This window comes from Pinus tabuliformis, chromosome 2_1 (genome assembly GCF_031772625.1).
Source record: "Pinus tabuliformis cultivar Carrire ecotype Pingquan chromosome 2_1, CPIR1, whole genome shotgun sequence".
In the NCBI taxonomy this organism is placed as follows: domain Eukaryota; kingdom Viridiplantae; phylum Streptophyta; class Pinopsida; order Pinales; family Pinaceae; genus Pinus; species Pinus tabuliformis.
In genome coordinates, this window is record NC_142299.1 from 264,391,764 (window position 1) to 264,463,852 (window position 72,089).

Below are 72,089 nucleotides of genomic sequence, written 5' to 3' on the forward strand. Positions count from 1 at the left end.
ATGCCCAAGGCTATCATGGATAACCTTGGTCTGGACATCACCCAGCAATATCATGATTTATATTCATTCGATTCCAGCAGAGTAAGATGTATAGGACTCATCAAAGACTTGGTTGTGAGTTTGGATCAACTTCCTATGAAAAATGTTCTGATGGATGTGGTGGTAGCAAATATTCCTCCAAGGTTTGGCATGCTTCTTTCTAGGTCTTGGTAGCGAAATTGAAAGGGACACTACAGCTGGATTTCTCCTATGCAACAATCCCAGTGCTTGGAAAAATGAGGAAGTTATACCGGGAACAAAAGATGAAATATATGATCACAAGCAAGGAGAAACAGATAAATCATCCTATTAACTACGTACATACAGATTTAGAGTCTTTTGTTTTGTTTTCAGATAGTTTAAATGAGATAGATAGTCAGATAGTAGAAGCAGACGACATTCCGGAAATAGCAGAAAATTTCAGAGAAATCTTGAAGAAAGAAGGACAAGAAAAGCAGCAAAAGATTGGGCAATCAGCTGAAAACGATGGACAGCAAACAGATTTCTAGCACTCGCAAGAAGACGAACAAGGCTTGTGGACCATGGATTTTGATGGAACAGTAGGGAATGATGGCACTAGTATTGGTATTTGGGTACGCAGTCCTTTCTCCACCCCAAACAAAGTGCCTAGCAGCGTGAGAGTTTGCTCTTACAAGCTGGCCTTTGAATGTTCAAATAATGAAGCTAAATATGAAGCTCTGATTGCTGGCCTGAAGATTCTAAGGAAGCTGAATACAAAGAGGATTTCGGTACATGGCGACTCCAAGTTGGTGATAAAACAGATCAAAGGTGATTATCAAGCAAAACATCCTAGGATGTGGGCCTATCGTAATGCAGTTTTGGACATCTTGAAGCTATTTTCCGAATACACCTTGACATGTGTGCCACGTATACAAAATAGTATTGCTGATGCTCTTGCCAAGGCAGCGAGCAGCTTGAAGATTCCCATGAACTCCAGCAATAAATTTGAAATCCATGTCAAGCATCGTCCAACCATTCCAGACAATCAGCGACATTGGCAAGTGTTCCAAGATGATGAGGAGATTAAGGATTTTCTGCTCAACAAAGGCAAGTTCAAAGAAACCTCAATCGATGTGGAAAATGATGAGGGCAAAGGGAATGGTACAGATGAAGTGCAGATCAATCAAATGGACGTATTACAGCTGAAGAATAACATCATTCCTAAAGGCTTGATACCCCTAGAGGAACTTTTTGATTAGGATGATGTAGCCCACAAGCCAACATTGCAGCCGACAGAGAAGGGTGTAGAAGAGGTCAACATTGGTACAGCTGCAAATCCAAAGTTGGTAAAATTGTCCAAAGCATTACCACCAAAGATCAAGGACAAATATATCAGTTTGATGGATTCATTTGCAGATGTATTTGCTTGGGATTATTCTGATTTAAAGACCTATGATACAAATATCATTCAGCACACAATACCTATCAAGCCCAATCAAAAACCATTTAGACAAAATTTGAGAAGGATAAATCCAAAGTTGCTACCATCTATCGAAAAGGAGGTAAATAGGTTGTACAAGTCAGGTATCATTGTGCCTATCAGATTTTCAGATTGAATATCAAACTTAGTACCTGTACACAAGAAGACTGGTGAGATCCGCCTATTCATCGATTTCAGAAATCTAAATAAGGTCTCATTGAAGGACAACTATCCGCTGCCCAAGATGGACCATATACTTCAGCGAGTAGTGGGCGCATGTCGTATGTCACTGCTTGATGGTTATTCCTGATATAACCAAATTTCTTTCCATGAAGATGATAGGGACAAGACAGCATTCACCACTCCATGGGGAACCTTTCACTATGCCAAAATGCCATTCGGTTTAAAGAATGCAGGTGCTACATTTCAGCGGGCAATGGACTTGGCATTTGCGAATGAGAAGGATGTGTTTTTGGTGGTGTACTTGGATGATTTGACGGTGTTCTCAAAGTCTGATGAAGAGCACATGCATCACCTAAAAATTGTCTTTCAAAAATGCAGGAAATATGGTCTATCCTTGAATCCAAAGAAGAGCTTGTTCGCCATGGAGGAGGGCAAATTACTTGGGCACATCATCTCAAAGGATGGCATCCGTATAGACCCAGCACGTGTGCAAGCAATTCAGCAAATCGATCTGTCCAGGAACAAAAAGGAAATACAATCATTCAATGGTAAGATGAATTTTCTGCGTCGTTTTGTGCCTAATCTTGCAGAACACTTGAAATAAATGACCAACATGCTTAAGAAGGACAACCAGATCAAATGAAGAGGAGGCTGTAAAATCTTTCAACTCGGTCAAATTGGCCCTCTCTTCAGCTCCAGTTCTAGTTAGCCCGGACTACACTCAAGATTTCATATTGTTTTCATTTACTTCTGAGCACACTATGGCAATGGTATTATTGTAGAAGAGGGATGATCATGAAAGACCCATTGCATTCTTCAGCAGGGCTATAAGGGATGCAGCTTTGAAGTACAACATCATTGAGAAGCAAGCCCTGGCATTGGTGAAGGCATTGAAGGATTTCCGGGTGTATATCCTACATTCTCACATTCTGGCCTATGTTCCTAATACTGCTGTAAAAGATGTTTTAGTGCAGACTGATCCGGAAGGGAGAAGAGGCAAATGGATCGTAGCCTTGCTAGAATACGATGTGGAGATAAAGCCTACAAAACTGGTCAAAGGACAGGGGTTGGCGAAGCTAATGGCTGAATCAAATTTGCATGCATTGGACATAAATCTGATCGCTGCCATGTCCGATGAGAATGAGGAAGGAACGTCAATTCAGGTATCCGAAATGTTTGCTTTGTCCCCATGGTATTCTGATATAACATGTGTGCTGAAAAATCTATCACCACCGCCCGACATGACTAGAAACAAAGCGAGGACACTCAAATTGAAAGCTGCCAAGTTTTGTATTTTGAATTCTGCATTGTATTGGAAAGATCCCGGTGGCATTTTGTTGAATTGTCTGGTGGAAGAGGAGGCAAAGAAAGTCATGGAGGATTTCCACGGAGGAGAATGTGGAGGTCATCTTTTTTGGAAGTCAACAGCGAACAAGATTTTGAGAGCAGGGTACCACTGGCATACTTTGTTTGCTGATGTGCATAAGATGGTCAAGTGGTGTCATAAATGTCAGATTTTCGAAGGGAAACAGAAATTACAGCCTTTGCCACTTAAGCCTATTGAAGTGAGCGCTCCCTTCCAGCAGTGGGGGTTGGATTTCATTGGGGAAATTAATCCCGCCTCTTCCGGACATCATATGTGGATCCTTACAGCGACGGACTATTTCACAAAATGGATTGAGGCAGCCCCTACCAGACAAGCGACGGACACGGTAATCATTTCATTTCTCGAAAATAACATCTTGTCTAGCTTTGGTTGTCCAAACAAATTAATCACTGATAACGCAACAGCTTTCAAATCGAAAAGGATGGTAGAATTTTGTCATAAATATCACATAATTTTGGGTCATTCAACTGCCTATCATCCGCAAGGGAATGGATTGGTGGAATCTTCGAATAAATATTTTGTCAACATCATCAAGAAGCTGCTGGAAATAAATAAGAAGAGTTGGAACAAGAGGTTGGTCCATTCGCTTTGGGCAGATCAGATCAGTCAGAAAAAGTCTATTGGTATGTCACCGTTTGAGCTTGTTTATGGAGTGGACACAGTATTTCCTGCTTCTCTTGCTGCCCCGATGGTCAAACTTCTTCAGGAGGCTGGCAGTGAGGAAGATCCCATGCAGAGGAGGTTGAATCAAATGATCCACTTGCAGCAAACTAGAGAGGAAGTTTTCAAAAACACATCCAAGTTGCAGGAGAAGATAAAGAAAATCTATGACAGAAAAGCAAAAGCGGATAAATTTCAGTTGGATGATGTGGTGCTGAAGTGGGATGCAAGGAATGAAGAGAAAGGCAAGCACGGAAAGTTCGAAAATCTGTGGAAAGGTCCTTTCAAGATCGCAGCATATAGGGGGCAAAATGCCTTTCTTCTGAAGGAAATGAACGGGGAAGACTGTCTTGGAGGGCCGATCAATGGTTAGCTGCTCAAGCGGTATCACTGTTGATCTACTAACGCTGCTTCCATTGTCATTGTAAATACCATTTTTATTTCAGTTTGGTTTCAGTCTGTAAAGTCAGTTTTTGAGTTATGTCAATGTCAAGTTTGAGTCAATTTCTTGGTTATTCAAGTTTTATAAATAGTCAGAGTCCTGTGATGTTTATCAAATGATGACTCCATATCCCAATGGACAAAAGGCACTGTCTAATTCCTCCAGAGATCTGCTGTTCTTGGCACCTCCAAGGAGCTACCATCCCCCATTGGAGCCAATGTTAGAGTTGGTCTTGTCAGCCCTCCATCAGAGATCAAAACTCTTTGTGCATTTCAATTTTAGGTGTCCCGCTCCATTCACTCAGCTACATTTCGCTAGGGACATGCCATGATCTAACGGAGAAAGTCATGCTAGTCATTTTCCCTCATGTCTGGCCCCTGCTGGTTCAGGTCTTAGTCCATAATCAATGAAATTCATGATAGTCAAGGTCTAGTCATATTACAGGACAAAGTCATCTTTTATATTTGGGTTTAGGAAATCATCAATGTGGTCTTTGAAAAACATGTCCAGAACAAGCCATGCAGGCCAGAGGGAGACCTTATACAGCTATGGTTCCGAAATCTTCATCATCCCCTGAAGAGACATCGACTCTTCTTCAAAACTTTGTTTTGAAGAAAAGTCAAAGAAAAGTCAAATAAGGTCAACTATGACAAAATTTTCCAAAAAATCGCCAGTTGAATTTTTCAGATGCAGTCATGGTTTCCATGGCCAAATGCCCAGTCACATAGTCCCCGCAAAGAAATGTCGAAAATCCCATCATGAGAGCCAAAATTTCAAAGAAAAATGAAAATCAGGGTATTTTAAAGTCAATGAAAAAGTGCAAAACACAAACATTAGAAAGTGGGTTTTCAAGGAAGGAAAAATCAAACCAATTTCTCTCACGCCTATATATATACTTGTTGTGGCCCAAAGCAAAGCCATTATGGCATTGAAGACTTGGAGAGACATTACAAAAGGTGGGAGAGAGAAATCGTGAAAGTGTGAGTGAGTGAGAGTTGGTTTGGGTAGCGCAGCGCATACACCAGGGAGCGCGGCACACACAGAGGGTGCGGCGCACAGGCAGCCTGCCCACCATTCAGCTTTTGCAAGGGCGCGATGCACACCCAGCGGAGGGCACACTGGGCTTGGCGCGCGATGCACGCAACCAGGGGCATAAAAACAGTGCTAATCATTCCAAATCTCAGTGAAGGATAGCAAATCAAGAGGTAGGCCCTATTGACACCTCTCCTCTCTCAAATTTGTCAATAATTTGGTGTGCATAAGACATTTAAATGGTACCCCAAAAGCACAATATCGACCATGAAAAAATCATCAAGAAAAATGAGAAATGGGGTTGCAAAATGTGATGATAAGCACCAAGGTTCTGCTCCCCTCCCCTGGTCCCCTCACTCCTCATCGTTCCCGCCTCCATTCCATCATGTTTCCTAAAGAAACCACCCTAAAACCGCCCTAAAACCCTCTCCCCTGTTTTTCAAGCAAGCTGGGCGACTTTTACAGTGCGCGGCGCACACACGAGGTGGCGCGGCGCACTCAGGGCGCGCGGCGCACACACGAGGTGGCGCAACGCACTCAGGGCGCGCGGCGCACTGGGAGCCCGGCCACAGTGCAAAATCGCCACTGGCGCGGCGCATACCCGGTGCACGGCGCACTGGGCAGAGCGCACGACGCACAGACCTATAAGCCCAAAAATTTACCAAATTGCCAAAATTTTTGTGAATAACCCTCAAGATTGGAGAGGTAGCCCAACTACCTTCACCATTGGCATTTAAACTTGAAGAGGAATATGATTTTGATGACCATGAATCAAATGTAATTTTAAAAAAAAAAATAAAACAAAGATGACACAAAGAAGGTCAAGAAGCTAGGGTTTTGCTACAGTGACATTATTGCTAAAGTATGCTCCTACCCTACCTCTATCAAATAATTCCCCTGTAGCAGTTTCCCCTAATAATCACCCTAGCTCCACTGTAATCATAGCCATTCGTTCCCTTTATTCGTATGTCTCAAAATACCCAAACCCTACCCCATCAAACACCATACCCAAAACGCTCCCAAATCCCTAATAAACTTCTCCTTTTAAACTCCTATTCCCCTTTTCATCATCCCCCTCCTAACACTCCCTGTTTTAGTGTCCCCTTGGTGACAGATTTTCAGAGCATCTATCAGTTACATTGGATTCAGAGGGCAGCATAAAACTCAGGGTACAAACATCAGTAATGGCATCAGAAAATTCATCAGATTATGAGGAGGGGACCCACAGTGACACATCTTCAGGAGAGAGAGCCCATAGAAGACGTCACTGGAGCGACAGACATCTTAGAGACGAGCCAAACACCCTCATTGAGCTGCAGGCATGCCCACTTGCCATGTCTTGTTTCCAGCACTTGGCATGTTATGAATTTTGTCAAAGGGTGGCAAATTTCAGAGTCCATCATGAGTTGGCCCGCCTTTTTTGCACTTCATCTACAGGGAGGTCAATCTGTCCTAGCTGGGGTCACTTTCACATTGACACCGGAAACCATATCAGTGGCAACAGGAATACCTAACATTGGGGAACAGTGGCATAAGAAAAAGAAGGTGGAGAGGCATCACTATGAGCCTTACATCAAGAACAATTGTTTGATCCAGCTCACCAGAGTTTTTCCATTCAGATTTTTGAGAGATGAGTATGCCCCACTCATGAGATTGATCATGAAGTATTTCAATTGCGAGGGGAGGTTTTCACGCCTTTATGCATATCACATCAAGTTGCTCATGCACTTCACCCGGGTGCGGATGATGAGCCTCCCATTTTTCATTTGCAACAACATTGAGAAGATGAAAAACTTCATGCAGCGCAAGAACCCTCGATAGCAGCTAAATAGTGTCTATCATTTTGCTCTCATCGGGATTTTGGTGGACCATCAGTTGGGATTGTAGGGTATTTCTTGGGAGGACTTCAACTCGCGTGATTTCTTCAGCGCTCCACCGGTGGTATCAGAGGCAGAGCATGAGGTGGAGGGTCCTTCACATCAATTTGAGTGCCATGAGACTGCCACCATGCCAGTATACATCACATACTAGAAGGGCAGTAGACCGTTGTTTGCAGCAGCAAAGCGAGTGTTATCTCCACCTGGGGTGGAAGGGGCCTCACTTCCGACATCAGCACCACGGGAGCAGGGTAAGGGCAAGGAGCCAGTGCAGGAGGAAGGGCCATCAGGTGAGCAAGAGACCGAGTTTGTTCTCCTCCAGGACGATGAGACAGATGCAGAACCTACGAATGCTGAGCTGGGGGAGATCTTTCAGGAGCAGCAATCAGTGATTGAGAACCTATCCCTAGACTTGGAGAGGGCCAACTGGAACGTGCAGTATCTGGAGCAAAGGAACAAGCAACTTGAGGATCGTCTAGCTGAGATAGAGTTGCAAATGATCAAGGAAAACCGATGACACATCCTGGCAGCACAAGGCAGACCTATGGAGCAAAGAGACGAGGACAGGAAGTGTGTGTTAGAAAAAGTGAACGTTCACTTGGAGCAGCAGTTGGATAAAGCTAACAGGGAGAAAGATATGCTGAGGCGCATGACTCACCACTACCAGGCTCGAAACATGAGCTCAAAAGCAAGAATCAGGAGCCTAAAGGCAAAATTGAGCAAAGCGACAAAGGAGGCAAAGGAGGCAAAGGAGCAAGATTGGCTTTGAATCTTGGCTGAGGCTTCCTTGACACAGCATAGCACTTCATAGGGAACCTCCAACCCAAATTTCAAAAAATTTGGGCAAATTTTGGTCACAGGCAAATTTTTTGGACACAAAACAAGAAATTCCTCCCTGTGCGCCACGCCACTTGCGCGACGCTAAAACTCTAGGGCTCCAATCAAGGAACGACTTGCATATTTGGATTCAGCATCGAAAAATACGACTACTGGGGTCCGGGCAAGAAATGTTGACAAGATCTGGGTCTCCTAAAGGTAAAAAAAACCCAAAAAATGGCCTCTCTGCCACTTTTTTGACACACAAAAAGCAGTCTTGGGAGAATGAATATTTGGAGGGGAAAATGAGCCCCAAATTTGGAAATTCCAGTGGGGTTAGAAAGTAGACAGGACAGGCTTTCCAACAAGCCCACTTGGGCACATTTTGGACACCTACAAGTGCACCAAAACAGGCTCCAAAGTGGCACGACACACAGAGAATTTGGCGCGGCGCACAGAGGAAAAAACTGCCAATTTGCTCCCGTTTCGCGAAATTTCGAGTCGCGACTTCTCCAAGTGGGCCTAGTCATCTACAATTCGATTTTTTGGCACCAAAGGTGGCATTTAAAGAGTTTTCTCTCCAGATGGGCATCTATCCAAGTGGCAAAAGAATGCAAAGGGTCACCCCAGCCAAATGTCATGCTTGAGAGCATTGCACCTGTAGCTGATGGTTGGCTCTTCATCTCCTTTTCATAATGATTTGAGTAACTTACCAACCCCTGGGCGTTCTATCTCTTCCACACACATTCTATATATTGTATGCAAGTTATTTGCAAAGGGTTGGCTGGCTTGTAACTTCTAGGAGACTGTGGGAAAGAAACTCTGTTTCTGCACTATGTATTTTTGACAGAGAATTAATGAAAGGCAGCGACTCTGTTTCATGAGATTCTTGTGGTTGTGAGTGTAGCAAATGTGTTCTTATGTTCCATATGTATCTTGTTATGTTTCATAATTCAATTCACGTTTCATTTCAGTGAAATTTTCTAAGTGAGATTAGGTAGAATTCAATTTATATTGCTCTGCCTGTGGGAAAATTTCATGTGCAGTGTTATTCTTCTGTTGAAAAGGATTCATGCGACTATGCCCTTTTCACTTTCTTTAGCAATCTTTCCATTCCGCGTTACCTTAAACAGAAATTGCTGCTCTTTCCGCCTACCTTGCCTCACGGAATAATCTGTGCCTTCATATTCAATTCTCTGTTCTTTGCTGAGCGCCAGTCCCATATACATCCCAGAAGCTCGGTCATTCATAAAATTGTTTTCAAAATCCCTTTTCACTTACTAGCCTAAGGTAAATATTGCATTGTAAGTCATCTCAGACCATTTTTCTTATCTATTCACTGAGTGTGACTCGGAGAGAGCCTTCTCCTGCTCTGGTAGGGCTAGCTACCAGACTGAGCGTGGTTTGTGGTTACCCTAATTTTTGCCTTCCTTCAGCCTAACGCAGATTTAGGTGCTAACACCAGGAGAAATGGAAGTGAACATATAGGTCAAATTGAAGAACAACCGCACATTCATAGTCACCACCGGAGGAAGCCCCATCAAAGAAACATATTGGATAAATTCTCTCCACATCAAAATAAGAGATAGATCAACGAGGGATTTTCGGTTGCCAAGAGACAATCTCTTGGAATAATTCCACTATACCTATAGTACCTCGTTTGATGTCAAGAGATTTTCCTTAAAAAATAAGGGCATTACAAGCCCTCCAGATGCCCCATAGAACATCGAGAGGGACAATCTTGTAGGCCTTGATTCTGTAGTTCCAAAGGAGTATGCAATCATGGATGGAAGGTACATTACTAATAGTAGGGATTCCAAAACGAATTGATACCTCTGCCCACATTTTAGAGGCAAAATGATAGCGCAGGAATAGGTGTGGGCCATTCTCCGAATCCAACATGCAAAGAAGGCACCATTGAGGGTCAAAAAATACTCTCTTGAGAAGATTGTCCTAGGTCAATACTTTATTATGGATGGCGAGCCAAGAGAAGAATTTTAGCTTTAAGGGAGCATCCCATTTCCAAATGAGAAAGGTGAATTCTGTGAATGGTAGGGGAAGAGAGGTCGAAGTGATGTGGTCGTAGGCCTCCTTGAGAGGGATTCTGTCATTGACCATTTACCCCCATCTCCACCCCCCCACACTAGCTTATCCAAACTCAGTAGTAAGTGGATATCGACCATGCATAGACTACTGTGATAATCTTCCCACTCAGCTGTCATGTCCTCCTATAAACCAATCTGCCATGCATGTGACCAATCCTAAGCAACACAAATAAGTCTATATCTCTCCCACAGGCCAGCAAGGGTGTTCATCGCCATATAGGAGAGAGATTTGATTATTTCTATTGGAAGAGAGTGGCGTCCACTGAAACCCTTGATGGAATCTAAACCAATGTGGATCCTTTATCCATTTCCAATCACCCATTGAATGTTACTGCTTAGCCACGGTAGGAAAACTCTAATACTACTCCAAATCTTGGAACGTCGACCAGCTAAAGGTGCCCCCTCAACAATCCATTCCTTGATTATGCATTGAAGAGAGTATTTGTATTCATATGCTCTATTAGAACCCTTTCTCACAAAATAACCTTCAAAAATTTGCTGCAAAAATGGCTAGGTTAAAGGATCGTGTGTCAATAATGCCCCAGCCTCCACATACAATCGACTTGGCAATGGACATTAACCCAATTAGATGGATCCTCTTTACTGCACCAAAAACCAAACCAAACAAACTTAGCCACCATTGAGTCTATCTTGTTAATGAAATATTCGGGAAGATGAAAGAGATGCATCTAGTAGATCAAGACACCAGTCAAGACAACCTTTGTCATAATGACTCTTCCACCCAATGTCAACCATCTTTGGTCCCAACAAAATAGTTTTTTTTTTTTTTTTTTAAGTAGAAAGAAGACATTCCCAATCATTCAATAAGTACTTGCTAAGCTTTAGAAAACATCCCAAGTATTTAAAACCATCTATCATAGAGAGTATTTTTATTCCAAACAGGGAAGCTATTTCAAGTACTTCTAGGTCATCCACCACCACATCTATCAATTCAATTTTTGTCTTTTTTTATGTAGAGCCCAAAAGATTTACCGAAATCCATGAAGATCCTATGAAAAGTGACCCACTTAGAGAGTATTGTTTCACGAGCACACAGTGCGTCATAAACAAGCATCAATTGAGAAATTTTTCATCCTTTGGAGATTTTTCATCCATATATCAATGTTTCCTCAAACCTTTCCTTAACTCCCCTGTTGAAGGCATCCATGATCAGAATGAAAAGAAGCAGAGATAGTGCACATCATTGGCGAAGCCCCCTATAAATTTTGAAGAAATGAGTTGGCACCCCGTTGATGAGAAAAACCATAGACGTTGATGTTATGGAAGATATTATCCACTTCACATGCTTGTGCAAAAAACCATTTTTATACAGGATCATTGAGAGAAATTCCCTATCCACACAGTCATACACCCTGTGGAGGTGAACTTTCATGTTCCTTTTTAATTTCTCTTCGATGGGAGAGTTTATAAAAAAAAATGAACATAATAGATGTTGGTACATAATTCAAACTTCTTAGTTTAGTTGTTTCACTTGAAGTAATCTTTAACAAGCTTTTTATATCCTCCATTACCAACCATAGAATTATCAAATTCTCTAGCATTGCTTTGTAAGTTTATATGAAACATGTTGTAAATAAATCATTTTATTTTAACCTACATGTTTGAGGTATATATTTCTCATCTTCATATGTTTGTATTTCTTTCATTGTCTCAAGTAACAGCTCTATCAATCTCATTAGCGAATGTTTTTTTCCTTCTAGAACCCTGTGTTAGGGAGAAAAGTGTGCAGAGCTAGATGATGTATATGAGTGCTTATAAGTGACCATCCTCTCCAAGAAATCCCTTTCATACCCCAATGTATGTCCAAATCCATATTGGATTTGTTGGAAAGATGGACCAATTGGACGACCCAACCTTAAAGTTGTTAATGTCAATGTTGTTTTGAACTTATTTGTGATGTCTTCCATCCATTTCTGTAAGATTGGATATGTTTGTTTGTTGGGATATATGTTTTAATTATGAATAATTCATTTGTTTTGAATAAAAAGAATGCAACAATAGTTTTGAGAAATAATTTATGTGTCACTCAATGGAATTATTATTGTGATTTTGATTAAAGTAAAAAGAAAAAAATATATTAATGTTAAAGAAATATTATCATGAAATTATATATTTATGATTTTCTAGATCATTGTAAAATGTAAATTATACTAAAAGTATATTTTCCAAGGATAAAAGTCTATTTTCCATGGATGTAAGATTTAAGTGATTTTTTTTTTTTTTTTTTTTTTTTTTTTTTTTTTTACATATGGAGAATGAGATATGGATTTTTTAAGATCAAAGAAATTTTGATTAAAAAATTACTTGTATAGTGTTAAAAAAAATAGGATTTCAAATTTATTCAAGTAATTTTTATTTGATATATTTTTCTTTAAAGGAAATTATTATAGTTTGAATTTTTTGTTCAAATTCATATTTTTTCTATGTACAATTGTGAACTAACAAATGAAATGATTATTTCAAAATTTAACTGAATTGTAATAAAGTTAAATAGGGGTTAGTATAATCATGGAGTATTCTAGCCAATAATATTTTTAAGAGAAAATGGGTTGTAACTAAAACGCTAAGGTTTTGGATTAGTATTTCAAGATATTGAAAGCCCGAATTAACAAACACTAAGCCTATTGTTCAGAGAAAAAATGTACCACAGAATCTTTAGGATATTGGGTGGCTAAAAAAATAGATACTTATATAAATATAATACTCGATGCAAGAAGAAACACATAAATGTTGGAAACTAGCTTACAAGACGGGAATAAAAATGTCACCTATTAAAAAATTAGGGGAGAGGCATTTCGAGAATAAATATTTGGTAAATTATCTACAATTATTAGGAATATGAAAGGAAACTCATTGAAATAAATAAGTATGGAATGATGCTTTATCTACATTATTTTGTGTGGCATTTCACAATGATATGATAAATCCCACTCATGATATGAGTTTTTATAGATTAAATGTTAAAATGATTTGTTATTAAGAAAATGAGAACCTTAAATAGCTTTACAAGAGAAAAGATACCTCCAAAACATTAGGAAAAGAAAGAATCTATGAATGTAACAAATTAAGGTTTAATTTATAATATGACATCAAAACTCATAATGATTTTTTTTTTGTAATGACTAAGTAGTCTAGAAGGCCTACATATGTTATGTAGAGTATACTTATGATATAGATATGTGCAGTTTTTTTTGTCAATACTTCATAAAATTTAATTATTAATAAATATTATCTATAATTTATAATATATTTCATTAATTAGGTATTATGATTAGCTTTATTCCTAAAGTTAGGTATTTTAATATAAGATTGGAAAGGTGATGTACTAATTCTTATGCAAAATAAAATATCTTCTAAACATGATAATACTTCATTTACTAATTTTTGTAAACTATTATAATGGATAAAACCAAACTAAGTTAACATTTTAATCAAAATGTTTCTAGCCAAATAAAAATTATTCACATATTTTTTAGATAAAATATTCTAACTTAATTTAACAATGAATAAAAATACAATCCTAGTATACATAAACTCATCCATTATAATTTTCCCATTCAACTTATAATATGATAATATATTATATGAGTTTGATAATAAATAATTTATTATTAATTATAATGTATACTCTATACAAACATAACTCAATGTTGTTGCAACCACAATCGTGTTAGAGAAAAAAATTGTGATGCTTTAAGGACTAGCTAGCTCACAATTTTCTTTAAAAAAAAAATACATTAAACCCATAAGTTATCCTATTCCACTACAAAAGATGATATTATGGTATTCCGACCTTGTCACTATTGTGATATTTCCACAACCGAAGATAATCAAGATTTTATAGTATCTTGGGAAATGTTAATTAAATTAAATTGAAGTTACACTTAAATAAAATATGTTTTTAAATATCATTACTTTTAACAATCCTTTGATGACATAAAATTGCTAAATTTGTAATTTAAATAATACTGATATACTTATAATTTAATATAAATAAATAAAAATAATTGATATTATCAAATATCATGATAAAAAATTACACCTATGATGAAATTTAAACATATATTCTCTTACTTTTATTGAAATGAAAATCCAAAACTAATGTCCAACAAAAATCATATGAACGAATTAATTCATATAACAGAAAAATCAAATTAACTTTAATATAATAGAGTTTTTAGAAGTTTGCATTCAGATTCAAGGCCCACCAGATTCACACAAGCTATCTTGAGATAAGATAATTCTCTCTTGCCAGATTTAGAGTTATAAGAGAATCTCCAAACTAGCATGTCTATTTTTAATTTTGGATTACACTGGATGGAGATTGTGTGGAATATAACTCAGGCCTCTAAATCAATCTAACCACTGAGCAAAATAATTACTTAACCAACAAAATTGCAAAGTAGGGTGTTAAAACACTCAATCTTCCATAGCTTTAATCTCTCCCATGCTGGCACTGCAAAGAAATAAAAACACTAAGAAAATTAATGAAATCAAAATACTAAGTAAATTAATGATATCTTTGTGCACATACTACACTTAAAACAAAGAGTTGCAACAAGGAAAGAAAATACAAATGCAAGGAAAAACATCATGTTTACCAAAAAAATGAACATGATAGATGTTGGTACATAAGTCAAACTTCTTAGTTTAGTTATTCCATTTGAAACTATTTTAAAAAACTTTTTAGATCCTACATTACCAACCATATAATAAATAACTTCCTTGGCATTTCTTTGCAAGTTTAGATTATACATGTTTTAAATTAAAACATTTGAAACTAACATTCACATTTGAGATATATAATTCTCACCTTCATATGTTTGTATTTCTTTCATTGTCTCTTGTAGCAGCTCTATCAAGCTCATTAGCAAATGTTTTTTTCCTTCTTGAACCTTGTGTTGGAGGAGGAAATTGTGCAAAGCTAGATGATGTATATGAGCACTTACGAGTGACCATCCTCTCCCAGAAATCTCTTTCACGCCCAAGTGTATATCCAAATCCATCTTGCACTTGTTGGAAAGATGGAGCAGATGGATGGTCCAACCCCAACGTGGTTGATGTCAATGTTGTTTTGAATTCACTTGCAACATCTTCCATGCATTTTTCTAAGAAGTGCAAATGTGACTCATCACCAGGTAACTGCATAAGTGACTTGAAAATATGCCTAATATTTTGTGAGATCTTTTCTCGTTTGTGGCTTGGATCAACATTAGTGGAAGAATCCATGGAATAATTAACATTATCATTTACCTACAAAGAAAAAAACAAACAATCATAACAACAATAAAAGAGTGATAAAAAACATAATTAACATTATCATTTACCTACAAAACAAAACAAAAAATAGTCATAACAATAGTAAAAGAGTGATAGAAAACATAAAATTAACCAAATTATGAAATTATTATCATGACATCAACATAAGAATCCATGGAAGCATTAACATTATCATCTACCTACAAAGAAAAAAAATAACTAGTCAGAACAATATTAAAAGAGTGATAACAAATATAAAATTTAGAGAGTTATTAAATTATTACCATGACATCAACATCCAAGTTATCCACACTTTCAAAGTCATCATTTTCACGTATCTGTGAACAAAACATTGTACAGTATTAGATCACAATGACTATTATTTATTATTATTGATCTACATATTCAATGAAATACTCAAATCCCCTGGTTTTGGTTGTTGCATTGATTCTTGCTTCTAGATTTTCTTGTTCCAACCTTATTTTTTCCCTCATCATGCTAACCTTGATGACATGTTTTCAAAGATATCCATTTTTCTCCCAATCACAATCACACATAGCAAAACTTGAACTTGAATGGCATACCATATATGATTTATCTATATCATGTTGGCTTTGCACCCATGCTATTGAAGAATCTGAGTGGTGCAGTGTCACATTACAATCTGGAATAGATTGTGCCCTTAGCCATGAATGAGCTTCTATTTTCTCCATCTTATATTTTCTATGGAAACCATTTTCCTTTGCACATTGATGCCATCAATAAAAAATGTGGACCACTGAACACAACTGATGCACCAACCAATCCACTCACATTACAATTTGGAATAGATTGTGCCCTTAGCCATGAATGAGCTTCTATTTTCTCCACCTTATAGTTTCTATGGAAACCATTTTCCTTTGCACATTGACGCCACCAATAAAAAATGTGGACCACTGAACACAACTGATGCACCAACCAATCCACTCGACGATGTGAAGTTGCTCGTATTGACTTCAAAAGAACTTGTTTCAAATGTGAATGGTAGGACTCAATAGCGCCATTTGTTTCTTGTCCAGCATGCTTTAAGTGACGACAACATTTTGCCCACATTTCTGATTAACACAAAATAAAGTATGTCAATAGTCAATACAATTATACCAAAAATATGAAAATTAAAGCTACAGAAATCAAACCTATTATGTCCAACCATCGTGCTCGAAAGTAGTCAACAAAGGTGGTTTCCTCTTGGAAGTCATTTAGAAATTTGTTGGTCTCCTCAAGTGCAGAATTTGCATTTTTGTGGTTGTGCATAATGTCACCTAGACGCTAAAATACAACGTTGCAAATAAATATCAACCTTTGATTTATTTTTCAGCACGAAAAAAAGCTATATATATTTTTATTGTGCTCATCAAAGAAGATTGAACGATCAAAAACATATATATGAGAAATAAACTGGCATCTATGGCAGATATGAGTTCAAAGCCACACAAAGTGGAAAGGACTTAGAAAAGGTATCCTGTTCAGCTACATATAGAACATATGGAGAAAAATATATATAAGAACAAACAGATAGTGAGGAAACTGTTCCTTATGACAAAATATATGAGAATTCCTTCACAATGGAAAGGAAAATAGGGGGAAAAAGATACATACCAGATATTCATCATTAGAAAGAAAATTATGTACCCAGTAAGCAAAAGTCTTGGATCTGGTAGGAGATGTTGTCCACCGTGATCTGCATCCTCCAGACACCTTGGGGAGAAGATAGGCCCATTTTGGATAAAGCATCTGCCCTTTTGTTTTTATCCCTGTCAATATGTCAAATAGTGTAGTCCCTCCTCCTACTCCATAAAGCCTCTATCCTGTCCAGCCATCCAGAAAGATTGATATTTTTTATGTATATTACTAAAATTAAAAAAGGTTAAAAAAACTAATTAAATTATTTATTCATATGAACTAACTAATTTAATATGACATTATTTTTAATTGATCAATTTAATTAAAAGTACAAACCTTGCAAATAAATATTAACCTTCGATTTATGTATATTACTATAAATATTATGTAGAGGTTAAATCTCTATCATCCACCTAATAATTATTAATAATTAAATAAACATTTGAGAAGTCTTATTTCAAATAAACACGTCTATCAACATAATTAAATTGTTACTTAATTTTTATTCTAATTCTCAAAACAAAAATTATTAATTTCTCTTTTATAAATAAATTTTCTTTTAATCTCATAATCTCTAATCTTAATATTTTATTATTTTTTTAATTTCATTTTTTAAATATAAACCAAATATCAAATATTAGTTTATATTTTATAAATGAATTTTCTTTTAATATAATAATCTCTAATCTTAATATTTTATTATTTATTTAATTTCATTTTTTAAACATAAACCAAATATCAAATATTATTTTATATTTTATTAAAATATATATTATTTATTTAAGTTAAGTTTTTTTAAACATAAACTAAATTTATATTTTATCAAAAAAATAATAATAATTAAATACCAAGTTTTAAACATTAACGCATAACATAAAAGTAAAAAATTTGAAATTTATTAAAAGAAATGTGTCATGCCAATAAAGACACCGTTAAGACAGGTGGATATAAGACAATGATAAATGAATGCATAATTTAGAAGTAAAAGAAGTCCAATGCACACTCTTGTGTTACATCATGGTCAATTGAAATTCTAACGGTTAAGCCATAAACATTGATAAATTAATGCATAATCTAGAAGTTAAAAAAAAATGGAAACCAAAAGCTTTTGGTTCATTATTAAATTATTAAAACAGAAGTCCAATGCACACTCTTGTGTTAACATCATAGTAACTCTAACGATTAAGCCATTCACAATAACCCATGGTCAGTAAGCGATCTGCCAATACTTCATCCCATATTTGCATCACATGCAGCTTGAGATCTCGACTTGTTGTAACTGCTCTGTATAGTTGGCGATGCTCCTAGGTGATCAGTTCTCAGGGAGTAACAATTTCCGCTTCCTCTGAAAATAACAAAAAGAAGTCTATAGACAACCTGTTCCTTTTGGATTCGCCATGAACCACTGGTGCTCTGGGCTGCAGTATTTGCCATTACTTCAAATGTGCCATTCAATTTTACATTAACTATTGTTTAAATATTCTTCTACAACCTAATTCTAATTAATATTTAAATCAATATTTGTTTGAATACCCCTACAACCCTATTCTAATAGCCTCGAAAACAAAAAAATAGTTTAGTTTCTCACCTGTAAAGAGTGACCTAATGATCCAGGAATGGGCTCGGTATCAACTCACTCTCCTTCCTTTGTTTGGATCTGGAGGCCACCCACATCATCGGAATGGGCTCGGTATCAACTCACTCTCCTTCCTTTGTTTGGATCTGGAGGCCACCCACATCATCTTGTTATATCTTGGACATGTATTTCTGGATCGTCTCTCTGCAAGACATGATAAAAACTATCAAACACTTATTCTGGATATGGCTGACTTCATAAGTACAGGTTTTAATTTTTCATAAAAGAAAAAAATAAACATATGGAGATTTCTGGCCAAAACTTGGAAGATGATGCGTGCCGACTCGCGATTGATAATATGGAAGAAGCCCAATTCGCTGCAAGCGTCTCTCAGTTTCTTAAAGCTCCATCTATTCATCGTTGCTTCTTCCATATCACTGCATAGAGTTGCAGGCCTCAGCTTTGAAGGAAGGATACCCGCAAGAATTGAAAAACTGCCACCCCACCCCCTCCGAAAATAAATGATTTGAATTCATCTAGGGGGAGTTGGGGATTGGAAAGGGATCTGGAAGGATACCCGGAAGAATTAAAAAATTGCCACTGAAAATGGATGATTTGAATTCATTTTGGGGGGAGTTGGGAATTGGAAAGAGATCAGGAGTCCTGGACCTGTCACCTGCAACATTAACTTGACAATTAATTCGACGTACACTAGCACTTACCCAGCTCCCCAATTTTTTTTTAAAACTTTTCCGCTACGACATTGGATAGATTATTAATGGAGACCATGATGGAGATGGAGGGGCCCATTTTTCCACGTAGAGGCGGTCGAGCTACATGCAATCGAGATAAGCTCGGCGCTTTGGGAATAAACTTGGTTTGTCGTTTTGCACCTTTAAAAAATGACACTCCTTTTTCTTAATGTCGAACTATTTTTGACATTATGCTGTCAACGCACTTTTCAAGAGAGGAAAACTGCGTTAATAGACTTCGAAAATAAACATGGTTTGTCGTTTTGTATTTTTGAAAAACTATTTTTTTGAGTTGTTTTATTAAAATCAAGAGTTTGATAGGTAATTTTGTAGAATCAAATTGTTTAAAAAGTTTTTTACGGTGTTGAATTTATGCACTGTTAAAAAACCAGTGAAAATAACACAAATAAATATTTCATCTCAATTTTTTCTGCCGAATGTCTAAAAAATCCATCAATATATTTTTTTTTAATGTTACTTGGAGTTTGCACTATTTTGATGTTATGAGGTGAATGCACCTTTCGACAGAGGCAGAATGAGTTGAGGCGCCTTTCTTTTTTACGGTTTCATAAGTGTGTTGGTCACGTTAATTCTTTTTAAAAATTGCCACGCTTATCTAGCTTCTCCATGAGTAGCTTTTTCACGACTTAGATTTTTAGTCCTATAGTTTTGCTAGACTTATGTTGCTTTTTTTTTTTGGAGTTTTGTGTGATTTGGAGCTCCGATACTATGACAAAAATAAAACAAATTATAGAGTAAAAATTGCTCTCAATATTACAATAAATTAAATAAGATTACCTTCAAGACATTAACAATAAATTATGTCAATGACACTGGACTAACTAACGGAAACTAAACTAGAATACTTAAATAAACAAAAAAACCACCTAAAAATTGATTGAAATGAGATTCTCCAAAAACAAAACATATAAATATACATTAACTCACATGTTGAACTACAATTCTTTAATTTTATCTTATTTAGAGAAAGAAGACTATACTACCTAGAAAGCCCGTTTTTCTTTTTATCCTCGACTAACATAATGTTCATGAGATACCTATCTGGGTCCAATACTCTCAGTGACACATATTTGTCTGGTTCGAGCGATCAAACCATGAAAGAGGTTGATATCTAACAGGATGATACTCATATTCCTGCATGGATAAGTCATCTTCCTTAACAAATTTCTCTGATTATTGTTAGGTACATTAAGTATAAATTGCATAATTTTATACTGCGTATTATTTTGAACAGGAATTTTTTTGCCGAAAGTGTTGTTTCAAATGCAATTTCATCAAAACCCTGGTAAAACTGGTCACATTTAACTAATCAAGAACTCAAAAATTGTCCTACCGTGATTGCCTAATAATTTTTATGAATCTCTTACGGCATCCACACCTATGCTTTTCCCTTATACATTCATGCTTGGGTTTCCAAGATTGGCCTCTGACCGTGACCAACTTCGCATAATCTTTCTCCAATTGCGGAGTATTGCAGAGGCCAAGCAGCTTATCATCTGCAAAGTCCCTGACCACTGCAAGGCGACCCTCATTGGAGTTTAACCTTCCGTCCAACATAATCTTTGTAATAAAGTCTGCCGACCCTCTGATACGAACGCCTCCGGGGACATTGGACTTCTCTATCTCAAACGGCTGACATAGAGTAGCCTCACGTCCAATATTGCGAAAAGGGGATCATACACGAGCAGTGGGAGAATTAGGAACTTTAGGGGTCGTTAGCAATATTAGGGAAGCCAACGATACAAGCGATAACGGAGACTCAAAAAAAGATTGAGGCAGGAGGAAATATTTGTTGCCTACCTTCAGTTGATCGTTTTGCGAAAGCACGGGCATCTTCTGGCTGACGTAGGACGAACCAGAGTGGCACACTAAATATTCAGGGAATTCCTGCATGATTCGGTTGGCACTGATTGCTTTATGAAGGATCCGAAGTGTAAGGACCTGCGGTTCATAACTCGTCCGCTGGTGCGAAGTGCGAAGGAGAGCGCACAAGCGACTTGAAAAATAATGCGAAGTGGTGAGAACGGTTATGTGTTTATATGATGGACAGCGTGGGCATTCACCTAAGTGAAGTCGACAATGGAGAAGTTATGTTGAGGGCATTGGTCAACGGGCCGACCAGCCACAAACATGAACAAAGCATTGGTTGATGAATTGCACTGGTCGGCCGAGGGGATAACATGACTGTGTGATGAGCGTATATATTAGCGATGGAGGATGTCATTTGAAGCATCGATCATCATTCGATCAAGCAAGTCTTCTATGAAGTAGTGCGCAGATAAAAGGGCCGCAGCAAGGAGATAGGTGCAGGTCATATGCGCCCAAGTCTTGGGCAAGCCGCTTAAGGGTGCACGAAGTCTGAACGAAGGCATAGGGCGAGGAGCGCCCGCCAGTTGAACAAAGGCGAGGGCGCCCAGTTGTGCAAGGGCGTGCACGGGTGAAGGCGTGGGCACCCAGTTGTGTGAAGACTTGGCACGGGTTCTTGGGCAGCTCGGGTGAGCGCCCGCCCGTCGTGTGAAGGCAAACACGGAGGTGGAGAAGGGGACTTGGGTGAGGTCGCCCGCCCACCGTGCAGAGGTAAACGAAGGGTGTCTTGGTGACTTGGTGGAGTCACCCACCCGTCGTGCACGAAGACAAGGTTCGGTTGTGAAGTGCGGAAGGCAGCTTGTGTGAGGGCGCGCCCGCCCGCCTTGGGCAAGGAAATCTTGGTTGTCACACGGTGGTGTGACGAGGTTGTAAATTTGGCTAAGTATGAAACTTGGTGTTTCCAAGTATACTTGTAAAGCTTTGTAATATTGAAAGACTGTATAATATATTATTCGGGCAGACTCATTGTTCAAGGAGTTGCCCCTCCCTTTATATTGTGCAATTGTGTTCTTCATTTATAATTGCTGTTGATAATGAATGTGTATGGGTGTTCATTGGTATAAAGGAAACATTAATAATACTTGGTTGCGAAACACAAACTAAGTAGGATAAGTGGTTAGGCGTAGTCCACGAACATAAGTATTGGTGAAAAGAAAGTGTTTGGTGGTGCCGCACCTCGCCAAGCGTGGTTGAAAGACTACCGTCATCTCTGGCGTCATGACAGTTGGTATTAGAGCAGCTGATTCGGGCATTGAAGGTTGAAGCTGCTACACAACTCCACTGAAGTGCAGTTGGTATCAGAGCTAGTCTGAAGACTTGGAGGAGTCTTGCAGGAAGCTGGGTGAAGCAGGTGTGTAAACACTTGACAGTTGATGACAGTGAAAGCAGGTACTTGCAGGTGAAGGAAGTTGTTTCACATACAAGTGGAACAAGGGCTGGTTCAGGTTGCAGGCAACTTGGTGAAGCTGTTGGATGGTTGAAACTAGATCGCAAAGAAGAAGGAAGCTGTTAGCAATGGCAGCTGAATCTCAGGTTGGGTCTAGTCACGGTGCGAAGGATGCTACTATGGCATTCATTGAAAAAGTGTTGGAAAAGATGGAGGACTTAGAGACTTACTGGACTAAGAAGATGGACTTGGTCGAGAAGGATCAAGAGGCCAATTCAAAGATGAGGGAAGAGCTCGATGAACTCCGGACTCAACACGAGTACACTGATCTTATGTGTACACAACTTGAAGTAAGGGTCAAGGAGATTGAAGAGGCAAGAGACCGAGGCTTGGCAGAGATCGTGGACTTGCAGAAATCTCTTGATGAAGCCAGAGATGAGATCGCGGTGTTGAAGAAGGTCGTGAGGCATAACTCAGGTGGAGGAGTGCCTCATGTGAAAGTCAAAGAACCAGAATCTTATGATGGTACAAGGAGTGCAAAGACTCTTGGCAACTTTCTATGGGACATGGAGAAATACTTGGAACGCTTGGGTCTATCTGATGATGAGACGAAGGTGAAGGTAGCTGCTCAGTTCTTGACAAAGGATGCTAAGATGTGGTGGCGAAGGAGGATGGATCAGATTGCCAATGGCAGTGCTGGTGACATAACTTCGTGGGATGAGATGAAGAAGGCTTTGCAGACCCATTTCAGTCCTCAGGATGAAACGTGGGAAGCAAGGATGAAGATTAAGTTCATAAAGCAGACAAGGAACCTACAGACATATCAGTGGGAGTTTGCAAGTGCAGTTCTAGAACTTCTTGACATGGCGGAGAGGGACAAGGTGTTCAACTTCATTATTGGATTGAAGCCTTGGGCACGCAATGAAGTGAAGAGGTAGAAGATTAAAACACTTGAGGAAGCTTTTGCTGCTGTGGACAGGTTGGTGGAGCATTATGATGAGACTTCTGATGATAGGAAGAAGAAGTCTGATAAGCCGAAAGAGAAAAAGAAGGATGATGCTTCGAAATCGAATGACAAGTTGAAGATGAAGAAAGCCTTGAAGTGTTGGATATGTGCTGAACCACATACGGTGAAGAATTGTCCTTCAAGGCCGAAAGTGGTTGCTATTGCACAATCTAATGCGAAGAATGAAGAAGCTTCTGTGGGGATGATGCAGATCCTTGGTGTTGTTGCTGCTACAAAGGTGATCTCTCGAAGGGATCCTGAGAGGAATAGTTTGGAGTATGTTCGAATGAAGATTGGGGGTGTTGATATACTCACCATGGTGGATAGTGGGGCTACTCACAACTTCATGAGTGAAGATACTGCGAGAAGGATTGGGCTGAAATTTGTACCGGTGAAAGAACAAATGAAGACAGTCAATTCTCCTCCTAATTGTGCTCTTGGTGTAGCTGAAAAGGTGGACACAACACTAGGTGAGTGGACAAGGAAAGTCGACTTCACTATAGTGCGGATTGATGACTATGAAGCTGTGATGGGAATGGAATTCTTGAAACAATTTGATGCTATGGTTGTAGGAATTTACAGGGTAAGTTCCTCAGAAAGAACACCAAAAGGACACCGCTCACAACCAGATCACAGATCAATACACCAATATTTTTGACGTGGTTAAAACCCTCAAAGAGGGAAACAGTCCACGGCCTGCGCCAACGTGGCTACTACAGGCAATTTATTAATCAAAGAATGAAAATTTACATAAGCTTCTCTCATGCACGGATTACCCGAACAATGACCCTCCATGCGCTTTAAATAGAACTCATGGACCAATCGGGTGTCAAGCCACGGATCAAGTGTCGGTAATACCGAGGAGAGAGTGAACCGTCGGATCACTACATATCGTGACCATCGGATTGTAAGTTACAAAATGTACAACGGTAAAGAAACACACTTTACCTAACTCTATACCTAACTCTACACTAGACCAAGTTGAACTTAACTATATCCTATGTGTCGGAATATCCTAACATCCCCCCTTAAGAACAACTTGGGATAGGATTGAAGGATTTACAAATATGACACAATAGGAGAAGGAAGGAGGCACTAGACCCTATCCCCCGTTAGTGACAACTTCCTGAACTCCAAGCATATATCGAAGTTTAGTGAACTTCGCCTCTGTGAGAGCCTTTGTGAAGATGTCTGCAACCTGATCATCTGTTGAACAATATTGCACTTCAAGAACATGGTCATGAATGAGCTTTCTGATGAAGTGCATGTGTAGTTCAATGTGTTTGCTGCGCTGATGCTGGACTGGATCTTTGCATAGCTGAATGGCACTTTGATTATCACACCAAAGTGTGGTTGGATGCTGCTGCTCAAAGCCAAACTCTGATAGGATCTGACGAAGCCACAAGGCTTCCTTACTAGCTTCCACGGCACCATAATACTCTGCTTCTGCTGACGAAAGAGAAATGGCAGCCTGTTTCTTACAAGCCCATGTAATAGGTCCTGAACCAAGAGTGAAGACATAACCGGCAGTAGACTTCCGATCATCAGGGTCACCAGCCCAATCAGAATCAATGAAACCAACTAATAGAGGAGCTGCTTTGGCACTGTAATGAATCCCAAACTGTACTGTACCTCGAACATAACGAAGTATTCTTTTAGCTGCTTTCCAATGACTTTCACGGGGGTTTTGCATAAGACGAGCAACAAGGCCAACAGCAAAGGAAAGGTCAGGACGAGTATGGGTTAAATACAAGAGTTTTCCTACAAGTTGACGGTATAAGGTAGCATCAACTTCAGGAGAAGTACAAGAGACTGAAAGTTTGACTCCAGACTGAAAGGGAGAAGGGGCTGGCTTACAGTCTTCCATGTGAAAATGACGAAGAATATCACAAGCATACTTGGACTGGGAAAGGAAAATACCCTCCTTGGATTGCAAGACTTGAAGACCGAGAAAATAGTGTAAGTGTCCTAAGTCTGTCATTTCAAATTTCTTTTTAAGGCTGGACTTCACATGGTTTATAAGGTTGGGATCACTACCAGTAAGAATAAGATCATCAACATAAAGAACAAGGATGATAAGAGAGTTGCCCACTTTCTTGGTGTAGACAATATTGTCAGAATAACACCTAGAAAAGCCAGATTCTAAAAGAAAGCTATCCATTTTGGCATACCAAGCCTGAGGAGCTTGCTTGAGACCATAAAGGGATTTCTTAAGTCGACAAACAAGGCTGGAGTCTGTTTGTATGAAGCCAATGGGTTGTTCCATATAGATTTCTTCCTGCAAGTCCCCATGCAAGAAGGCAGATTTAACATCCATCTGATGGACTTCCCATTTTAAAGAGGCAGCAAGGGAAAGAACAAGGCGGATAGAGTTCATTTTGGCAACAGGGGAGAAGGTTTCAGTGTAGTCAATGCCTTCAACCTGTGAAAAGCCCTTAGCAACAAGACGAGCTTTATGTTTATCAACTTTCCCATCTGGTCCATACTTGGTTCTGTAAACCCATTTACATCTAACAAGTTTGCGTCCCTTTGGTAGAGGAACAAGATCCCATGTATCATTTGTCATCAATGAATGGTATTCTTCATTCATAGCTGCTTCCCAATGTGGATGGCCTGAAGCTTCTGCAAAAGTGTCAGGATCATGATTTACTGGAGCTTGAGCCAGTAAAGAAGAGGCTCTTTCAAACTGAGAACGTGTACGTCGCTGATCTGTAGGATCACCGGCAAGATCACCTGCTGCATCCTGAGTAGCACGGACCCATCTTGGAAGTTGAGGATCCTGAGAAGGTGGGGGAGGGTTATCATCCTCACTTTCATCATCTGAAGAAGAAATGTTTTCAAAAGTAGAAGAGATAGGAAGAGGTGGCACATCCGCCGGACTAGGCTCGCAGGCCGATTTATTTTCATCAAATTTTACATCTCTTCTAATGATAACATTTTTGGACTTAAATGGAATAAGTCAATAACCTTTTACATCTTCAGAATATCCAACAAAAGTACATTTCTCACTCTTAGGTTCTAAAGCTTTATGCTTTTCATCTGGAATATGGGCCCATGCTTCACTTCCAAAAACACGAAAGTGACTTACATCTGGTTTAATGGAACTCCAAGCTTCTTCTGGAGTGATATTCTCTAGAACCTTAGTAGGAGTGCGATTGATTATATAATTTGCACAATTAATTGCTTCGGCCCAAAAACTAAGACTGAGTCCTTTAGATTGCAGCATACAATTAGCCATTTCCTTTAAGGTGCGATTTTTTTTTTTCAGCTACACCATTTTGTTGTGGAGTGTATGGAACAGTATGTTGCATTTGAATTCCATTTTCAGTGCAAAAGTTGATGAATGTGTTTTTAACATATTCTCCACCATTATCAGTTCTTAGCTTAAGAATTTGATGTCCAGATTGTTTTTCAACAAAGGCTTTGAAGGCCAAAAAAGTGTTAAATACTTCGCTCTTGATTTTTAAGAAGTATACCCAAGTGCGTCTGGAGAAATCATCAATGAAAGTTAAGAAATACTTGCAGCCAGAGAATGAAGCAACAGGAAGTGGACCACATAAATCACTGTGCACAAGCTGTAAAGGGGCTGAGGCGTGCCAAGAGGCACGTTTGTCAAAACTGTCCCGATGATGTTTTCCGAGTACACATCTGGAACAAACACCATCTCTGCAAGATACCATAGGAAGACCTGTCACCATATTTTCTTTACATAGATGCTGAAGGGAGCGATAGTTTAAGTGACCAAATCGCTCATGTCAAAGTTTGCTCACTTCATCATTATGAGCAACAAATACTGAGGGAAGATTTGATGACCCAAAGTTGTGAAACTTATACAACCTTGTGGAATCATCAGCAATACCAGTAGCTAGAATCTGTTTAGGATCTCTTAGATCCTTGATTACAACATCATGAGGTGAAAATTCAACAATTTTACCTTCACCTGAATGAGTTATCTGATATACAGATAGAAGGTTGCAGGATAAGGTTGGAACACATAATACATCATTAAACTGACCATTGTCTAGATGAACAGTTCCAGTCCCTACAACATTAAGAGATCTATCATCACCAACATATATATTTTTGGTGTTACAATCATTTAAAGAAGAAAACATGGCTTGGTTTTTGGCCATGTGATAAGAGGTTCCAGAATCAATGAGCCACTCATGAGAAGGAGAGGAAGAAGATACATTTAATGCATAACCAGACTGAGATAATTGACAACGACATGCAGAAAGTGCCATTCCGGAAGTTGAAGTTGAAGTATGCTCCACATGGATGTTATGTTTCTTCATTGCGGCTTCCAAGGCTTCCATCTTCTTAAAGCATTTAGATTCTAAGTGGCCATCTCGATTACAAAAGTTACAATGTCTATCAGTCTTCTTCCATTTGTTTTTATTGGTCTTATCATTTTGCTGAAATGATCTTTCATTTTGAGGCTGAGTTGGTTTAAGACCATTCTTTTGAGGATATGACTTCTTAGGATTCTTTGAATTTGGTTGCTGCTGGGCGGCTAACGCTTTCGTGGAAGAGTTTCCAAGATTAAGAAGACCAAGCTGTAAGAGTTTTTCTTGTTCTCTTATTAAAGAATCACAAAAAGAGTCAAAGGAAGGGGCCTTGTAGTCTTTTCCTTGACAAATGAAAGCTTCCCTTGTAGAATGGAAGGTGGAAACAAATACAGAGTAGGCTGGTCCCAACTTAGTAAGGATGGAATAAATAAGGTTACCATCTTCTTTCTTAACCTTAACACCTTCTAAGAGATATCTAAGGGTCTTGAATTTGGACAAGAAATCTTCAATGCAAGAAAAATTATTAGGATCCAAAGTAAGCAACTCATTTTCAAGTTGATGGGCTCTAATTTCATTTTTAATCCAAAAACTTTAGCGATTTTTTCCAATGCTTCATGAGGAGTCTCAAGTTCTGCAATATGGAATCTAAGATCAGGAGAAATAGACATCCCTATCAAACCACGTGCTTTATCTTGTCTATTTTCCCATTTTGCAGCCTTGTTTTCATCTTTTGGTTTCTTCTCTTGGTCTGTGGCTATTCTGTAGAGACCTTTACTTCTAAGTAAATCTTCCATGTAGGCTATCCATTGGAAGTAGTTAGTGCTGTCAAGAATGACTTGGCATGGATTTTCCATTTTTTTTTTTTTAAACTGAAGCTGAAGATGCTGAAAGTAAGTGTTCCAATGGATAGATCTCGAAAAACTAGGCTGTTTTAAGAAAAACGGCTCTGAAAAAGGCTTCCGGATGAAGAAGTTATGGCTTTTTGAAAAAAAAATGTTGAAGTTGCCGGCAAAGTGCGCGAATGTGCGGGAATGAAAGACTTGAACCCAAGACCTCTACTCTCTTAAAATAGCTTTGAACCAATTAATCTATACAAAAAATTTGAGAGAGAGAGAGAGAGAGAGGGGGGGGAGCCTTGGTTTGCGTGCTTGCCTTGAGAAAGCTCTTTTTCCCTACAAAACACAAAACACAAAACCCAACACGAATATGCAAAGAAAAACGAACCTTGCGGCTCGAAGTTAGCTTTAGCCAAAAAACTAGATATTTTAAAAAAAATCTCAAAGTTAGCTTTAGCCGAAAAACTAAATATTTTTCTCAATGTTTCTGATTTTCCAAGATCACACTAAGGTGCAGGGAAAAGAGCATACGCATGAGAAAAATCCTTCCTTTCTGTTTTTGATTTGCCCAGATCGCACAGAGTCGCAGGGCAAAGAGCATACGCAGAGATGAAAGGTATAGATCCAGTTAAAAAAAAGGGCTAAATAAACCGAAACCGAAATAAGCAGAGAGAAAATAACAGTAAACTGCAAAAACACTGTATACCTCCCAATCTGAAAAATGACGTAGCTAGGGCTACCAGAAACCTTTTCGCATGAAACGAAAGGGGTTCCTCACTGGAACAGATGCTCCGAACGCAACAGAGCAGTCCTCTCGGCCCGAAAGCAAACAGAAACAGCAGATCTAGGAAACGACAGCCGCATGCAGTTCTACCGGCTTCAGATTTGGATCACCAACGGACGCGGCCCTCAAATAGCTCTGATACCATGTAGGAATTTACAGGGTAAGTTCCTCAGAAAGAACACCAAAAGGACACCGCTCACAACCAGATCACAGATCAATACACCAGTATTTTTGACGTGGTTAAAACCCTCAAAGAGGGAAACAGTCCACGGCCTGCGCCAACGTGGCTACTACAGGCAATTTATTAATCAAAGAATGAAAATTTACATAAGCTTCTCTCATGCACGGATTACCCGAACAATGACCCTCCATGCGCTTTAAATAGAACTCATGGACCAATCGGGTGTCAAGCCACGGATCAAGTGTCGGTAATACCGAGGAGAGAGTGAACCGTCGAATCACTACATATCGTGACCGTCGGATTGTAAGTTACAAAATGTACAACGGTAAAGAAACACACTTTACCTAACTCTACACTAGACCAAGTTGAACTTAACTATATCCTATGTGTCAGAATATCCTAACAATGATTGTTCCACATTTGAAGAAGCTGTACATTTACGATGGAAAGGAAGATGTACCCATTGGTGTGACAAGGCCTGATTGTAAGTTGGCAGTGATGCAAATGGAGGATGAGAAGCAAATGGAAGACATGAGTAAGCGGTTGTCTACGGTTGAGACAAAGCTTACCGAGCAGTCATTAGTCATCAGGACACTTTCAGATAGTATCTTGGATTTGTCAAGAAGGCTAGAAGTGGTGGAGGATGATGATGATGATGATGATGAGGCATATGTGAGGCCGAATGTCTGGGAGGAGGATCGGGTCACTTATCTACAGAGGATGGAGATAGAGAATCCTGACAGATGGATTGAGATGATTAGTGAGGGTGAGCCTTCAGGCTCTACTCCCTCCACATCTTCTTAGATGACAAAGAAGATGGGGCTCATTGTTAGCTACTCATGGCAGTGAGTCCTTAAAACAGGTTGAACAGGTATGACAGATGGTGCAGGGATGGCTCGGCATCAAACATCATGACATGTTGCAGATGGGATGGAGTTTCCATGGACCTGATCATGGGTGAGATTCTTGGTGAGTCCAGGATGTGGCAGAATCCAAGATAGACTGGTGAAGGCGTAAGGATGTTCACTCTCATGGCTTGAGTGTGATAGTTGGATTAGCTACCCAACTAGTTCAAACATGGGGTCCGGAAGTGCACGGAGAGATGTTGGCATCAAGCAGGCAAGGAGGACAGTTCACAGGATGGGATGACACATGATGGAGATGGCAGTTCTACATATGTTGCAAGGATGTTTACAGTATGTGGAGGAGTTGATATCATGGACCAAGGATGAAGCAGTTAATGTTGTTGATCTTGGTGGATGGCTACCAGGATGGTATGTTGTCGAGGACGACAATGATTTCAGGTGGAGGAGGATGTAAGGACTTGTGGTTCATAACTCGTCCGTCGGTGCGAAGTGTGAAGGAGAGCGCACGAGTGACTTGAAAAATAATGCAAAGTGTTGAGAACGGTTATGTGTTTATATGGTGGACAGCGTGGGCGTTCACCTAAGTGAAGTCGACAATGGAGAAGTTATGTTGATGGCGTTGGTCGACGGGCCGACCAGCCACAAACATGAACAAAGCGTTGGTTGATGAATTGCACGGGTCGGCCAAGGGGATAACATGACCGTGTGATTAGCGTATATATTAGCAATGGAGGATGTCATTTGGAGCATCGATCATCATTTGATCAAGCAAGTCTTGTATGAAGTAGTGCGCAGATAAAAGGGCCGCAGCAAGGAGATAGGTGCAGGTCGTATGCGCCCAAAGTCTTTGGTAGGCCGCTTAAGGGTGCACGAAATTTGAACGAAGGCATAGGGCAAGGAGTGCCCGCCGGTTGAACAAAGGCGAGGGCGCCCGGTTGTGCAAGGGCGTGCACGGGTGAAGGCGTGGGCACCCGGTTGTGCGAAGACTTGGCATGAGTTCTTGGGCAGCTCGGGTGAGCACCCGCCCGTCATGTGAAGGCAAATGCGGAGGTGGAGAAGGGGGCTTGGGTGAGGTCGCCCGCCCACTGTGCGGAGGTAAACGAAGGGTGTCTTGGTGACTTGGTGGAGTCACCCGCCCGTTGTGCACGAAGACAAGATTCGGTTGTGAAGTGCGGAAGGCAACTCGTGTGAGGGCGCCCACCCGCCTTGGGGAAAGAAATCTTGGTTGTCACACGGTGGTGTGACGAGGCTGTAAATTTGGCTAAGTATGAAACTTGGTGTTTCCAAGTATACTTATAAAGCTTTGTAATATTGAAACACTGTATAATATATTATTCGGGCAAACTCATTGTTCAGGGAGTTGCCCCTCCCTTTATACTGTGCAATTGTGTTCTTCGTTTATAATTGTTGTTGATAATGAATGTGTATGGGTGTTCATTGGTATAAAGGAAACATTAATAATACTTGGTTGCGAAACACAAACTAAGTAGGATAAGTGGTTAGGCATAGTCCACGAACATAAGTATTGGTGAAAAGAAAGTGTTCGGTGGTGCCGCACCTTGCCAAGCGCGGTTGAAAAACCACCGTTGTCTCCAACGTCATGACACGAAGGGTGTCCCCTGAGCTAACCACCTCGATCATTTTCTCACCGTAGTTGCCTACCACCCTGGCCTGCAGGACGCTTTATTGCCCATACTTGGGTCTGTCATGTGAATACAACAGCGGACCAGTGGGTCGCCATGGAAACTAGAAAACCATGGAGTCCTACAAGAGCTTGTAAACGTGAATCCCGCTGTTTACAAGACGTAAACGTCGAACGTAAGTTATCGTCGGTGGATTAAATGTTGATGTTTTGGCACAGTGCGTCTTTTTGGACTTTGAAGGCAAAAATTCAGTGGAAGATAAATGAAGCCGTTGGGTTTCTACTTCCACGCAGTACCTGATTAGACGTATTGCATGTGCAACATGCAAGTTGCATGCAGTGTATTCAATGATTTATTGTTTTAGCGTCAATTATTGTGGCGCTCAAATTTTCATTTATAAATGTTTTTATCACTCATTTGAAACTATAGATTTTATAGTTTTTTATCCATCTTTCTGTTTATTAAATTTGATGTTTACAATTATATTTATATGTTGATATAAGTATAGAATTACCGCTGAAAGATTAACTTGTATTTAATTTTTAATATTAAAATTTTCTTAGGAATGATAATTTTGTATTTATATATAAGTTTATGGCTAGATCACAAATATATCAGGTATATATATTTAAAAATAATAGCGAGCTTTTTTTATCTAGTATATATATAAATTTTCTAGAAAGATTTTAAATTAGAAAACAGAAAAGTGATTTTGGAGGTATACACTTTATAAAAGTAATCAAGTTAAAAATAAAATTTATATGTACAATTATAATTAATTAATAATGCAATCTTTCATAATTGTGTAAAGGTATTCTATTTAGTTATAAGGAATAAGAGAGTGCCTAATGAATAAGAGAGTGCCTAATGACATAAAATTTATATGTACAATTATAATTAATTAATAATGCAATCTTTCATAATTGTGTAAAGGTATTCTATTTAGTTCTAAGGAATAAGAGAGTGTCTAATTCTATCATTGATTTTAGAATCTTCATATCTTCATTTACACCCTTCATTATTGAGATCATGAAGAATATGGAAACATGTTATTGAAGAGAATCATTTCAAGTCTTTCACTAAATGTTGAATAATAAGGGAGTCTCCCAAACCAATGAGAGAAGTTGAACCCCCTAATAAAAGGCATATGCTTCAACTTGGTTGTTTGTCAATCATCGTAAGCTCCATGAATATTGTGCAACTTTAACTTTAACATTTTTAATCATATTGATAGATGTGTTTATTTTGAAATAAAATTTACATAAATTTAATTTAATTATGGGTAGATTTTAATAATTTATACTACACTAAATATTTTGAAATATGTTTAGTAATAAGTACATATGAAAGGTTAAAATTAATTCAAAAGTAACTCGTTTTCCAGATATATGATATTAATAAGTCATAATATTTCCTTATAATTTTGTAATAAATTTTACTTGAGTTAAAAATAAAAATGATAAAACAAACATTGATGTTTAAAATTAAAAATATTATTACATTAATTTTTTAATATATACGTGTTTAATTCATATATCAATTTTTCATATAAATGATGATTTAAAATAATATTATAATTTGATAATTTTTTAAATTTTTTAATAATATGATGTTTTTATATTTATTAAAATGATTGAACAAATATTTATTTTATATTAACATTATTCCATACCTTAAACATAAAATAATTATATATAAATTAAAACAACATTATTATTAATATGTCCAATATAAAAATAAGTGGAACATATGAATAACCGTAAAGTATTTTTCTCTCTTCCACTTTGACAACCTACCGACTCGAAATACACATCTCCATGTAAAATGAAGACTTCTTTAATAACGAATTGTCTTTTGCTATGTTTGTCGTTTAGAGATGCAACCAACTTAATCCTTCCTTAAAATCCCTTCGGCATTTCCACACCAATATAGACAAATGTTTTGATGTGTTTCTGCTCTGTCACTTTGGTATGGACGTCTCTTTGGTATGGACGTTGCCTTTTGCGATGGTGTTGTTAATCGTTTGAAGAGATTAAACACACTATAATTAAAATTTGAGATTGGGGAGTTTTACAATAGTAAGGCCAAAGAGAGAATATGTAGAGGGGTAAATGATATTTAAGAGAGGGTATGTAAAAGGGTAAATGGTGGAAAACAATTGCTTTATGCAAATGAATCATTGGTTTGTATAGCATGTCTATTTATACTCCATCGAAGTTGATTAAAATATTTTATGAGTATAATCCATACCTTTACATGTCTTTGCTTTGAAGTTTTTTTTTTTTTTTTTTCTTCTTCAGAGATAAAAACCATAATGGATTATATTAAGGAAATATAAAGTTCCGTATACAAGATCAAAATCTGTGTTAAACAGCTGAAACAAAGTCATAGATAGACTTTCATAGTTTTTTGCAATGGAATGAGATGATGTTACGGAAAATTTTAGTTTTCGTCAATGTTTTTTATTCCATCAGGAATCATCTATGTAAAAGTTTTATTTTGGATGTGTTTTCATATATATATATAAAATTGCCAATGGAATGAGATGATTAACTTTCGTCAATATTTATTATCACGTAGTCTAACGAGGTGGAGGAGTTGTTAGGAAAGTTTTGGAAATTCTGGTCATATTTAGAGAAAATCCGGCAAGGATTTTTGTAAATCCAAGTTATAATTGTTAAACTTCAAAATTTTAGGTGTCCTAGACGTTTTTGATGGTGTTGAAGCCATTTCCACCATCAAAAACACGATTCAAACACAGACTCTACAAGATTTTCTGAAAATTTTTTCCCTGAATTCCGGCCACTTTTGGCCGTACGGACAATTCCTCCGCCTCGTTAGACGACTCCGTTTTTTATTCTATCACACATCAATGTTTTTTATTCAATGTTTTTATTTCATCACATTATAGAGATAGAATATATATATATATATATATATATATATATATATATATATATATATATAAATATATAAATAAATATATAATTAATTTGGGATGTGTTTTCTAGAGAATGTGATGCTGATTTATAATTTTATGCAAGGTAATTTTTATGGATGAAATTTTATTTATTATTTTTTTAAGAAACAAATCCTAATTATATTTGTAATGATAAATAGAATTATATTTTGTAGAATTATAGTCAAGAGTGTATTCAATGGGATATGCTTATATTTTTCAGTGGTATAAAAAAACAAAAGGTAATGAGACCATTTTGAAGATTACAATAGATGCAGAATCTATAGGTCAAATGAGAGCCCAAAAAATATACTCGCTATTAATTTAAAAAATAGCAAGAAGTGATAGCCAAAAAGGCTCCAAATAATATTTCCATGATAAACTAGACAATAGATTATATGATCAAATATCAACTATAAAAAGACCAAAAAGAAATATTTTTAGTGATGTGAGTTTTGAACATCCATAAAAGGCCTATGATAATAGCTCTAGTGAGCATCATTTAGGACTTCTTCAATATGACAAGAGCCCTAATCCAAGCGTAGGCCTTCCTTAAAAAGCCTATCCACCTCACTATTTCTATCCCTCTAAATATGAGTGGATGAAAAATATGAATAATTAAGATTTATACTTTGTGAATCCTCTAGAATATGAACCAGGTGACTACTACGATATTTTTGAATCTCACTAACTCATTTTATGACCATTAAAGAGCCACCAAACACTTGAAGTTATCCACAACCATTTTCACTAGAAAAATCCATCAGAGAGAGACAATATAATAATTCTTATAAGAAAATTTCATTCAATTGGTTAAAAAAATAACCTATTTTTTTACATAAATACAATAAGCTGAAAATATTCATTGAGAAATTACAAGTTTTAACAGTAAATTATATATTATTTTTGTTGAAAATTTACATACATGAATATGTGTTATTTTTTCAACCAAAATAATCACTCATACTAACTACAACTACAAGTTAGTTGTTAAGGTAGAAGAATCTAGTATAACAATATGTTTTTATCTAACAGGCTTTACAAAGGTGATTTCATAATAAATAACCATGATAATAAGAATAGGCAAGGTCTAATGTAAAAACATTAAAGATATGACCTATAAAGGATTTGTGTTCATAAGAGGTGGGAATGGGGAACCTAAGTGACTTGAAGAAAATATAAATAACTCTATTTTATAAAATAGAAATATAGCTACAATTTTGAAAATTTGCATAGTTAAGACTTAGAAACTAAAAAATGATATGATAAAGTTTGAGTTCAAATTATTATATACTTAGTTATAATTTATTTAGTAATTAGTAACGTTTGAATCATTGTGGAGATTACATTAACAACTCATTTTTACCAATGGAGTAAGTCGTCGTTAATAAAGCGTTGTAAATATGACATGTATCATGTTGTTGTTGAATGAGAGATGAAGGGATAAAGAAGAGGTTATTTAGTGATAAATTATAAGAATATAACACTAAAAAAATTTAATTAATTATAATAAAAACATAATAAAATAATAAAAATAAGTCATCGAAATTGTGAATTTTATTTCATATCAATAAATAAAGATATATTTCACTATTATTATCAAGTATTTGTTGTGCAAACAACTCCTACCGCAATGTTGTTTCAAGAGATTCATGCGTCGGAGAAAAGAAGAACCCAACATTGTCACCTCACCAATCGACCCAGAGGAAACCCTTTGCAACTAAAAAATATAAATCCATACTCTGATAATCCACTACTAGGTGTGGTGTGGAAAAGTCGGAAACAAAACCATTGTATCCCAAAGCCAATGCAAAACCCCATCTATGAAGTTAAATTAGATAAAATAGTTGGTTTTATTCAACACATGCAAGATCATGCGTTGATCTTCAAGTTCATATGCATATGACCACTAGAGCATGATCTAATAGTGTGAATAAAGAAAAAATGCAAACCAAAAGGACACATAGATATAGAGCTCGTAGCTAAGGGGATTTTCATAGTGATGATTTCCAAGCTTGAAGAGAAAATCCAATTTTTTGAAAATGGCCCTTATTTCTTGAATAGTGTTTAATATTTGACCTCCAAGATACTACTCAGAAAAGGAAAAATTCTTAGTCACCCTAATTTATTCTAGACTCTTCTTGCTTTGAAGCAGTGTTGGGAAGAAAAAATATGAGAAGGCATCATAAATCCAATTGTATTCTTGTTTAAAATGTCATAGGTCACCAAGAGAGGAAGGTATGTAACATATGCTAAAATCTACATTTACATGCACATTTTATAACCCCTACTAGAATAAATAGAATTCTTCTATCATTGTGAAGAACTAGTGCATCCTTTGGATTATGAGCATGTCCCATTCTATTACAGATGTTGTCATGAGTAAAACAATCTAGTCAAAGAATTCCCTTTGAACTAACCCACAATAACACCATCAAAGACCCTAGCCATAGACCTTGAGGGCTTCCATAAAGTGAATAAGAGAAGGGGAAACATGAAAGCCCATGTTATCCCTACAAGCAAGTACCTTCAATCCAAGAATAGTTTTGGAGAATTAGCAGTAACTAAACAAATGGAAAATTACCCAATGCATAATCAAGAAGACTTAACATCCCAATAAGACCCCAAACATGATGCATTGATAAAAAAAGGAAAATGTGGAAAATCAAAGGAGCTTCAAATAAGAGGTGAAATAGAAATATCAGAAGCTCAAGCTTCGTCATCATAGAATATATTTGAAGAGATGGACACAGATGAAATGTATTTATAAATAACAATAAAAGAGTGGAAAGGGAAATACCTAAGGTCCATCCCAAAACTATAGATGACACTCTTTCATTTACCCTACTTAAAAGGGAAAAGGAAGAGAAGCCCTTACTTCAATTGGATCAAACCACTTATATTCTGTACCAAAGGTCCACAGTCACTCCTTCAAAGATACTCTTAAGTCATCTTAGTAGGAAAAGGAAATATATGGAAATAAAAAGAAGGAACCGATCCAAGGCGTAGGAGAAATATTGGCAAACTCTGCCACAGTCACACTTATCTCAAAGGTGTTTTCCTCCACTCAATCCTTTTCCCAATGAAAATTATCATGAAACATTAGTGGCATAAAATGCAAAGGGAAACATCGGCTTTTGAAATATTGCATCAAATTTTTTTTCCAAGTGTAGTAATATTTGAGGAAACCAAATTTTCCAATGAAACAATAGATTCTATAGCTTTGAAAAACTTGGAAATAATGTAGCTCAGTATCACTAGAAGTCACTTCTCATGCTAAAGGACCAATACTTATATTGAATCTACAGAGTTATAATTCACCAATTGGATTAGATCCCATCCCATCATTGTGGGGTGCTTCAAACTATTAGTGTCAAGTGAATAACATTTTTTTTTGGTTTCCTATGTTCGAGGTATTCCAACAAAAAAAAGGTTTTTCTCAAATAACTCTCTCAACTCAGAAAGAGGACATAGGAGGATACATGCATTATTAGAGACGATCTCAATATCATTAAAGCATTAGAAGAAAAGAATGGAAGTACTAGAATCCTGGACACTGATTCTCATTTGTTCAAGGAAACTATCAGATATTTGAGCATTATAATTCTATATTAACATATTCCATGACACATTAACTAGGAACATAAAAATAGGAGGTAACAACCAAATCGCTTGTCATCTTGATAGATTTCCTATTTCTAAAACCCTTCTTTAGAAATATAATTTTATCGAAGCACCTATCCTCACCTCCTATGGCTTTGACCATCGACCCATCTTCCTTGAGATAGAATTAAAATCATCCCTTAATAACTTACCCTTTGTAATTTACCTTGCCACCTAGTGTTTTTTTCCATTAGTTGGATTCCTAGCATTCAACATTTACTCCTAAGATTTGGGTCTAACCCCTTTCTCCCTTAGCAACACTTCCATAACATTTAGTTTTTTTTTTTTCCACCCTTACCACTTGTTTCTCCCTTACCTTACGTGGCTTGTTTTCTTCCATTGCAATGTACCTATTCTAAATCAATACATTGGTTAGGTTATGAACATGATGGATAGGGTTGCACTCATTAATTCAGGTCTAGGACATCAATATATATATTTCATTATCCTATGACATTAACTTTGGATCATAACGTTAATATCGTGTCCCTTCCCCTTTCATCATGTTTTCTCAAGCACTTTGTGGTCTAGTATACACTTGCCAAGTGGGCCAGATCACACGGGGACACATGGTAGTGGATAGTGTTAGGGGTCATGGATGGTTGGGATGGATGGTTGAGCATTAAGGGCTCAGATTCAGGCACCTTCGTTTATGCCAAGACAAAACCCTACTTTCTTCTCATTTCGTTATTTGGTTCTGGAGAACCCTTCCTCCAGCGACACACAGGTTTCTCTATATTCTCCTCCGACTTCTTGAATTTCCTGGGTACATTGCGATGAAAACCCCCACAGTAGTATACATGTTGGTCATTTTTGGAACACTCTTGCTAAATGCATCTTTTAGGTCTACATTTAACATTGCTCCTTCATTTACTTCCTTTTGGGTTTACTTTGGAAGATGGTATTCATGGTGCCATCAACTAGCTCAAGCACTTGCAAGGTTAGAGGACACCTTCAGCCATCACTACCCCTGCAACAACCCTCAGGTCTGTGAATTTTGGTTCTTCACTCAGTTTCCTGTTACTTCTTTCCTCAAAATTTAAGGGTATTGTTTTTTTTGTTAATATTTTGGTTTCAACGCCATTTGTATGACATAGAGAAATGGAAACTACCAGGAAATCGCAGTGGAACAGTGCACACCTTTCATTCAGGTGCTCTGTTAGGCTACAAGTACTCCTTCTTACTTCTTATTCGACTATACTCTACGTACTCTCGGAGCGTATGCGATTAATGGCCTTTGAGCCATATGAGTACTAGGTTTTCCATGGTATTATTTCTAGGTTTATTTTCCTGTGCTTCCATGTTTTGTGATGTCGCCATTAGCGGTTACCTTGCAAATGACTCCTTGAGTTCTCTAGGCTGGGAGGGTTATGGAATGTCTCTGCATCGATTGGAATTTGTTAAATTTTTGTTGCATAACTACTTATTGGGGGTTTTCCCAAATCCATTGTCTAGGGTGTTGCTATACCTTGCCAAATTTCCTTTCATGGTTCATCCTCCCTGTCTTTTCTCTCAAAATGTGTGACAAGTTTACTATCCTATGCTTTAAGGGTTTGTTGCTCCAGTACTTTGGTAACTTTTCTGGGTTTTTGTTTTCTTTATCTACTGTCAAATTATATTGAAGGTATGGTTATAGCGTTAGGGTGTATTAATCTCTCGGCCTTCATGACCCTACAAGTGTGTTCAAGTGGTTCGAATCTTTTGTGTATTTCCTTTCATGGCCAAACCAGACACTTTCATCAAATGGGGACTGGGTTCGTAATACCAACCTTGATCTACCCACCTACTTTGCTTTGGGATCTCAGTTCTTCTATTACTAAGTAGGGAGATTATATCCCTATACCTTATGGTGATTATTAGGAAGAGATTTAACTACTGTACAGAGACGTTGGTATTTGTTTTTCTTTGAAAAGCTTCTTGAGAGTTATACTATAACATCTCTTGTTTTATATTTTGGTGGTAGTATGAAATCAGCATAAGGCCTATATCTACCATAGGATTTTCATTTTTAGTTACTGTATTAACATTTTTAGTTACTGTATTAACAGTTCCATATGGAAAGACTATTGTAATTTATGTTATAACTCTTTTTATATCACACTTGCTAATCGTTAATGATAATTCAGGATTAATTCATGACTGCCATTGTTCATGAATGGTTCCTGTTTATTAATGAGATTTTCCTAAATTGTCTATTTAATGGTTTTTATTTCTCAATGGAATTTGCTTAATAGAGTCAGCAACTTAACTAAGTCTGGGTACCTTCATTATGTTCTTATGGATATTCGTAATGACTCCTCACCTTGTCGATTTCATACTTAAATTTGCCTTTATATTTGTGAGAATTTATCTGCCTATATACTTCATGCTTAAATTTGTGGTTATAGTTGTAAGTGCATCACTGCCTGTAGATGCTCGAATTCAGTGTTCATAGGGCACAAACTCCTCTACCTATAACTTAATATTTAAATTAGATATGAAATGGTTATAACTTCTAGCGCAGAGAACACACTTACTTTGGTCTATGTGTATCTACTTATAATCTCAATCTAGTTTAATGTACCACTTCTCATTTAATTCATATATGGGTGGTTTTCTTCTTTTTCTGAAGTTCACCATCTACTTTGTATCTTTTCCAGCACTGTAATTTTATTACATACTACTCTAGCATTTGTCACTCTTTGTTCCTCACAAGTATGTTCTCGACATACAATAAGAATCCGCAGCGAGAGTATCTGGGTTTCTATCTCTATCTTGTGGTAAGCCAGGTTATACTCTCCTCTTCTGCTCGTCTGCTGAGCAATAGATTTGATAAACGTCTTCACAATGCTATAATATTACTTAGTCTAACTATACTTGTTGTGATCCCTTTGGAATTGTCATTTCCCTTATGTTGCACATTTGGGTGATCATACCCTCAGTTTATTTGATAATACAACAACTCGTTCATATCTTATAATTTAGTGAGTCTATAAGCACAAATGAAATTCTAACAACATTGTGATTCTTTTATCAAGTAGTTTTAATCTAATTCCTTAGTATCCACATAATTGGAATTGTAGCAATGTTTTCCTTCACTTTTCAAAGTATCCCACCGCTTTCGATGGAAACTAAAGATATTAATCCTAATCTTTTGAACCAAGGAATTTTTTTTTAAAATTTTATTACAACAATGTATATATATATATATATATTCCAGTAACAGAAAGAAATATGTATATTCATCAAGAACAGTGGATTACTTCCTCCAATAAAATCACAACAACAAATAATATTTATCTACAACAATTGATGCATAATTATAATCAACATAGACCTAACCAAAGACTTTAGTTATCCAACTGACCAAAAACTTACACCAAAAAGACATTGTCCTCCAACCCCGAACTGCCTCCAGTTCTCCCTCGAGCTCAATTGTTTTCCCAGAGAATCAAAAACCTCATTGATTCTCCCTTTGGGTAATTATTACCCTTCTTCATGATATTGTTTCCATTTCAGCGGCATCCCGCTTTTGTAAGATTTTATTTCTTTCTTGCCTAGGATTTTTCTTTTAAACCCTGCCTTTCTCTCCCATGGTGCTTTAAAGGCCACCACTCTTAATCCCTTTCTTCGGCTAAGATTTCCCTGAGGGACTTTATCTCCCTCCATTAATCTTATCTAGAATATTCTAGGATTCTAATCATGATGAATTAATAATCTTATCCTTGAGTGTCTTCTATGAGTGCATAGTTTCCTTTAATATAGAGTTTCCTCTATTTTATTAATAATATGAAAAATACTTACAATGATTATTCAAAGTATTATGTATCCTCTACCATTTATTATACACATGCATTAAAACAATAATATCTACTACGGGATATCACATCCTTCCCCCTTTATTTTCACATCGTCCTCGGTGTCCAATTAACATGTATATTCTACTGGAAAAATGATGGAAATTTTTTCTGCATTTCATCCTCTCCCTCCCAAGTGGCCTCCTTGGGGGTATAGTGCTTCCACGCACTTTAAACTGAGCGACAACTCGATTCTGGAGCCAAATATTTTTTTGATCAAAAATGTAGAGTAGTTATTCCGTGAATTCTCCTTCAGGCTCAACCTGTAACATTTTCCAATCAATAACATGAGAGAATTCATGTACATATTTCTTTAGCAAGGAAATGTGAAAAACATTATGAACTTTAATGTGACTGGGGAGAGTTAGTTGATAAGCTACAATTCCTATTTTTTCCAAGATTTGAAATGGCCCACAATAGCAGGCTGCCAATTTTGGGCAAGAACTCATTCTCAGTGTGCTTTTCTTTGTTTTCACTCGGATGTCCACATGCTCCCCAATTTTAAATTCCCTATGTGTCCTCATTTTTCTGCATAACTCTTTTGCTGGTCTTGGGCGGCCTTAATATTATATTGAATTCTTTGCACTATCTACTCTAATTCTTGTAATGCATATGATCCCAGAGTTAGTCTATCCTCCGAATGAATCCTACTAAGAGGTGTATGGCATTTTATGCCATACAAGGCTTCCAATAGGATCATTTTAATGGATGCATGATAGCTATTATTATAGGAAAATTCAGCCAAATGTAATAAATCCTCCCATCTTGTTGGTTGATCCATAACATACATTCTAAGAATGTCTTCTAGCATCTTGGTTGTTCTCTCCGTCTACCCATTAGTATGGGGATGGTATACGGTACTGAAGTTCAATTTTTTGCCCAAGCCGCGAAACAATTCTTTCCAAAGGTTGGATGTAAATTTGGCATCCCTATTAGACACTATCATTTTGGGAATCTCGTGAAGTTGAAAAAATTCCTTCATAAAAATTTGTGAAATTTGTGCAGTACCAAAGGTAGACTATACCAACAGAAAATGGGTTACTTTACTTAGCATATCCACTACCACCATGATGGAATCATGCTACCTCTTTGTGCTAGGTAGTATGGTTAAGAATATAAGGAAATGACTTCTCAGTTCCATTCAGGAATGGGTAAATGATTTATTAACCCTGCAGGGTGTTGGTCTTCCACCTTCACCTCTTAACACTCTAAGAATTTTGCCAAAAATTATGCTACATCTTTCTTCATTTCGGGCCAAATTTTTTTTTGTCTTAATGTCGTAACCATCTTCTGATACCCTAGATGTCTAGCATAAGGCTTTTTATGATATTCATCAAATATCAGTGGTTTTAATTCCTCCACTGGAGGAATATACAATCTATTCCTATACATCATAAAATTTTCAGGATTTTCGCTGTAACCCGAGACATCATTGTGTTGTAACCTTTGTTGTATTTCCAGATATTTTGGGTCATCAAGCATACCATGTCTGATTTTCTCAAAGAAATTGGCATTAATGCTGCTAACATTTATGCTCACTAAATTATGGGCATATCTTCTCAGGGCATGAACTGTCTTCTTTTCTTTCCCTTTTATGTGCCTTATATCAAAATTGAACTCGCTAAGAAAGGTCATTCACCTCGTTTTCCTAATGTTTAAATATGGTTGACTAAAAGGGTATTTGAAACTGATATGGTTTGTGGTTAGAAAAAATTTCTTGCACAAAAAATAATGTCTCCACACTTTTAATGCATGTATCACTGCAACTAACTCCAAATCATACTCTGCATAATTTCTTTCATGTACCTTTAACTTTATGGATTCATAAGAAATTACAAAGTTATGTTGTAGCAACACTCCTCCTCATCCCTCTATACTAGCATCGATGCACATTGTGAACTCCTCATTTGGATCTGCTAGTTTCAAGATGGGTGTTGTGGTAAATAACTGTTTGAGTTTATCAAAGCTTCGCTAACATTTTGCATTCCATTCATACTTGAATGCCTTCCATTGTAAAGATGTGATGGGGTGAGCTATTTTAGAGAAGCCTTCAATGAACTAGTGATAATACCCTGCGAGCCCCATAAAAGATCAGATAGCCGAAACATCTTTCGGTATTGACCAGTTTTGCATAGCCTTCACCTTCTCTTGATCGACACAACCAATCCTTAGAAATAATGTGACCCAAGTATTGTATCTTGGTTTTATAGAATTCAAATTTGTTATATTTGGCATATAGGTGATTCTCCCTTAACATTTGCACTACATGTTTTAGGCATTCATTATGTTCCTCCTCATTCTTGAATTATATTAAGATGTCATCAATAAAAACTAGCACGAATCTATCCAAGAATTTTCTTAGTATGTTATTCATTAGACACATAAAAGTTGTCGGGGCTTTGGTGAGGCGAAATGGCAATACAACAAACTCATAGTGTCCATATCTAGTTCTGAATGTTGTTTTATGGACATCGTCTGGCTTGATTCTCAGTTGATGATAACTGGTTCTTAAATCAATCTTGGAAAGGAGAGTTTCTCCACGTGCTTCTTCCAATAAGTCATTGATACGGGGCAATGGGTACTTGTTTTTATAGTTAACTTGTTCAACTAGCGGTAGTCAATGCACATTCTGAATGTGCCATCCTTTTTCTTAACAAACAACACAGGTGCCCCCCAAGGTGACACACTTGGTCTGATATAACCCTTATCTAACAGTTCTTGCAACTGCATTCTTAATTCCAACAATTCAGGTGGGCTCATTCGAGAGGGGCTCTAGACACAGGTTCTTCCTCGGGTACCAAATCTATGGTGAAATCTATGTCCCTGTGTGGCGGTAAACTAGGAATTTCTTCTAGAAATACATCTCGAAATTCCTTAACAATGGGTAAGGTATCCAAGGTTAGCTCTTGTGATTGTTGTTTACCTTCCTCCACTTTCATTAGATACAATTGAAATCCTTTCCTCACACTCATTTTCATCTGCATTACTAAAATTTGTCATATTGATACATGCTTGAGCATTCCCTGAATAATCTGATTCTGTCCGTGTAGTCCTACACAACTTATTGTCTTCGTCAAACAATTTATTATTGCTCCATGCTTCTTAAGCCAATCCATGCCAATTAATATGTCATAGGATCCTAAGGGAAGGACATTTAGATTTACTATAGTTGCATACCCATGTAAATCTAAAGGGCATTGTTTTACTTGATTGGTCACTCTTCTCTTGGTACCCATGGCCAGTTGCACTAACCATGCAGTTTTGTATTTTTCAGTTTTAAGAGAGAATTTTTCTACCATATGAGGTCCAATATAGCTCAAGCTAGCCCTAGGGTCAATTAAAACAGAAACGCATTGGAAGAGAAAACCTTCAATTTCAGTAATTTTTTATTGATGTTCTGCCTGTCTTTCCTTCAGTGTAACACGTATCCTAGGAATACTCTGGGTAATGTCATTCACCGTGGTAGCTTCTTGTACAATTTGAATATTTTCCACCGGTTGGGGATTGTGGGGACAATCCCTCAACAGATGAGGCTCCTCACATCCCTAGCTTTTCAGGGGTTCTCTTTCCTTTCCTCGTCCATTCTTCTTCCCATCCAGGTTCATAGTCCTTGATCCTACCTGGCACTGTGCCAGAGGGTTGGCATTTCCTTTGATAAACATTTTCCACGTATGATCTCTCCCAAAAAAAATCTAGGTACGCTGGTTTCCGTCATTTTGCACCAATAGTAGTTTTACTTCTATCCTTATTTGGCCAAAATTTCAAGTTTTCTCTTTTATTTGTGAATTGTTGATAGCACATTCTTGCTTTTCTTACTGCATCCTCAATGATCTTCGGGTTATCAAACTCGATTCTCTCCTTATATACTTTGGGTAGGTAGTTCACAAAACATTGTACCTTAGCTTTTTCTTCCTTAATGTAGGGTACATATCGCAGCAAATTTGTGAATTTTGCCACAAATTCATCCATTGAGAATTGTCCCAACCTGAGTTCATGAAATTCCTTAGCACGATCATCATAATACTATTCACTTAAGTATCAATTTTTAAACCGCTTCTGGAACTCTTCCCATGACACGGTCCTTTCCTCAAGTAGATGTACTCCTTTAACTTCCCCCCACTAGAGAGCTCCCTTACCCTGTAGTTGGTAAATAGCCAATATTGCCTTCAAGTTTCTCCCATACTCATATACCTGGAAATATTTGGTCATGTTCAACAACCATGACTCTGCATCTTCTTCTTTTTCTCCATCAAAAGTAGGGGGTTTTATTTTACGAAATTCTCCTTGTAGTTCATTTTGCTTCTTTTTCTTTTGATTTCATGGATAGGTCCTATCAGACTTGCCCCCTCTTTCTGAAGGTTCAACCTCAATGCCTCTTTTCCCCATTTTCTCTACTTCTGGTTCCACTGTCTTGTGACTTGATTTTTCTATCAGTCACATGATCAATTTCTCCTATTTCACTGGATTTCAGCAACCTCTCATTGCTGCTTCTGAGTTGTACCAATTCTTTCTACAAATTCCTATAGCATGTCGAGGGCCAGTGATGTTGCTGGGCTCTGATACCATATGTAATGTACCTTGCCACCTTATTTTTTTTTTCCATTAGATGGATTCCCAACATTCAACATTTACTCCTAAGATTTGGGTCTAACCCCTTTCTCCCTTAGCAGCTCTTCCCTAACATTTAGTTTTTTTTCCACCCTTACCACTAGTTTCTCCCTTACCTTGTGTGGTATATTTTCTTCCATTGCAATGGACCTATTCTAAATCAATACATTGGTTAGGTTATGAACATGATGGATAGGTCAATATATATATTTCATTATCCTATGACACTAACTTTGGACCATAACATTAATATCCCATCCCTTCCCCCTTCAACACCTTTTCTCAAGCACTTTGTGGTCTAGTATACTCTTTCCAAGTGGGCCAGATCACATGGGAGCACATGGTGGTGGCCAATATTAGGGGTCGTGGATGATCGGGATGCATTGTTGAGCATCGAGGGCTCAAATTCACGTGCCTTCGTTTATGCCAAGACCAAACCCTACTTATTTATCATTTCATTATTTGGTTATGGAGAACCCTTCCTCCATCGACACACACATTTGTCTGTATTCTCCTTCGAGTTCATGAATTTACTGGATGCATTATGATGAAAACCCCCATAGTAGTCCACAAGTGCGATAGTCTTGGAATCCTCTTGCTAAATGCATATTTTGGGTTTACATTTAGCACCACTCCTACATTGAATTTCTTTTCAGGTTATCTTAGCAGATGGTATTCATGGAGTTTTCGACCTAGCTCGAGAACTTGTAGGGTTAGAGGACACTTTCAGTGATCATTACCCCTATAATAACCTCAGGTCTTTAAATTTCTGTTTTGTACTCAGTTTCCTCTTACTTTTGTTCTACGAATTTAAGGGTATTGGTTTGCTTGTGAATATTTTGGTTTCAATGCCATTTTTATGACATAGAGGAATGGAAACTACCATGAAATGGCATGGGAACAATGCGCATTTTCATTCAGGTGCTCTGTTAGGCTACATGTATGGTTTCTGTAACCCAAACTGGAAAAAGAAACTCCTGCTTACTTCTTATCCGAGTATACTATATGTACTGTCAGAAGGTATACGGTTAATGTCCTCTAAGCTGTAGGATTACTAGGTTTTCCTTGGTATTATTTTTGGCTTTACCTTCCTCTTCTTCCATGTTATGTGATATCGCCATTGGTGGTTACCTTGCTAATGACTCCTTGAGTTCTCTAGGCTAGGAGGGTTAAGGAATGTCTCTGTATATTTGATAAATTTTTCTTGCATTAATTCTTATTGGGGGTTTTCCCAAATCCCTTTTCTAGGGTGTTGATATGCCTCACCAGATTTCCTTTCATGGTTCATCCTCCCTGTCTACTCTTTGAGAATGTGTGTGACAAGTTTATTGTCCTGCGCTTCAGGGGTTTGTTGCTCTAGTACTTTGGTAGCTTTTCTGGGTTTTTGTTTTCTTTTTTTGCTGTCAATTTATATTGAAGGTATAGTTGTAGTGTAAGGGTGAATTGATCTCTCGACCTTCATGACCCTACAGGTGTGTTCAAGTGGTTCGAATCTTTTTTGTATTGCCTTCCATGGTCATACCACACTCTTTCATCAAATGGAGACTGGCTTCAGAATACCAACCTTGAGCTACCCACCTACTCTGCATTGGGAGCTCAATTCTTCTATTGATGAGTAGGGAGTTTATCTCCCTATAACATATCTTGATTATTAGGAAGAGATGGAATTCTTGTACAAGGACATTGGTATTTGTTTTTCTTTGAAAATCTTCTCGAGAGCTATATTGTAACATCTCTTGTTTTATATTCCGATGGCAGTACGAAATCGGCATAAGGCCTATATAGACCATAGGAGTTTCATTTTTAGTTACTGTATTAACAATTCCAGATGGAAAGACTATTGTAATTTGTGCTATAACTCTTTTTATATCACACCTCCTAATCGTTAATGATAATCCAGGGTTAATTCATGAGCGCCCTTGTCCATTTAATGGTTCCTGTTTATCAATGAGGTTTTCTTAAATCGTTTATTTAATGGTTTTTATTTATCAATGGAATTTTCTTAAAATAGTCAAAAACTTAACTATGTAAGTCTCGATACCTTTGTTATGTTCTTATGGATAGTCGTAATGACTCCTCGGCGTATAGATTTCTTACTTAAATTTGTCTTTATATTTGTGAGAATTTCTTTTTCTACAGACTTCATGCTTAAATTCGTTTTTATAGTTGTAAGTGGGCTGCTACCTGTAGATGCTCGAATCGAGTGTTCATAGGGTACATCACACTCTCCTCTTCCTCTGCTTTGCTGAGTTATATATTTGATAACCGTCTTCACAATGCTATAATATTACTTAGTCTAAGTATACTTGTTATTATCCCTTTGGAATTCCCATTTCCCTTTTCTTGCGCATTTGGGTGGTCATACCCTCAATATATTTGATAATACAACAACTCGGTCATATCTTGTAATCTAACTCTATATGCACAAAATAAATTCTAACAACATTGTGATTCTTTTATCAAGTAGTTTTAATGTAATTCCTTAGTATCCACATAACTAGAATTGTAGCAATGTTTTCCTTCACTTTTCACAATATCCCACCACTTTCGGTGGAAACTAAAGATATTAATCCTAATCTTTTGAACCAAAGAATTTCTTATTTTTATTTTATATATATATATATATATATATATATATATATTCCAGCAATAGAAAGAGATATTTATATTCATCAAGAACAGTAAATTACTTCCTCTAATAAAATCACAACAATAAATCATATACATCTATAGCAATTGATGCATAATTATAATCAACATAGACTAAACCAGATACTTTAGTTATTTGGCTTACCAAAAACTTGCACCAGAAAGACATTGTCCTCCCAACCACAAACTACCTCTAGTTCTCCCCTGAGCTCGATTGTTTTTCCCAGAGAATCAACCACCTCATTGATTCTCCCTTTGGTTAATTATTATCCTTCTTCAAGATATTGTTTCCATTTCAGCAGCGTCCCGCTTTTATAAATTTTTATTACTTTCTTTCCTAGGATTTTTTCTTTTAAAGTCGGCATTTCTCTCCCACGGTGCTTTAAAGGCAACCAGTCTTAGCCCCTTTGTTCAACTAAGCTTTTCCTGAGGGACTTTATCTCTCCCCCTTAATATTATTTAGAATATTCTAGGATTCTAATCATGAATAATTAACAATCTTATCCTTGAGTGTCTTCTTTGAGTGCATAGTTTCCTTTAATATAGATTTTCTTTTTTATTATTATTAATAATAAGAAAAATACTTACAATAATTATTCAAAGTATTATGGATCCTCTGTCATTTATTATACACATATATTAAAACAACATTATCTACTAGGGGATATCACACCCTTCATATTTAAGATCTTCTTGCTTCAAGATCCCTCCTTTCTAGAAAAAGTCAAGCTATTGTGGCAAGACTTATAAATCACCAGCCCCTCCTCCATGTTTTGATTTCAACAAAAACTCAAAATCCCTAAATTCTATATTAAGAAATGGAATAAGAAAGAGTTTAGCAATATATTCTAATCCAACTATCAAACAAAAAGTTAGATGGATGCCAATCAATGATAAATAATATTAGAAGGGTGTACCAAGGACATCTCTCGGAAATAAGGGAGCATATTTACCTAGCTTGAGGAATGGAGAAAGAAAGAGGAGACACTTTGGAATTAAAAGTTCCAAATCAATTGAATAAAGGAGGGCCAATGAAATACAAAATTCTTTCACAAGTCCATGATAAAATATGGACATCATAATATATTTTTATCATTGTAGGATGCAATAGGTAAGAAATATTCCAAGGTTTAGTCGAAGAATCCAAAAAATATAGATCAATTTTGCCAGCCCTCAATGCCACCTTTTTTACCTTAATTTTAAAAATGAGTTATGCCATTGATCCAATATACTTCAAAGAAATTGACCAATGCAATGTAATAAACAGAATCATGTCCAATGTCATTTCCAACTAGTTGAAACCCTTGCTCCCTTCTCTAGTTAAATAAGGATACATTAACATTAACATTTCTTTCCCTCACATGACCATATCTAAATGATAATTATTCCCAACAATAGCCATCATATAGATCACTTCAAAGAATCTTTTTTATTCATTCATTCTATGAATTCAGTTGATCTAGTTCCAAGTGTCCTTTTCATTACATTAAACATGCTCCCTAGTTCAATATACAAACAAATCGATTTTGTGACTTGTTTGTCTTGAAGCTTTTGATTTACACTATTTTGATTTATTGTAATGCTTCATAAAAAAAATTATGTGCGATCACTTATGCTCGTATTTGGATCACCTTGAGAGTGTGAGTTTCGCCCTTTAACCCTCGACAACCTTTGTGTAGTATCTTTAGTTCTCTAGGCTCTTAAACCTATGTATTGTATTGCAATTTCTTTTCATTTTATCATCATGCAAGAATTATGTGGTCTTTGTAGAAAGTTTTTGCATTATGTCTAAGATGGTCTCTTAACATATTAAATATACCATTTTTTTTTTGTGGAATTAGGTACCATTTATATTGAGTTTTTGTCCAAGATACATACATATATTGTGATGACTACTGGACTATAACTAAGAAAACCAAGCTAGTCATGTGATAGTATGGATTAAGCCCACATGAGTTGTTTGATGATAATAACAAATTAGAAAGATAAAAATACCTAAACCAATCTAGTAATTTACTGAGAAACTAAAAGCCTTTTTCTCATATCGTTGATGACGTCCTACTACTACCATGCATAGTAAAAAGTATCATAGAGAGAATTTTCCTACATGATGAGTCCACTTGGATGATGTCTAGAACTTCAGTATTCTCTTTTGAATTAAGAACTCGAAGTGTTGTATTTTTTTATAAATCCCAATCATTTAACCTCCTCATATGTGCATACACTTCATTAATGCATACTAAATACTTTTACTAAGTTTCTAAGCATTGATCAACACTTTTCCCCTTATTTTCTTTAACAATCAATACATCAATTGTTTCCATATACTCAATTTACCTAATTTTGAATTTTTCGATATCTAGAACCCAACTTCCTACCTCTTCCTCAATTTCAACATTATATATGAATATTCATTCTATCCTTGTTTCTCTTTTGATAGTTTGAATTCCTTTGATTTCATGAAAGCTGATGTACACATACTTAATTTTTGAATGTTCTATTGAGTGTTGAATCCACAAACTTAAAGGGTGGGGAGTTCCCCTTCATCCTAAATGATCCTAGATCAAGAAATTTGTGACAAAGTGAAATAGATGGAAGAAGAATATATTAAAAATATGTATTAATATAATTTTTTGTAAGTAAATTAATATGTTGTGCCACAATTTTTCATTGTGACCGCTCCTTTTGAGGGATATATAAGATGAACCTTTCATTCACTGTAATGATCACTATGGCATATAATATTTTATCCTTCATGTGGTACTTGTTACACCGTAAGACGTTTCCCTTTGAAATGAATTGCCCCAGCAGCCGCCGTGTCCTATTGTTCACCGTGGATTTGTGGTGTTAGACGATGGAACGAAGTTTGATCGTTGATCCAAACCTGAAATAAGCTATGAATAACAGAAAAAACAGTTAATGAAGAAGCGTGTTCCGTTCATGGAGAAGCTTCTCAGTTCCTGCGGCTCAAAGATTGTTATCATTTTGAAATCTCGGCTGCTTGTGGAAATCGCATTAGAGCACCCATATTTTCCCAGATCCTTCTATGAAGAGCCCAATGGAAATGGCTGATACAAATAGATAGCACATGATACTCGTTTTACTTGTCTTTGTCATTCTATTTCTCAGTACTGCTAGCACGATTCGATCCCTCGCTGCAGGTTTTCCCACTCGCTCATTTGTGCCAGCGTAATTGCATATATTTTGTTGTTTGCAAACATCCTTTTTTTTATTATTATTGTCAAGATTATAAGAAATTTCAGTTATTCAACACTTTTGATCTATTAAAAAACATTGTTATGGGATCTAAATCTAAAGCAAATTTTCTCCTCTATTTGCAGATAAGAATCATAAGTTGCAGGCACCTGGATGAAAAAACTATCTACCCATCATCTTCCCATGTTGAGAACTACCCAACATTGAAACTAACCAAGCGACCTAACCGATCTACCCAATGTTGGACCTTTAGAGGACCTGACTGTAGAAGAGATACCTGAATGCGCGGATTCTTGGGCACCTTGCTATTGACTTGGTTTATGCAGTGCAGCTTTCTTGATTTTCTGCAATAGGTAAGAATGGCACTTTTTTTATTTTACACAATATTAGACCCACACTTTCTTGATTTCCATATTTGATTCCCTTCTCTAATGCTTTTATTTTTTCTCTGAATTGAATGTGTTTCTTTACAGATTGTCGTCATCGGGGAAGATTAAGAACAATCACCGCAGTCAATCTTGGCCTCTCGCTGCCGCTCTCTCCTGCACGTCAGAATAACCAGGTCATGACCACTTTCACCGCGGTCAATCTTGGCCTCTCGCTGCCGCTCTCTCCTACACGTACTGGTTATTTTTTTTTGTCAAGCTAAAATTGTTAGCTTACATCTAACTTATACTATGGTGAATTTGTAAAGATAACCTGCAGGTATACAAGGTATTAAGGTAACAATAATCAAACTCGGTTGTGCTCCCTTCTTTTTATAAGGATATATTTATTTTTGGATGGCCAACATGAAATATGTGAGACTAAAATCAACCAGTATCCTGGATTTGTTTCTTGAATTTTAAGATTATATAAACACCTTAATCTGAAATTTCCATGTTCCATTGTTAATTATATAGAAAAAAAATTATTTGTTTAAAGGCCTTTTTAAGTGTAGTTTTATTATGTTCAAAAATCCTTTTTGAGCCTAATATTTCATTATTGTGATTAAGTTTGTTTTTATATATAAATTTCCATGAGGAACATTGTTAAGTGACGAAGCCTGTATGTAAGAAGATTTGAGTGCTCTGGAATACAGGTAAGTAGAACTTATGGTAATCTCTGTTTTTAAAAGTTAATTTATTGTTGTACTGGAAATGCTAAAAACAGAGTTCTATTCGTTAGAAAAATCTGGATGGTTCTGTTAGTGTTTTTGCTTTTCCAAATACGTAAACCACAGTATATGTCAGTGGCCTTAATTGGTGGGAAACAGTCTACTGCTAAATATACTATGGGTGACTTGCCGTACCTGTAGAGATACCCGAGTCGGTGCAGACAAGGAGGGAATTCTGTAAACAGAATAACTGTTGGGTCCCTATAATACTAGTGATTACCCCATTACTATTGTAGTTATACCCCTTATTTATATTGTTGTGCCCCTATTACCCCCATATTGTTATTTCTATGCCCCATAGAATCCCTCTATTGTTATTTTTGTGGCTTTATATTATTATTGTTAGGTCGGCTGGATTATATTGTGACTCCTTAGACTCCTATATATAGAAAGGAGGTTTTGTCATTTGTATCATCCAAGAATTGTTCATTTATGTAATGTAAAGGAGGTTTCCCCTCGAAGAGGCTGAATTCTAAGGCGTTGATCTATCTTTTCTATCTTTTCTTGAGCTGGTTTCATAACATTTGGTATCAGAGCTTTGGATTCTAGGGTTTCGCTGCTCCAAACAGGTCATCGTGGCATTTTCGCTATAACTGTTTTTTGTGACGTTTCAGAAGTCGCAAAAAAAACCCATTTGAGAAGAAATTGCGCTGAACCTTGGGTCCAAATTTCAGAGCTTTTCTCGCGATATTTACGGAGATATGATCTGAGGAAGTTGGTCCTTTTGCAGACTCCTGAATTACATTCAAAACAGGTGACCTGGGAAAATCGTCATAACTTTCTCTCTGGAGATCAGATTGAAATTTTGTAAGAAGGTACAGAAAGAGGATAGGCTGTAGTTTCTTGTGTGTGTGTTTTAGATTCAAAGGTTGAAACAGTGACTCGTGGCACGTCGTACAAGTTCGCTCTACTGAACCAGTCTAAAAAAAAGTCACTGTGGGAGATTTCACATAACTCTTCCTTGGAGAATCCAATTTGGCTCAGACTTGTGGCATTGGAAAGAGGACACAGAAGGCTACTACAGGTAGCAATTTCAGAACTGGATGATCTGAAATTACAGAGATACATCAGATTCAATATCAGGCTTCTATAAAGTGAAAAAAGGTGTGTAGTTTTTTTTTAAATTTTTGTGTAAGCTTGGTTTAACGGAATTCAAAGGGCATAGTAAAGCATTATTATCGGTAACTGATGCCCCGAGGAAAGAAAATGCAAACACCTAGTAAGGAACCTGAAAGCTCTAGCATGACTCATGAAGAAGAGGAAGAAATGCTACATGATATATCAAAATTACAAGAACAAGTGCAACAAATGTCACGCTCACAAAAGCTAACAGAAGCTAAGATAAGTGGCGTGGAATCTAAGATAAATGGCGTGGAATCTAAGATAAAGGGCATGGAAGCTAAGATGGATGATTCAAAGACAGATTTGAAGAGAGACATGGCATATTTGAAGATAGATTTGAAGACAGACATGGAAGAATTGAAGAAGTTGCTACAAGAAAGGGTCACTAATGGTGAAAAGGTAGTAAAGGAAACTCATGATGAGAACAAAAGAAATGTTAATCATGATTCCATAGACGCTAATGTTGGATCGAAGAATCACCATATTCCAAAAATCGATATGAGGAAGTTTGATGGCAAGGATCCCGCCACATGGATATTACAGATGGAGCAATTCTTCGATCTCAATAATGTGCAAAACACACAAAAGGTACGTATGGCAACTGTATATTTGGAACCAAATCAGTTTGTATGGTATCAATGGCTTTGCTCTCGTAAACAATTTATCACTTGGGCAATTTTTACGGAAGAATTGATAGCACATTATGAGGATACAAAAAGCAACACTTTTTTTAGCCAATTGATAAGTCTCAAACAAAAGGGTTCAATAATGGAGCACATTGAGGAGTTCCAAAAATTGAACATAAGGGTAAAAGATATTCCAGAGGAGCATAGGATTGATGTGTTCATAGGGTCTTTAAAGGATAATATCCAACATGATGTTCGCCTTTGGGAACCTGATTCATTAGAGAAGGCATTCAGGTTAGCAAGAAAAATGGAAAGCAAAATTATGGCAACCAGGAAGCATACCACTCACAACTATAAAGACGGAAGTGTTGTTGCCCCTAGTCTTCCACAACCTATAAGGTTGACACCACAACAATTGGAAGAAAAAAGAGCAAAAGGGCTTTGTTACAGTTGTGATAGCAAATACACTAAAGGTCATAAGTGTGCTGAGAAGAAATTATTCTACATAGATTGTGAAGAGGAAGAAGAAAAGGAGCAAGAAAGGTCAAAAGAAGAAGATATACTCCAGGAACAAAGCCTAGATGAAGAACAAATAAATCCGACCATATCTTGTAATGCATTGGCGGGAATTACCACTCCTCAAACCATCAAGATAGAAGGACAAATCAAGAAGAAAAAGGTAATAGTGTTGATTGATTCAGGAAGCACCCACAATTTTATTCATTGTAGGGTAGCAAAAGAATTGAATTGCTTCCTATATCCAGCACCAGAGTGTCAAGTGATGATTGCAAATGGAGGAACAATAAATTGCTCTGGAAAGTGCCATAATATCAAGCTATCCATGGGAGAATATGTATTGACTAGCCCAATGCTTTCCATTCCAATGGGAGGTGCTGATGTTGTACTAGGAGTCCAATGGCTACAATCCTTGGGTACAATAGCTTTTAATTTTCAAGAACTTTTCATCAAATTTTCTACGGAAGGAAAGGAAGTTGAATTAAGGGGTATTGCAGGGAAACCAGGAAAGATAATCAGCTCTAATGGCATGACAAAGCTTCTAAAAAAGGAGCAAAGAGGTGTAATTGCACAATTATGTTCGCTAGATGTTTCCACATTGGAATCATCTATTTCTCCAGATCTCCAAAAAGTCCTGGACAATCATTCCAAGGTATTTGAGACTCCCAAAGGTCTCCCACCTATGCGTGATCATGATCATGCTATTCATCTGATTCCAGGAAGTGTTCCTCCAAACATCAGGCCGTACAGATATCCCTATGTCCAAAAAAGTGAAATTGAACGTATGGTTGCAGAAATGCTAGAGGCTGGTATAATTCAACCGAGTCAAAGTTCTTTCTCAGCTCCAGTAGTATTGGTGCACAAGAAGGATGGATCATGGCGCATGTGTCCGGATTATAGGGAGCTCAACAAGCTCACTATTAAAGATAAGTTCCCCATTCCTGTCATTGATGAATTACTGGATGAATTGCATGGATCAATTTACTTCACCAAGTTGGATCTTCGTTCGGGATATCATCAAATCAGAATGAAGATTGAAGACATTCCGAAAACGGCATTTAGAACTCATGAGGGTCATTATGAATTTTTGGTCATGCCTTTTGGCCTTACCAATGCACCTTCAACATTTCAAGGTTTGATGAATTCAATTTTCAAACCATTCCTTAGAAAATTTGTGTTAGTATTTTTTGATGATATACTAATCTACAGCAAGTCTTGGAAGGATCATGTTGAACATGTTGACAGGGTGCTACAACTATTGGAGGAGAAACAATTATATGCAAAAAGATCCAAATGTTTCTTTGGAGTCCAGGAGGTGGAATATTTGGGTCATATTGTATCTCATGAAGGAGTTAAGGTAGACCCTAGCAAAATTAAAGCCATTAAGGAATGGAAAATCCCCACATCCATAAAGCATCTGCGAGGATTTCTTGGGTTGACAGGGTATTATCGCAAGTTTGTTAAGAATTATGGGAGAATAGCAGCACCTCTAACAACATTATTGAAGAAAGATTCATTTTCATGGACTCCGGAAGCAACAAAGGCCTTTGAACATCTTAAAGAGGCAATGTGCCAAGCACCGGTCTTAGCTACACCGGACTTCACAAAAACCTTTATTGTGGAATGTGATGCTTCAGGAAATGGAATTGGTGTTGTTCTAATGCAAGATGAAAGACCCATTGCTTTTGAAAGTCGTCCAATCAAGGGAAAGTTTTTAAGCAAAGCTATTTATGAGAAGGAAATGTTGGCAATACTCCATGCACTTAAGAAATGGCGACCCTACCTAATGGGAAGACACTTCAAGGTAAAAACGGATCATGATAGCCTTAAATACTTTTTAGAACAAAGATTATCCTCTGAAGAGCAACAAAAGTGGGTCACAAAGATGTTGGGTTATGACTTTGAAATCATCTACAAAAAAGGGAAGCAAAATGTGGTGGCAGATGCACTCTCAAGAAAGGATGAGGATGTGGAAGCATTGTTGTGCGCCATTTCTATTATCCAACCAGATTGGATAAACGAAGCAAGGGAGGAATGGAAGAATGACGAAGAAGTGTGGGCACTTATTCGAAAGCTACAACAAGATTCCAGTACTTCTGATACATTTAGCTGGAAAAATGATTCGTTATGGTACAAAGATCGCTTATACCTCTGTAAGAATTCCCAGCTAAAACAAAAGATTCTTATGGAATTGCACACTTCTCCCTTAGGAGGGCACTCAGGATTTTTAAAAACTTACCACAGGGTTAAGAAGGAATTTTTTTGGGATGGCCTTAAATCAGATATTCAAAAGTTTGTGGCGGAATGTTTGGTTTGCCAACAAAATAAAGTTGAAACAATTAAGACACCGGGTCTATTACAACCTTTATCCATTCCAAGCCAACGTTGGGAGGAGGTTTCAATGGATTTTATCACAGGTTTACCCAAGTCTGAGGGAAAGAGTGTCATCATGGTGGTAGTTGACAGACTTACCAAGTATGCACACTTTTGTGCATTATCACATCCATTTAAAGCCAGTACAGTTTCTACTGCATTTATGGAAACAATTCAAAAGCTACATGGAAACCCAAAGATTATTGTAAGTGACAGAGATCCCATTTTCACTGGAAATTTTTGGACAGAATTATTTTCTTGTCTTGGTACTCAGTTAGCTCATAGCTCATCTTATCATCCTCAATCTGATGGGCAAACTGAGATAGTAAACAAATGTTTGGAAGGATATCTTCGTTGCTTTGTATCTGATAAACAGACACAATGGGTCAAATGGTTGCCTCTGGCTGAATGGTGGTATAACACTTCCTTCCATACAGCAACAAAAATGACCCCATTTATGGCACTTTATGGGTATCAACCACCATCCATCACATCATATTTAAGAGAAAATTCTAAGGTTCAGGCAGTGGAACATCACATCGAACATCAACAACAAGTCCTCCAACTCTTAAAGGATAACCTCGTGTTGGCACAAAATAGAATGAAACAACAGGCAGATCAACATCGCAGTGAAAGAAGTTTTGATGTAGGTGATTGGGTATTCCTACGGCTACAACCATATAAGCAAATGTCCCTAAAGCAAGCTAAGAAGGATAATAAATTATCACCAAAGTATTATGGTCCGTACAAGGTGTTGCAAAAGATTGGTACTATGGCATACAAATTGGAGCTTCCTGCAGCTTCTCGATTGCACCCAGTTTTCCATGTTTCATGTTTAAAGAAGGTTATAGGTGACAAGCTCCCAATTCAAACAATATTGCCAGAACTTGACGAGGAAGGAAAAATTATATTGGAACCGGAAGCAGTCACAGAAACAAGAACTCGACAGCTACGAAATCGATCAATTTCAGAGTATCTTATCAAGTGGAAGAACTTATCCGCTGAAGATTCCACATGGGAGGATGAGAATTTTATGCAGAAGTATCCAGAACTACTCAAGCGTTGAGGACAACACTTTTTTGAAGGAGAGGGGCATGTTGGGTCCCTATAATACTAGTGATTACCCCATTACTATTGTAGTTATACCCCTTATTTATATTGTTGTGCCCCTATTACCCCCATATTGTTATTTCTGTGCCCCATAGAATCCCTCTATTGTTATTTTTGTGGCTTTATATTATTATTGTTAGGTCGGCTGGATTATATTGTGACTCCTTAGACTCCTATATATAGAAAGGAGGTTTTGTCATTTGTATCATCCAAGAATTGTTCATTTATGTAATGTAAAGGAGGTTGCCCCCTCGAAGAGGCTGAATTCTAAGGCGTTGATCTATCTTTTCTTGAGCTGGTTTCATAACAATAACAACGCAAGTGAAAAGAAAAATAAACCACATCGAGTGGGAAACCCTATGTGGACCTTGGAGGATCCTCACTGTAGGAAAACTTTAGGCAAGTCTGAGCACAGGTATTACTCCTGCGGCCATACCATAGCACCTTACGGAAGTTGGAGGGGAATCTAAACAAATGGGGAAAGACACTGCTCTGAAAAGAAAACATTAAAATGACCCTCTCTGACTATAGGAATGGAAATGAGAGACAGGAAATCTCCCTTCTTCTCTTGTGGAATTGAATTAAGAAATAAAAACTGTGTAAGAGTGGAACTATAGCTAACCAGAAATTCAAATTTAAGAGGCCAGATGTGAAATTGTTAACAGAGTTGTTTAAATTGTGGCGTGAATGCCGTTCTCTGCGAACCCTTGAGGGTTAGCCACAGATAGAGGCCTTCAACAAAGAACCCATCACGGAATTAAAAGAGTATCTCACACAAAAAATAGAGACGAAGCCCTCATCTTAAAGCCCTCATTGTACAGTGTAATAGCTGTAGTTAGTGTGAATGCATGTATTATTCGAAATAGAGACCTTACTGCAAATTATAAGAGAATCCGTCCTTTAACTCAGAATTTTGAACCCAGAAAATTCCCACGACAGTATTACACGCGAATATATAATGGAAAACAAACCGGAATAGAACCAAATATTCGAATTCAGGTAAATTGACTATGTTGTAGCATTATTACACAAAAAAAAAAATATCCATGTACACATGCTAGAAGGAAGAAACAAACCGATATCCATAACTTAAACATAAAGTCGAATAACTTAAACGCATACAAATTTTGGAGAAGAGATAAATACACAAAAATTAAGTAGCTTCAAGCCGAGGTGAAACCGGCACCAAAACCCTACAAGGTCCTGCCCTTACATATGGGCGGCCAAACCCAAGGTACTGTAACTAAAACTGCAACGTTTCGAGCTCATAAAATACTTACAGCAAAAAACCTTCCCTTTCGGGCAGAGGATACCAAGGCGTGAAGCCTTTCGGAATTAAAACCCAAAAACCCTTCTATGGAAGAGTCTGGAAAACAACCGGGTAATTGGAAAGACGAAGCAAGACACCACTCGAGTGAGCGTAATTTCTCCTCCACAGTCTTAAAGTTTAGGTGGACGGCCAAATAACACATACCCGGAAGAAACCCGCGCGCCATATCTGGGAGAGAAACTGCCTTTCACCACGTACAAACCTCCACGTTTCCACTGACACACAACCTGCAACCAGCAAATTTGCAGGTGGTGACACTGTCTTCATCTCATATAAGAAAGGAAAATGAAATAAGGGTATAACAGTGCAAAAGGAAAAAGAGAACGACCAGATTATTTACAAATTTCACCTAGCAGGAGGGCGAGCAGACTAAGCCCCCATGGGAGTGAATCATTAGACCTTCCCTGCATCATGCGATGAGAGGAAAACCTTAAGGTTGCAGATCGGGCAGCTTTCCACCAAAACAGAGGTATCCCAAGAGAACGCAGAAACCCTGAGTAGCAAATGAGTTCCAAACCCTTGCATCGAACCTAAAAAGTTCCCTGGAGCAATGACCATCGTGCGATGGTAAGGCTTAGATTGTCACCATTGATGCGTCTGCTGAGTTCGAGACAACCTCACACCTCTGCAATGCCATTAAGGCGGCATTGCCAGAAAGATAATGGATAGAGGTTAGATTGAGTAGACTCGAGGTGGAGGCCTCGCTGTCACGGTCTAGTGGTAAGATACATTAAATTAAAATAGGGTAGTATTGTCCTTGCTTACCAAGATATTTCAAACAACCATTCGGAATTTTTATGTGCTGTCAGGCAAGTCTATTGTAAACAAAAAGAAAAAAATTACATGTCATTTGTTATGAATGTTCGACGGGATATGGATATTCGTATAACAAGACATTATATTATTGTTCTTTTCTTCATAGTTAAAAAAAAATTAAAAGGTCACACTGCCCACTGTTTTTACTAAAGGTATTGTAAAAGGAAGTAAAAGTTGTTGGCGGATGCCACTGACAAATTATACTATTTATTAATCCTGGAAATGCTAATGGAGAGCGGAACCCACAGAAGGATTGAAAACCAGAAAATGAGAAAAACCCTTAAGCTTCGTTTTGGAAGCGCGACTCTGTTAATTGTTCACCAAAGCCCAAACGTAATTACAAGAAATCTCTACAACAGACCTTCCAGAAAATCATTCATTTGAACCAATTTACAAGTTGGAATCCAGGGCCACATCAGGGCCGAGAACCCTCATTTTCGATACAGAGAACTCAACAAATATAGGGAAAACTGAACAGATACAGTACAGATAAATAAACAAGTAATGGAAGATCCATGCAAAAAACTTAAATATGTATTGTATTAAAGAAATCGAAACATAATCACACTGTTCTGGTTGTATCGAATAACTGTAATACAACCGAGGAGTTAAACTTATAAACTGTAGCCAAAACCCCTTACACTTTTAAGCGCAAATAGCGGAATGAAATAGAGCAGTGTATCAGGGAGCTCAGAGGTCTTAGTGGGAACTAAGCCCTCAACACTCATAAGTGAAACCCTTAAGAAAACAAAGGAGCGCTCTTATTTAACAAAGGAGAACTTTCAAACAAATGGCGATAGTATGCCATTTAACGAAGAGCAGATAGTCTGAAGTGGGCCGAGGCCATATGACAGACAGGGCCGTAATCTTTTCCAACCAGAAGGATGCTTACCCGGTTGTTGTCGTAGCGTAGCTTTGGAGGAGTGCCTTCTCCTCTGTAGCAGGTGCGAACCCCAAACCGGTGACCAGAATCCCTGCGAAGATTACAAGCCACATGAAAACGAATGAGGTGATTGTCACACTAGTAACGAGACCAGCTTGAAGAATAAAGAAAAGAAAAGAAAATAAAATAAAAGAAGAAACCGAATAAATTCAACTGCAAATGGCAGTGCTACCTGAAGCAGTCTTGGCTGCAGCTGGACCATGAGCTCGAAGGCAGTAAGGCTGTCATTCACACTGGTATAGTTGTATCTAGTCGCGCTGGAAGGCTAAGGAAGGGCCGTCTCAGAGCGGCCTCCGTAGGGGAATTGCCAAAACAAATGAGGTCATACCAAACCATTCCGGAGAAGAGCTAATCTCAGGAGGTGTAAGCTACACCGTTGATGAGGCTGGAATTCCGAGAGGAAGTGTCAGGGCCGGACGACCTGCTCAGGCCATGTACAGGGCGGGAGCTGTGGAATTAATGACAGCGGCAGTAGGCATGGGAGGCCATGTGAAGGCTACCGCGGTCTGCATGCAATACCTTGGGAGTGAGCCTTTAGCTGCGTGGAGTTCCAGCATAAAAGAAATCAATTAACCATCGCGAAAAATCCTGCCAGCTAACTAGCCAGGTCACCAAACATTAAATAGTTTATTAAGTGATGGGTACTATCGAATCAGAAAATCATATGAGACAAACAGTGTCGTACAATTGTACAGTTGCCGCTAATCAAATGCTTATTACCAAAAAATAAAAAAAAATTATGTGACCGTGTAAATAGTAAAGTTAAAAAGGGTAGAGTAAAGTTAAAAAAAATCAACAATATAATAAATTTAATATACAAAATTACTAAAAGTAAATAAAACATAAATTTGAAAATTATAACATTCAACTTATTAATTATTATAGTATCTAACTAATTACTTGTATTAAATAAATTTATATAAGTTTTTTGAGAAAATATCTATAGTGTAGATTACTAAATACAAGATACCAATTTTTAAGAATAAATAAAAATTGTAAATATGATTGTGATTGTTGATAAAAATAAGCATTGTGATATTTAATTAATTAATTAATCGTATCAAATGAATTTACCATATTTTTATCAAGAGTACATCTAACTATGTTATGGATGACCAAATACAAGATGTCAATTTGTAACAAAAAAAGATGTAAATGTAAATGTAATTGCAATTGCTATTACAATTATGTATGTGTTAAAATCATATTATTGAAAAGAAAATTAATAACAATTTCTTATTATAATTGGATTTTAAATTCTAATATCAATTAATAATAAAATCAAATTCTAACATATTTTAGAATTATATTAATCATATTAATAAAATATTTTTATGAAACCAGCTCAAAAAAAAGATAGAAAAGATAGATCAATGCCTTAGAATTCAGCCTCTTCGAGGGGGCAACCTCCTTTACATTACATAAATGAACAATTCTTGGATGATTCAAATGACAAAACCTCCTTTCTATATATAGGAGTCTAAGGAGTCACAATATAACCCAGCCGTCCTAACAATAATAATATAAAGCCACAAAAATAACAATAGAGGGATTCTATGGGGCATAATAATAACAATATGGGGACAATAGGGGCACAACAATAATAATAAGGGATACAACTACAATAGTAATGGGGTAATCACTAGTATTATAGGGACCCAACATGCCCCTCTCCTTCAAAAAAGTGTTGTGCTCAACGCTTGAGTAGTTTTGGATGCTTCTATATAAAATTCTCATCCTCCCATGTGGAATCTTCAGCGGATAAGTTCTTCCACTTGAAAAGATACTCCGAAATTGATCGATTTCGTAACTATCAAGTTCCTTTTTCTCTAACTGCTTCTAGTTCCAATATAATTTTTCCTTCCTTGTCAAGTTCTGGCAATATTGTTTGAACTGGGAGCTTGTCGCCTATAACCTTCTTTAAACATGAAACATGGAAAATTGGGTGCAATCGAGAAGCTGCAGGAAGCTCCAATTTGTATGCCATAGTACCAATTTTTTGCAACACCTTGTAAGGACCATAATACTTTGGTGATAATTTATTATCCTTCTTAGCTTGCTTGAGGGACATTGTCTTATATGGTTGTAGCCGTAGGAATACCCAATCACCTACATCAAAACTTCTTTCACTGCGATGTTGATATACCTGTTGTTTCATTCTATTCTGCGCCAACACAAGGTTATCCTTTAAGAGTTGGAGGACTTGTTGTTGATGTTCGATGTGATGTTCCACTGCTTGAACCTTAGAATTTTCTCTTAAATATGATGTGATGGATGGTGGCTGATATCCATAAAGTGCCATAAATGGGGTCATTTTTGTTGTTGTATGGAAGGAAGTGTTATACCACCATTCAGCCAGAGGCAACCATTTGACCCATTGTGTCCGTTTATCAGATACAAAGCAACGAAGATATCCTTCCAAACATTTGTTTACTATCTCAGTTTTCCCATCAGATTGAGGATGATAAGATGAGCTATGAGCTAACTGAGTACCAAGACAAGAAACTAATTCTGTCCAAAAATTTCCAGTGAAAATGGGATCTCTGTCACTTACAATAATCTTTGGGTTTCCATGTAGCTTTTGAATTGTTTCCATAAATGCAGTAGAAACTATATTGGCTTTAAATGGATGTGATAATGCACAAAAGTGTGCATACTTGGTAAGTCTATCAACTACCACCATGATGACACTCTTTCCCTCAGACTTGGGTAAACCTGTGATAAAATCTATTGAAACCTCCTCCCAATGTTGGCTTGGAATGGATAAAGGTTGTAATAGACCTGGTGTCTTAATTGTTTCGACTTTATTTTGTTGGCAAACCAAACATTCCGCCACAAACTTTTGAATATCTAATTTAAGGCCCTCCCAAAAAAATTCCTTGTTAACCCTGTGGTAAGTTTTTAAAAATCCTGAGTGCCCTCCTAAGGGAGAAGTGTGCAATTCCATAAGAATCTTTTTTTTTAGTTGGGAATTCATACAGAGGTATAAGCGATCATTGTACCATAACGAATCATTTTTCCAGCTAAATGTATCAGACATAATGGAATCTTGTTGTAACTTTTGAATAAGTGCCCACACTTCTTCGTCATTCTTCCATTCCTCCCTTGCTTTGTTTATCCAATCTGGTTGGATAATAGAAATGGTGCACAACAATGCTTCCACATCCTCACCTTTTCTTGAGAGTGCATCTGCCACCACATTTTGCTTCCCTTTTTTGTAGATGATTTCAAAGTCATAAACCAACATCTTTGTGACCCACTTTTGTTGTTCTTCAGAGGATAATGTTTGTTCTAAAAAGTATTTAAGGCTATCATGATCCATTTTTACCTTGAAATGTCTTCCCATTAGGTAGGGTCATCATTTCTTAAGTGCATGGAGTATTGCCAACATTTCCCTCTCATAAATAGCTTTGTGTAAAAGCTTTCCCTTGATTGGACAACTTTCAAAAGCAATGGGTCTTTCATACTGCATTAAAACAACACCAATTCCATTTCCTGAAGCATCACATTCCACAATAAAGGTTTTTGTGAAATCTAGTGTAGCTAAGACTGGTGCTGGATATAAGAAGCAATTCAATTCTTTTGCTACCTTACAATGAATAAAATTGTGGGTAATTCCTAAATCAATCAACACTATTACCTTTTTCTTCTTGATTTGTCCTTCTATCTTGATGGTTTGAGGAGTGGTAATTCCCGCCAATGCATTACAAGATATGGTGGGATTCATTTCTTCTTTATCTAGGCTTTGTTCCTGGAGTATATCCTCTTCTTTTGACCTTTCTTGCTCCTTTTCTTCTTCCTCTTCACAATCTATGTAGAATACTTTCTTCTCAGCACACTTATGACCTTTAGTGTATTTTCTATCACAACTATAACAAAGCCCTTTTGCTCTTTTTTCTTTCAATTTTTGTGGTGTCAACCTTATAGGTTATGGAAGACTAGGGGCAACAACACTTCCATCTTTATAGTTGTAAGTGGTATGCTTCCTGGTTGCCATAATTTTGCTTTCCATTTTTCTTGCTAACCTGAATGCCTTCTCTAATGAATCAGGTTCCTAAAGGCAAACATCATGTTGGATATTATCCTTTAAAGTCCCTATGAACACATAAATCCTATGCTCCTCTGGAATATTTTTTACCCTTATGTTCAATTATTGGAATTCCTCAATGTGCTCCATTATTGAACCCTTTTGCTTGAGACTTATCAATTGGCTTAAAAAAGTGTTACTTTTTGTATCCTCATAATGTGTTGTCAATTCTTCTGTAAAAATTGTCCAAATGATAATTTGTTTACAAGAGTAAAGCCATTAATACCATACAAACTAATTTGGTTCCAAATATAAAGTTGCAATACGTACCTTTTGTGTGTTTTGCACATTATTGAGATTGAAAAATTGCTCTCTCTGTAATATCCATGTTGCGGGATCCTTGCCATCAAACTTCCTCATATCAATTTTTGGAATATGGTGGGTCTTCGATCCCACATTAGAGTCTATGAAATCACGATTAACATTTCTTTTGTTCGCATCATGAGTTTCTTTTACTACCTTTTCACCATTAGTAAGTACTTCTTGTAGAAAGTTTGTCAAATCTGTCTTCAAATCTACCATGTCTCTCTTCAAATCTATCTTCAAATCGTCCATCTTAGCTTCCACGCCCTTTATCTTAGCTTCTATTAGCTTTTGTGAGAGTGAAAGTTGTTGCACTTGGTCTTGTAATTTTGATATATCATGTAGCATTTCTTCCTCTTCTTCATGAGTCATGCTAGAGATTTCAGGTTGCTTACTAAGTGTTTGCATTTTCTCTCCTCGAGGCATCAGTTACCAATATAATGCTCTACTACGCCCTTTGAATTCCTTCAAAATAAATTTTCAAACCAGGGTTAAGCAAAAATTTCAAAATCTACACGCCTTTTTTCACTTTGTAGGAGCTCGATATTGCCTCTAATGTATCTCTGTACCTTCGAATCATCCAGTTCTAAAATTGCGACCTGTAGTAGCCCTCTGTGTCTCTTTCCAATGCCACCAGTGTGATCCTAATTGGATTCTCCAAGGAAGAGTTATGCGAAATCTCCCATAGTGACCTTATTATAGACTAGTTCAGTAGAGCGAACTTGTATGACGTGCCACGAGTCACTGTTTCGACCTTTGGCTCTGAAAAATTACAAGAAACTACAGTCCGTCCTATTTCCGTACCTTCTTACGAAATTTTAATCTGATGCTCAGAGAGAAAGTTATGATGATTTCCCCAGGTCACCTGTTTGGAATGTAATTCAGGAGTCTGCAAAAAGACAAACTTCCTCAGATCATATCTCCGCAAATATAGAGCGAAAAGCTTTGAAATTCGGACTTGAGATTCAACACGATTTCTTCTCAAATGGATTTTTTTTTAACTTCTGAAACGTCGCAGAAAAAAAATTATAGCGAAAATGCCACGCTAACCTGTTTGGAGCAGCGAAACCCTAGAATCCAAACCTCTGATACCAAATGTTATGAAACCAGCTCAAGAAAAAGATAGAAAAGATAGATCGATGCCTTAGAATTCAGCCTCTTCGAGGGGGCAACCTCCTTTACATTACATAAATGAACAATTCTTGGATGATTCAAATGACAAAACCTCCTTTCTATATATAGGAGTCTAAGGAGTCACAATATAACCCAGCCGACCTAACAATAATAATATAAAGCCACACAAACAACAATAGAGGGATTCTATGGGGCACAATAATAACAATATGGGGACAATAGGGGCACACCAATATTAATAAGGGATACAACTACAATAGTAATGGGGTAATCACTAGTATTATAGGGACCCAACAATATTAGTGACATAACGTTCACTTGGACTTTATCACAATAAATTAAGTATTATTATCTACTAAAATTATGTAGGTATGAAAGATAATTATTATTGTTATCATTATAATTTAATAATAATAAGAAATATCCAAATTAATTAACATTATAATAAAGATTTATCTTTCAAACCAGTGTTTTTGCAACAAAACAATTCCAAATCTTAAAGCTTCATTATTATAGTTCAATCCCAAATCCGACATTAGTTCATTATGCAATGAGTTGGGAATATCGTGAAAAGTTGTAACCAAGATTATGCTTTTGCACATCTCTACGTAGGATGATACTTATTCAATATATAAGCTTGATATTTATTCACTATATAAGCTTACATAAATATCATATTGGGAATTTTTCTTATCTTGAAAATATACTCACAGTAATTCATATTAATTTTATAATATGAATTAATTTTATACATTTATCATGCTTTTAGGTTGTGTATTCAAGTTTTGAGAATCGCATTTGAGTTTATGAAATTAGAAAATTAACAATTAATGTGATTCCAGAATAGTCGAATTTATGGAAGAGTAAATTGCGTCAAAAACATATTTAAATGAAAGTATGGGCTTAGTAGAAACAATATTTTAAATAGTTTTTATTCAATTTGGTTTACATCAAACTCATATTTCGTTTAATTATTTTTATCTAACAAAACAACAAAATTGGATAAATTAAACATTAACCTTAAAGAATTCTACTCCATATAAAATTTAATTAAAAAGTTAATGAGAGGTGTGAAATTAAGTTAATGAGAGGTGTGAACTAATTTCAATTAGTACAAATACACTTTACAAAGTGTGTTAATTTGGATATAAGCAGATCTATACGAAAGAATTATAAATGGTAAAAGCAATAATTATAAGGAATTATACTAGCATTTGCACAAATGTTGCAAAGGAAACGTCGTAAGGCATAAATTGAAGAACACAAATACAACAAAAGAATACTTTGATAAAGAATAAAAATATATTGAACGCTCAAATCAATGCCGCATTAACTAGAACCACTTAGTAGACATATCTATCAACATTAAGATTATACAAAATGATCAAGAAATTTCCCATATACAAACAACACTTTCCACAACAACCTTTTGTCACATCCACATTTTAAAAAATTCCTTGGAATGTGATTGGAATCTCCCATATTGGAATTAGTATGGTGTAACATCCCATACCCAATTCGAATTACCTGTCAAGAAAGAAATCAGAGTCAGAAATGGAAATCAGCACCGAGATTCATAAGTAGCAGAAGCTAATCATTAAACAGTCCAGGAGTGGGAAGGCGGGACGGTTATCAAAGTATTCTTTTGTTGTATTTGTGTTCTTCAATTTATGCGTTACGACATTTCCTTTGCAACATCTAGTGCAAATGCTAGTATTTATCCCTTTTGATATAATTTACAGATGGTTCATGGTGAGTACCAACACGTACATCACAAGTATCACAGTGGTTCTTTCTACTATTTTCTTTTTCAAAAATTTGGAGGTTCATTTCTTGATTGATTAGCCGCCAAACATTTTTTTATTTCATTCCCAGTTAGTTAGGTGTCAATACTCTAACACATTCATTACTCTATCGCCTTCATTTCCCTTCGTTGATATGTTAGAAGTTTCGTCACACACACACACATATAACAAACTTCTAAAATGATTAAATTTTTAACGGTGTAAATATTTTTTCAATTTTTTATTTTTAAAAAAAATTACGTATAAAAAAATACATCATTTTATATTTACCAAATCTATAATCAAAATATATTAATACTAATTTTAATAAAAATAATATTTTAAATATTTCATAATTCTGTGAATTTAAATTTTAAATATTTAAAAAATATATCCCAAATCAATTTTACATATTTACAACTTAAACAATTCTAAACTTATTAGAATATCCCATGTATATGATAAATAAAAATGGAAATGAGTCCATTTTTTTTAATTTCATATGAATAAGTTGTCTAGGGATTTGTGATTTTAAGCAATAACAAGGTCATCACTTCAAAATCAAATGGTTAAGTTAATTAAAAGACTTAATTTAAATTTTAAATATTTAAAAAATATATCCCAAATCAATTATACATATTTACCATTTAAACAATTCTAAACTTTATAGAATATGCCATGTATATGACAACTAAAAATGGAAATGAGTCCATTTTTTTTTTAAATTCATGTGAATAAGTTGTCTAGGGATTTGTGATTTTAATAAATAACAAGGTCATCACTTCAAAATCAAATGGTTAAGTTAATTAGAAGATTTAAAAAAGATTTTAGTTATTTAATTAAATATTATTAATGGTTTGGAGGAACAACTAGAGTAAATTGGAAAAAACAAATGATTCATATATTTTGAAATACTTAATTCATATTGAATTAGTTTTTGAAAATTAAGTTTTAGTTATTATGTTTTTCTAAAAATTTTATATCTCATTAAGAATATAAAAGTGTTAAAAATAATGTGAATCAATTTTCTTAATTTGTATTTCAAAAAATTTGTAAATAAATTAACTTCATAAATGTAAATGATCTTTAAAGCTATTCTTAATATTACCTTTAAGATACATTAATTAAATTATGTTATTTTTAGTTTGATATTATTAATTATATTTTAATCCCTACTTATTAACAATATAACATTATAAATAAAGTTAGAGTGAAAATGTATATAAATCATTTTACGTGCTTTGCAGTTAGAGAAGGTGTTAGGTAATTTATTTTCTCATATGTAGATGATCTTTAAAGTTATCTTTTTTTTTTATCAAGTAAGAGTGGAACCTTCCATTAGTCAAGAGAAAATACATATTGTACAACAACAACACCAGCTCTGTGAACCACTCTACAGACAGCTAGGTTGACTAATCAAAACTATATCAAGATTGTTGTCAAAACAATCCACTCACTAGAGAGTACACAAAAACTGCCCCGTCTATCTAACCATCCTCAGAGTGGCTCTCTGGATAAAAAACGCGCACGAACTCTTAAGCTCTTGATGTCAAAAGTCTCGCTTATCATATAAACCTTCTAATCGGGCTATATTTCTATTATAATATGTTTATAATAGAAATAACCACAAACACGTAATACCTTACCTTTTCGCCCTTTTCCTCGGTCCTTGCCGGACTTCAAAAAGAAATCACCCCCGTTCATAACTTCATCGGTTCCACTCCATC

At 36.7% G+C, this 72,089-nt stretch overlaps 1 protein-coding gene and 1 long non-coding RNA gene across 3 annotated transcripts; one reads left to right on the top strand and one right to left on the bottom strand.

Annotated features, from left to right (window-relative positions):
• Positions 1-16,326: 16,326 nt before the first annotated feature.
• On the bottom strand, positions 16,327-21,166 carry LOC149199758 (uncharacterized). The gene is made up of 3 exons (XM_089400691.1): positions 21,074-21,166; positions 20,705-20,905; positions 16,327-16,356 (listed from the first exon to the last, which is right to left on the bottom strand). Exons 1-3 carry the CDS (start codon positions 21,164-21,166, stop codon positions 16,327-16,329), a joined length of 324 nt encoding a protein of 107 aa, XP_089256817.1.
• Positions 21,167-39,360: 18,194 nt separating this feature from the next.
• Positions 39,361-49,092, top strand: LOC149199759 (uncharacterized). 2 transcript variants are annotated; one of them, XR_016253314.1, is made up of 3 exons: positions 39,401-39,739; positions 39,869-40,507; positions 48,670-49,092. It is a non-coding gene; the product is annotated as an uncharacterized LOC149199759 (long non-coding RNA). The 2 variants fall into 2 exon arrangements; XR_016253313.1 differs by lacking the exon at positions 48,670-49,092 and having other exon boundaries at positions 39,361-39,739; positions 39,869-40,953.
• The last annotated feature ends 22,997 nt before the right edge of the window (positions 49,093-72,089 follow it).

Coding starts and splice junctions, on each gene's coding strand:
- LOC149199758 (XM_089400691.1), bottom strand. CDS start 21,166: ATGCAGGAATTCCCTGAATATTTAGTGTGCCACTCTGGTTCGTCCTAC. Junction 20,906..21,073: donor CGCAAAACGATCAACTGAAG/GTAGGCAACAAA, acceptor ACTCTATGTCAG/CCGTTTGAGATAGAGAAGTC. Junction 16,357..20,704: donor ATTATGCGAAGTTGGTCACG/GTCAGAGGCCAA, acceptor TGTGTTAATCAG/AAATGTGGGCAAAATGTTGT.